This window comes from Bacillus rossius, chromosome 1, assembly GCF_032445375.1.
Source record: "Bacillus rossius redtenbacheri isolate Brsri chromosome 1, Brsri_v3, whole genome shotgun sequence".
Classification (NCBI taxonomy): domain Eukaryota; kingdom Metazoa; phylum Arthropoda; class Insecta; order Phasmatodea; family Bacillidae; genus Bacillus; species Bacillus rossius.
The window spans coordinates 252,711,213-252,783,301 of record NC_086330.1 but is presented as its reverse complement, the minus strand read 5'-3'; the positions used below and the strand labels follow the sequence as shown (position 1 = coordinate 252,783,301).

Genomic DNA, 72,089 nt, shown 5'->3' with positions numbered 1-72,089 from the left:
TCGCCTCTCGACGAGCCCGAATCAAGGACATATCGCTGGCCAGCGAAAGAACTGCCATCGCCATCTTGAGGCAAAGATGCCAACTACTTTACTTTAGTTCGGAGTTGTAGCGAGACCTCTACCGGCCGCCAACACACCTCTCTCTGTTTCCCTTTTAGCCCAGCAGAGTGTGAACCAGCTGGGCCCATAAGTCCCAGGCTTACTCTAGTCCCTCTTGAGGGAGTTTTGTGAACCATCCCCGAGTTTGTTTTTCCTGTGTCCCATCAGACCGCACTGCTTTCGGAGCGCGAGTGACCTTCAGTGCTCCTTAAATAAGGCTACCTGCCACTTATGTTATTTTTTTTCTTTTGGACGGAGGAGCGATCTCTAGGACACCACCTCTAGCCAATCAGAGGCCAGTTCCCCCCCACTTCCTAGACCTCTGGGCCGCTAGCGCAAGTTTTAACTTCATGCAGCCCTTTGAATTGATTGATTCGTCTTTCTGTCGTCACCGTATTCGTTTCTTTTCGGTGCTTCTCACCAGCTACCCCTTTCGTGAAGCAGTCTCGCAACGACTAACTTAATGATGTGATCCCAGGGATACCAGGAATGATCCCTAGTTTATTTATTTTGAAGATTGCTAATCGTGTTAGTTCGGATTATTAGGTAATCTTGTAGCATGACCCTTGCGTGGCTCCTGCGAGCGCTAGTACAGCTTTCATCATTTCTCCCCCAGAATGGTAAGAGGAAAATTCTATGCTTTTTTTGTCTATAAATAGCTCTCTACTTAACTGTGGCCCGGACTTCTTGATTCCTGTTTCTTGTCACCTTAATTTCTATTCTTGACCACTGGACTTCCTTTTTTGATTGATTCCAGTGAGGTTTAAGAGATGGTCCTAGAGTTCGGGTTTTTCTCCAACTTACATATGTCCATCGCCAGATTCCGCTAAATTTACATGTTTCATTCTTCAATGGACATGAATTCCACACTTTTCTTCAGCCGGCCAACCTTTGAGCCATCACCTCTTCTCCTCGCATCTGGTCACCGCCAGTGAACAGTAGATGATATCAGAATTTGTTAAACCTAAAATAGTTACCTAAATTATATATAGTCCCACACTGGTTGCGCTAACAAATATTGCAACTCCCTAGTTGAATTATTTATGTTAGATTTTTGTGAAAACTTGATTATGACATATCTTGGTTAGTCAAAGGTAAATGTTAAATTTGTATTTCAGGTAAAATTAATAATTTATTTTTAATCGATGAGATTTGATGGCTGGGGCCCCAGTAACTTTGATCATTGTAATTTTTTAATTCTCGTAACTATCAAAAGAAAATATTTAAAACCATAATCAACAATAATAAGGGTAAGCATTAAGCTAACATCTTCGTTTGTGTTTATTTCTTCAAATACGATCTGTTTTCTACTTCCTCTTGTGAGAAGTAAGTTTCCTTTTTTTTTAATGCTTCTCCCTTGTGTACCTCTGAGTATACTGGAGTGTCATTCTCCCATTCAAAGCTGCTTCCAGGGCTTTTATAACAAAACTAAAATAAATCTCTAACTAAACAAGGACAGTAACAAAAGGCGACACTGTGCTGTTTGAAAACGTGCTACGAAGCCATCCTACACATCGGGCAAGTATACTGGATATGTCCCACTTCTTGACAGATGTGACATTGCAGCCGTCCTCTGACTCTTCGGTATCATAGGTCAGCTTTGCGATTACTATGGGTCTAACTCTTCTGCACTTGCTGCCGTAGCACTTCCCTTTTCATCGGGCAACCCCCCTGGGCACTTTTCTGTTCTAGGCATCTCCTTTGAACATGCCCTTCTCGGCACACAGAACACTGTAGGTGGCTTCCTGTTCCTTTAACCAGCAATTTGTCACGCTCTTTAATCCCATTGACGCATCGATATCCTTCCTCCTTCAGTTTCCTCACACGATTCGAGCAGTCATGTTGGACATAACTCTTTCTCGACACGCGTACCATCGTGGGCGACCTCTTCTTCGTCGGACCGGTAGATTATTCTCTTGTTCAATCATGGCATAAGAGCATTGTCCTTCTCCCTTGGATTTATTACCACGATTCGGACACTCGTGCAGGATTTATTCTAGTTTTTTGCAGACGAAACACTGCTGTCGTCCTCTTGTTCTCCTAAACTGCGATCAATTCAACAGCTTCCGTAGTATACCGACTACAGTCTCTTCGTTAGTACTCCACTCGCAATTCGACTAATGGTAAGGTTCTAGGACAGCCTGTCTTGCTCTGATACTCATGTTTTTTTTTTTAGGCAATGCAGGCAGCTTCAATTTCAAAGGTGTGAACAAGAGCATCGCGGATATTTTAATGGTGGGCTAAACGTAGAGTTTATTGATTCTCGGCATCTCTGAGTTTGCCTATAAATGCACTGGTGGCTAGCTGCTGGCGGAAATCTGTTGGTGCTTCTGGGTAGGCGAGGTGCACAAGTCGCTGAATGGCGGCTTCGAATTCTTGGAGTGTTTTTGAAGATCGTTGTTGAAGTGTCTTCAGGGCTGGTCTATATACCTCAACCATCTGTCTGTCTCCATACCTCAACTCAAGGGCATCCATAGTTTTTCTGGTCTGGGACTTGGTATAGTCTGTAGCAGCTCTAGTGGAGATCCTCGCAGGGCCAAGACGAGTGCCGTAGCCTTTTATTCCTTGCCCAACCATTTACTTCTGCAACTGCCTCGAACTGTCTTCTGCACACTTTCCACGAAGACCTAATATCGAAGTTAGGTGGTTTGAATCACACTGCTCCAAACACAGTACTTTACCTTCGAACTGGATGTTTGTTTCGCCAATCTTGTTCTTCATTTCTTCATGTGGAGCAACTTTTTCGTTTCGCATCTCTTCTTGAAAAATGTCCTGGGGAACGCCGCTTCTCATGGACACATTGCTGCTGGAAATACCGTGACGAAAACATTCGGCCGTCTCCCAGCTGGAATTGTGTATGTTGTGCGTAGTAAATTTTTGAATTGTATCGGTGAAGTTAGTTATTTCACATTAGAATTTTTCATTGAAGTTGATTATTGGAGTGTTATATTTATTGTAAATTATATAGTCGAAAAGCAAAAAGTTACTATCACTTTGTGTCACGTTTCTAACTGCATGGTGGGTGGCCATGCACAAACATTAAAAATAAAATTATAAAAAAAACTTTTAACTCGATTTTTAATTTTCTTAAAATATTTTAATAATGCTATTATATTAAATATAAGATGTGAAACAACACTGCATCTCCGGAGTATGTTGCAGTCATCTACCAAATATTCCTCCTAGGTTAAGTTTGCCAGGAAGGAAAAGTTTAACATTGAAAGCTTCATGAAACTTAGGGTCGATGGCACTACAAACTTGAAGTGCAGAGAAATTATTAGTGAACAATTAACTGTGCCTAATGGCTTACCACGTTACCCATACAAAAGCTGCAAAAAGAAAACACTTTATAAACTAAAACAATTATTAAAAATAAATTTTAGTTCAAAATAATTAAGCGCAACTTTATACAAAACAAATTCGGAGGTCAACCGTTTGTTTATTTCTTATAACAAGATATCACACAAAAAGAGAAGTAATTTTTAAGTATTATTGGTTGCACAATAACGTTAACATAATTTCTTTAGCTTTTGGGGGGCCCCATACAACTTATTTTAGAATAAACAAATAAATTACTTAAAAAATAAACATTTACTTTGCTGTGGTATTTATACAGTAGTTACATAAATTACTTTTGAGAACATGTAATACACCAATTTTGTTGATTAATTTTTATTAAGCTTTATTACGATTTGCATTAACTATTTTGATTTGAATTTCAATGATGAGATGGCCGGGTGGAATTCCAAAGAAGTAAATCTCATAAGCCACAAGCTGCATCGAAGAAAAAAAAATATTGAAGAACGTTCCTGGAAACACTTGTTGGTGGCATCCCGAAGCCATTCGAGAATGTGAAAGTCTCAGTCTTTATTCCATAAAAAGTGGAAATTAATGATCCATGGCTGGGATGTCACACCAACACGAATACCGCTTAAAGAAAAGAATGTATATAAAAATAACAAATAGGTAAAAAATAAAGAACCCATTTCGTTCCCGGAGACATAAAGAAATAAACTCACCCAGTTTGCGGTGTGGAGGGATAAAAATTAAAAGCATGTGTTAACATTATGGCTGACAAAATAAGAAGAAGGTGCACGTCACCTTACAACAACCAAGATGATCATAGATATCATCACAAGATGTTAAACTTGGTAAAAATTACTTTGCAATCATAGGCTCTGTTCCCAAAACAAGATACATAATACCTTTTCATATATTATTTATGTTTGAAGTTTTTATACATTTGTTAAAAAATATGTTTATAGTTAATTTATATTATAATCCAGTCTTGAGGCGCTTCTCAACAGTCTTATTTTTTTAACACAATTATCTGATTTAGAACACATAAAAGATTCACATTACAAAGTTATTACATAACAATATATACAACAAAAAGTTAATGCACCTTGCCTTAAATATAAATATATGAACCTAAGGAAGTTACAAAAATAGAGCATACGTGATGTCTAGTTTACCAACAAAAAAAAATGTTAAGCAAGTTGAGTATGTACCACACAACAGCTCGGCAATGGTACATTCCATTTGTGCTGTGCCTGAGGACGGGAAAAGATCTCAGTTCCCAAAACGACACAAATGTTGTTTTAGGAAGGCTAATATGTTCGCCTGTACTGTCGTCTTTCTGGTGTCCATCGCTCGATTACACCTGTGCGTCTCTGTGTTGTTTACACGATCAGTTTAGTATCATCGTTGGGGTTTATCTGTTTGTAGGTGTTTTGTCCAGGACAGTTTTTTTGTATTTATTTACTGTCCTTTTTGATACTGTCTCGTCGTTGTTCGCCCACTGTGACCTTCTATGCTGTTAAAATTATTTCATTTTTCCTTTAATGGAACCTTCTGTTAATGTTTATAATTTTTTTACATTGGTTGAATCTTTTTTGTGTGTGCTTGCTTGTTCATCTTTTTTGTATGGTTATGTTTTTTGCCCATTAGTGAGGTTTATAATTGCATTCAGTGTAACCTGCCAGGGTTATGTCTACAATAACATCTAGAATAAATCTTACCATTGCAAGAATCATTCAAAGAATCTAGGGATTTTTAATCAGATCAGATTTTGACAATTCATACCGTAAAAAAATTGTGCCTGCATAGCAAGTTATTTAAAATGAAGTTTAAGAGCATCATTTGCTTAAACTATCCTTTATTAAAAATAACTTGCTAAGTAACCATAGCAATTTTTTACAGCATAAATATCAGAGTCACCGATTTAAAATGTTTGCTTCATAAATATTGCAAAGAATGAATTTTGTTTTCCAAAAGTATAACATATGTTTATTATTTTTAATTATTATCAATAATTGGGGTATTACAATTGGATAATAGAACTTTTAAGTCACAATTGTTTTTTTAGTTGGCAGAGGATGGGGATTCTACAAATATATGTATATATATATATATATACATATATATATATAAATTAATTACTCAATAACTACGACACAATTTTTATTTTTATTTCTTTATACACATATAGGATTGATGTTGAGTTGTGGGACAACCTGATAAGGTAAAATTATAGGTAGATATTGGAATAGTTTCATGAAAGAAGATAGGAAATATTGTAGATGGTTAGAATTTAGGGAAATGTAGGGCGCAGTATTGGAGGGTATGAAAATTGGCTTCAAGCCAGTTTGCAAAACGATGTCTTGAACACCAATATTCTAATAAATTGTTAGAGTAACGTAAAGCTTTTGTCGATACGACACTTGCTTCTTTTCTCTCCTGCACTGTGCTTCCAATTTATGTTTTTTTCTTCTCGGTTCGCATTCAAAATAAAATATGCTTCAGTTTGATCTTTATCGAGTTACTGAACATACCTATCACACGTGGTATGCTTTCACACTTTGAAATAATAATTTTAAAATTGCTTTAAATTTTACGCTGCAAACGTTTTGCCCTAATAGTTTGAAAAAAAATATTACGCTTTGTCTAAACAAGCACATCCAATATTTTTTTTTGTGTTATTATATATTTCGCATGGCATTTGGTGGGTAGTATTTGTAAGTTTTATACATAAGAACAAACAAAAATATAAGTTTTTGTACAATGTAGCACTTCATATTACATAAACGCAGAATCCGCTCTTTTTAACTAGCACTTTTAAGTGTCTATTATTAGGCTTCATTGTGATAAAACACCATGATAGGTTTGAATTCAGCAAGGGTTAAGGCATAATGAGCTGAAATATTCCTATTGTTTTATTTTTGTCTAAAGTTTGTGTTAAAAAAAATTCTAAAAAAAAATTAACTCGGGTTTTAAAATTCTTAAAATAGTTTCATAAAGTTATTATATTAACTATAAGATGTGAAACAACAGCATCTCCGGAGTATGATGCAATGGAAATGCGCATTTTATACGGCATTGTCAATGATATAATCAAAACGTTATCGCGCAAAGCGAAAAGTCAGCGCTGGCTTCTGAGAGCGCGGAGTCAATCTTCCCCGGCAGAAGGTCAACGTGGGTTCCCATTCATTGTTCTCATTAGGTGAACACTTTTGAAAGGCCCCACAAAGGTTCCGGAAATCCTGAGAGGATTAACTGCGCAGGCCCGGCCTTTCGGATTATTGGAAGCTACCTCAATGAACCCTTCCTCACAAACGACTCTAAAATCTTCTGAGAAATACTGGTATACCCGGTTCAGAATGTGTTTAGAGGTGGCAATGGCATCATCAGACAATGTTTTGGCTGTCATTGGATGTTTAGTTGAGACACGTGTCATTTAAAAACAGATATTGTACATATTGTAGGAGTTACTACGTATTGTTACACATTCTCTCTACATTGGTGTAACGTATATGTCTCCCTGCAAAAATTTTGGGAGACTGTGGATCTTTAGTTTCAAAATAATAAATAACAAAAAATGCAGGTTCGTCTATAACTGTGCCCTTATTTATTTTTCAATTATAGTTAATTGAACAATATTAAACAAAACATCGTATTGACAATCCTGATAATAAGTTACAATTTATTATATAGGTTAATACCTACATAAATTAAAATTTTATAATAGGGTCGGCCCGTGCCAAATTATTAATAGATACCTTACACCATAGTTAAAAACGAAAATAAAAAATCCCAGAGTAATAATAATTAGCACATAGCGTCATTAAATTCCTGCACTTCTGACTTCAGTTATCACATATATAATACAATTAGCTGGCACTTGGAAATTGCGTAGCACTGGCACGCTGTAGAAGTCACGGGGAATTTGGGTGTCGTATAGTTGAAACTTGCTGGTTGGGAGTGATACATTCTACTGTAGGCGGGCTGCCAGGTGAAGCCTCAGTAGTTTCCGATTAGCGAAGACGAAGAAGAGCATTTGGCCGCAATTTTGGCGCCATCTCTGAGATAACAATTCTTGGGTACAAAGTAGTCAGTTGGACAATGCACTAAGAAGTCCCTGGGGGTTCGGTGTGACGCTTAATTAAAACAGGCGCTTGATTTAGAAAGAAATGGGGGATACTTATTCCGAGTGAGGGATCGAGAAATACTGACTTCGATATTTTGACGTTGGTGGAAGTGCCCGATCGCAGCGCGATCTACTGAGGAGTGGCCGAACCGAGAAGAAGTCGACTCGTACATATTGCACGAGACTACTTCAAAAGCATGGAGCTTATGGCGGAGACTGGTGGAGTGCTCTAGTGCCTCGGGAAAGAACGACAGGCAGATGTTTGTTTAATGAGTCACCATGGGGCAGGCTGAGCTTGACAACCGCTCGGAGTAGTTGCTTATTTCGCCACTAGAGGTCAGATATAGTACATTCTAACACTCGTGTCCAGATATTGAGATAGGTCATTGCTGGCCTGGTTTAAGCACCGGTCAATACTCTGTCTGGCGATTCGTATAAAAGAGCGAAGGGGGATTGGAAATTTGCAGGGGCAATGGGAATGAAGCTCTAATGAGCCAGGAGACGTAACTGTAGGTTTGGTAAAACGACTCGTGAGCATGCCTCTGAGTGCTCACCTCAGGAGAGTTCTGAGAAACTCGGGGCACTGCGAAGATGCAGACACAAGCAGTCCTGATCACGGTGACAGGTTGTGTTTCAGTGACTAAAAGTGCGCCGAAGCGAGGATAAGACGAGTCTGAATGCTGGCTCGTGAGATGGTTAGCAAAAATCAGATTCCTCACTGGGAATGAATTGGGAACTAGCCAAACAAAAATTTAGTGGAGTGAGCAGCGAGTGGAAAAATTTTAAGTTTTATGTACAGAATTATTGCTAAAATAATAATTAAAATAATCAAATTTACACCTAATTTTTTTTGACGTGTCAACGACTAATAAATCGATGAACGCCGGCTGCAAGCACGAAAAAGTGTCGCGTTACGCACATTGTTCCGTTACGCTGTGTCCCGTTACGCTCATTGTACGCTTGCGCCGCACCGACAGAAGTGAAAACTTACACCTTTGTTTATAAATGTGTAATATGAAATCATTTCTACGTGAAATGTACGTAAGAAAATTAATCTGATTACTAGTATAATTTCAAGTATTTATTTTTTTATTATTAAAATTTAGCATCTGTCGGCGAGTGCAGTAATAATAGGTTATGTTAGATATTGATTACAGTTTATTTATATAAAAACTTTTTCATAATTATATTTAAACGAAGAGGTAATGTGGTTTTATTGCTTATTACAACAATTTCGGCAATAAAAGTTCATAATTCTTGCATTTTTAAAATCTGATTACTAGTATAATTTCAAGTATTTATTCTTTTATTATTAAAATAAAAATGATTCAATTTTATTCATAAAAGTATGCAATCAATTCATCAATGTTTTGTTATGACGTCACGTTAAACTATCGTCCGTAAACCGACTTTACAGACAACCAATTTTTTTGCTAAAATGTGTCTTGTGTTTATTTGGCCCAATGGTTTTTAATATTTCGAATAGCGCGCGTAGGCATTTTCTTCGCTCATTGTACTCGTCTATTTTAACTAGAAAAATGCATCGTTTCGGTTATTACGTTTTCTTAAGCTCTTTTCTTACGTCACGTGACATGGTTCTGCAGAATCAAGTGAACTGAACTGGCGTTACAAGGCCACACCAGCTCAGGTACAGCACTGCGCAGGCTTAAAACTGATTGTCTTTCCACACGTCTCCGGTGGCTGTACAGTCCTTAAAAACTGCGCAGTTGCGTGCAACAGACGCTCCGTACAGAGAAAGAAATTTATGTTCTTTTAAAAAAAATTATTTTGAACAGCAGTTGCGAAGAAATAGTTCGTAATATAGTATGTTCATAAAAAAAGTCCCAGTTTCAACGGTATATTATAACAGTTGAATTTAGATTATTTGCAATCTCATCTAGTTTTCATACAACTGTGCCATATGTGCACCTTTAGATATACGGCACACATCCAACCTAAAGTACTATTCCTCCCACACTTTGGTTAGGAGTAATGGAAGCAATAAATAGCCTCTTCTATTTTGTGTCTCAACTCGGCCAAATCATTAGGTAGCGGCGGAACGTAGACACGATATTTTAAATTTTAAAACCCAAATAAATTAAAAAAAATTGAATATCTTTGTCAGGTAAATGTGGAGACCCGCAAAAAAGGGTTCTGTCATCTTGACCATTATGACCAGTCGAATGGTCAGGGACTTCGACGTTCAACCACTATCATACAAATGAAACGCACGTTGAAATGAAATTACAAATTCGCTCTTAGCAATTTTTAGAACATAATGTTCTAAACCCTCAGGATTTGCCATTTTGCGTAGGTGTCGCTGCAAGCGAGAAAACAACAAGGCAGTACTCGAAAATGTGCTTATTTAAAACTGTTTAAATTCTTCTATTTAATTATGTCCGTGAACCAAAACTCTACAACGCATACTTTTAATACTACAAAATTTATAACGGGGACATTCTTTTATTAACATACCGTACTGCAGGAAAGATATCGTATGTTTGTACATCTCATGGCTGTGGCTATTTTTACATAGGCATATGAAATATGTTTTCTAGATAATACTGAGTATTTCTTACGAAAATTGGCGCATAATTATATGTTAAATTTGAGGTTTTTTTTAAGCATTATTTTTTTGAACCATGGAGAAGATAATGGAATATTCAACAATTAAACTTTATTTTATTGTAGGCCTACTAAGGTTATTAAGTGTGCAGTTAATAATGGAAAGCTATTCAGGAAAAGGTTTACAAATATCTTTAATTATTGGAGGTACTGAGACAACACAAAGCATTAATGCCAGGATAAGAATCCCAACCCAGTATTACTGGGAATACATTTTTGTAGTGATATAGTTGTTTTCATATTAATGTATAAATTTACAAAAATGTGTAATTTTATATAAATATTACTGTTCCAAACAAAAGTTACATTTTGCATTCCGAAGGACTGGCTTGCGCAGTTTTTCTTCTGAGTATTCCTGGAACGTATGCGGGGCTCTTAAGACGTCTCTCTAAACTATTTAAGTATTTGTTAATGATTTTATGGAAAATTGCAATTAACTTAAGACCGTCAAAGAAAGTTTGCCCACATAAAAAATTACACACAAATGTCATAGCTATAGACTTAAAATAATGCAACAATAAAGAACAATCCGATCTATGTTTTACACACGCATGCTTTCTAATTGGCAGATAACGGGCACGAAAAATCCTAATTATGAACTTGTCTACGTGTTCCGGTCCGTACACTGCTATCTGGTGGTTTCCTGGCCACATGTGAAGAGAGGTGCGTCTAAATGAGTGCAGGCCGATCAACAAGGAAGTGGAAATGTATATATGTTTGTAGTCACTTTTGCTACTGAAAGAACCCGTGTAATTGCCGCGTCAGTAGTAGCAGTATGTATTGTTTGGAGATGGGAGGTTCCTGGTTCTTGATTGATGATTGTCGCCACTATCTTGGATTGTGACGTAACAGTAGCCGTCTTGAATGATGACGTCATTGCTCAACTTTTCGTTACTGTCGCCATCTTGGATTTTGACATCAAAACGGCGACCTCAGATGACCTTGACCATGAATTTTGACCTTGATAATTGACCTTGACCTTAACATTGAACATTACCTTCAAATTTGACCTTGAACTCAAACTTAGACTTGGCGTTGATCTTTGACCTTGAATTTTCACCTTGACTTTGAATCTTTACCTTGACACTGAACTTTGACCTTGTTCTTGAACTTTGAACTTGTCAATAAACTTTGACCAAATACATAGGTACTTCAACTTTGTCATTGACCTTAAAAAATTGACCTTAACCTTGACATCAGTTCACCATCATTTCATCGAGTGCCCCAATCCCCGAACGTTACCATTTTCGTTACGGACTCCATTTTTAATTCTTACAACATGTCCGCCATCTTGTTTTCTTCTACTGGAGGCCGCCATATTGGATGATGACACAGCCATAATTTATTTTCTGTTCTGCTGGAGGCCGCCATCTTGTAAACCGTCATCGTTTTTTTAGTAATGGTTCATAGAGAGCGCCAACATCGCTCCGTCTCATGCATGTATGTTCGATGTTCCATTACCTGCTAACGTTGATGTGGTTCTTATCGAAACAATTAATTTTATTTTTTACACAAAATACATTGGAAGCGGTGTGATTTGAACCATGGCTGCTCGAAACTCTGGGTTGGAAAACATACGCCTTTGACCGCCCAGCCATTGATACATTTACCAGACTGAGAATTAATTATGGTTCATAAGAAAATCACACATTGGACTTGCAATATATATTTTTTTAATTTGAAGGAATAATAGCATAATCTGCTAAATGACGTTGATACCATCTTAATTTTCAATTCTTGCTACCAGGTGCAATAGTTAAAACACATCACCTGCTAGAGAGCGCAGCCATCATCTTGTTTAGAGAATTCGATACCAGGAGTGCTAGTGCCACGTAGTACAAACAGCACCTGCCAGATAGTTGCCATCATATTAGTTTATTTTTCCCCTCTAGAGGTAAGTATTACCACAAAGTCATCCATCGCGATATCGGCCATCTTAAAAATTGGTCGCCAAGTTGAAAATTTGTAATTATTTAGCTAAAGATTCGGAGAAAATTCTAAAAATCACCAAAAATTTACTTATTAATGTAATCAATGGATTCCTGTTCTTCATTTAAACCTTGGTAAATGCAAAAAAAAAATAATTTTATGTAAAAATTATTTATTCAATAAAATATGGCAAATAATCCTAAAAGGAGTATAGGTTTATAGTCTACCAGCCTCCAGGAAGCCGATATTACCCTCATCTTAGAAATTCGCAATAAGTAACCTAGACATTTTGAAAAATGTAAAAATAATTTAGAAAATCATCAATAAACATAATGATTGATTCGTTTACCTTGGTTTGATTCTCGGACAGTGATAACAATAACAAACGCTTAAAATAAAATTTATTTTCTTTTCCCATCATATTTCATGAAATTTATTAATCATCTCTTTACGAAAAACGACTCCATACAAGATATCTCGCCGACAAAATAAATACATTGTCGATGTGCCTATCATTAAAGTCAAATTTTTTGATACTTGGAATACCTTCCAAACAGGTTGTGTATAATGTTAGGCGTATAGGCCTAGCGTCTCCGAACCAAGAGGTATTTTTCAACGCACAAACATTTTAATCAGTTCATGTTCAATATATGGCATATAGACCGGCATCTCCGAACCACAATGCCAATCATGACCTTAACTACACACATTTAACGAAATGACACACATTCAACAAAATAAAAGAACAGGCAATGCATGCCATTACGTCACAATTCAAGATGTCTGCGACATTTATCAATCCAGATCCAGGAACCAGTCCCAGCCCCTGACAACACAAACTAGTTAGAGATGTTGTTTTAAAATACATTCTAATAAATTAAAAATTATTTTTTGCTACCCATTATTTGACGGATTTCACTGTCATACATGGCCCATAGGCCAACTCATGGCTAACGGGCCAGTATTAAGGCCCACTAAGTCCTAGGCAATGGACCGTTGACCTGCGGAATTGTTTTATATCAATAAAATAAGCTGATTAGTCTCACCATATTTTAATTTGTACATTATATTTTTTGGTTAATATAGATGAAAGCTCAAGTATTTGTTTATGTTTAATAATATACCTAGCTACTTGTAGCTAGAGACCCGGAAATAATAGCAGAACAGTTTGTTCGCAAGGTAGACTGCAAAAATGTATGCATTTTCACTGGCTCATATCAGTTGCTAATGCGGACAGCACAGTCAGCGACCAGTGCGTCGCGGCACTGACACTGTCATCATTGCCTGTAGCGAGCCGCCCGGTCCGCATGCCTGTCTGTGCCTGTCTCTGGCATCGAACCAGGGGCTCGTGTGTTGCCGCCCATTACCTCTTGTTTGGTGTCTGTGTGTACGTTTTTGATGTGTTGGGTGTAAATGATTCTGGAGTCTGTGGTAGGGGGTGGCTGTTTGGCCTTTCGGCTGTGGTGGAATTCTGGTGTCTGGTTGCGTGGATGAATGTGGAAGAGAGGGGAGTGATGCGCTCACAAAGTTCGCCAGGGCCCCCGCTGAAGGCTAGAGTTCCCTTAAGGAGGGGGGGGGGGGAGCATTTGATGTCCTGCCCGCTGTCTGCGCCAGGGTGTTGTATTGTAGTCATGCTGGAGTGGTCTGTGTTGGCCGCAGGCAGAGGAGTGTGATGTTGTCGAGTAGATGAGGAGGGGGTTAGGCCAGACTCGTGCCGAGCCCGGGCCGAAGCAGCCCTACCCCCCCCCCCCCAAACCACGTCCCGACTCACGCTCATGTGGCGTATGTCTGGGACACCCCATATGTTCCCTCAATTCTTAAGTTGTGGTCGCCGTTTTGGCAGCATGGTTGGCCCGGTTTTGTAGCGGGGTGCCCTAATCTAGGCTGCTTGTGCCTCGGCCGATTAGTGCTTGCATTTGCACTGATTAAATTATAAATGTTTGTACACTACCCTCTACGAATGTGGGGCAGCCAACAACCAACTAGCAAGAGTTGCTAAATCACATTGACCCATTCCAAATAAGGGGAAGTTTTAACAGTAAGAAATCAGCCAATAGGAAAATATACATGAATACTAGGACTATTAATTTAAGCCTGATATTAAAGTAATAAGCAAAAATACTGGGCCTGCACTTATAACCAAGTTTTACTAGAAAATAAAACGAAAAAAAAGTAAAGACAGGAAAACTTTGAGGTTTCTTGTTGCTCATACTATTAAAAACATGCAAAACAATTGACATACAGGTCCTTATTAAAAAAAATTATAATCTTCGGTATTTTAAAGTTAGCCATAACTGATTTTAGCAATGTACAAATTATTTTGTGCTGTTTTTTTCCTACTTCAAAAAAATCCACTTTTAGAGGCAAGATTCCGTGAACAAAAGAAAGAGTTTAAATTGCGTGACAAATTTTCGAGGGTGGAAACCTGGAACGACGCATAAACAAGGCTCGGCAGAGACGTGGCTGAGGTGTAAAAACTGGCAGGTGGATAATGAAGAAACAAATGAAAAAAATAAAAAAGAGGGAGAGACGGGAGCCATATGGACCATGAAAAAGGAACTCAACGAGCGTGAAGACTAGGGGGAGGGGAATGAGGGAATTGCTAGAAACACGAGGCACACGCAAGGCCAAATGACGACCAGAGATCGTAAGAAGAAGAATAAAACCACGCGCCTTTCTCCGTACAGAGTTACACGCGCAGCATCATGTAATGTTGAAGGCTACATCTCAGCGAGGACTCGCTGCAACAGACCAAGAAAACATTTTCAGGCACACAAACTACAATGCACAATGTTTCTTACAATTTTTAGTTTACGACTGCGTATATAAGTAAGAAAACTATTTTATAGTTAATTAATAACTATTTTTATAAATAAAATTACACGTATTAAGAAATGATTAAAAAATTATGCCTATAATTTTGAACCTGCAAGTGAAGACCATGACGACAGGCCATATTACAAAAGTTTAGAAACTTGAATGATCCTTGTCATTGTAGAACTTGTAAGTGACTGACAAATTAAAAACAAAATTAACTCTCTCACGTGCGGCTCTGCGAGAAAATGATGTGTGACAGCAGCCAACGAACACGTGATATCGACTTGAATGTGAATACTGTTGAGTCTGGCCTGTCACCAGAAAATAAAGTTAGTTTTGCATGCCTCTACTTAAATTTAAAAGGAAAAAAGTTTGCCTTTATCGAAAGGCGTGTATGCTGAAATCGGCATATTTTCTACTCTAACAGAATGTTATGGATGTATGCGATTTGAGGATTATTACATGGCTTAGTACAATATTTGACTTGTGCGTGGTTATTTAATTAATTTGCTTGTTTTAATTTCATTGTTAAGGTGGTAGCGTTCTCCCCATTGAATCAAGATCCTTCACTACTTCACTTCAATGACCAACTCATTGTAACGTCACTAAAAAATTTGGAAAGCCATCGTAACAAAAATATTTTTCTAAAGCAAATAAAAACACTAAATAATAGGTTTGGTTTTGCTTAGTCCTAATCTCACATAAAATTCCTGCACTCACATAATGAAGTTCTTAATTTAATTGGCATTAAAAATATATATCTTCCCAAAGGAAAAAAATGTTAGGAATTTGGTATCCTGACATATTACCAGAAAATATAACAATAAAAATTAATAGTTACTAAATGAGAATGCCACTATATATTAGGAATATCGTTAACATTAAATCTTTGATATTGCATTAGTGCCTGTAAACTAATATTCTAAAAAGGGAGAAAAAAATAAATTTTTTACTCTGTCTGCCTTATTTAAAATGTTACTTTAAAAAAGGTAGCCATTGAAATTTAACTAAGGTGAATTTAGCTACAGTAAATATAATTAAACTAACAAAACGTAAATAGTCATTAAAAATGCCATATTCACCATTCAAACTAACTGAAACTATAATAACAATAAAACAATATGTACAGTAGATGAAATAATGAAAAATATATTAGAAGTGGCTATTTACATAATATAAAAATCAAAAATATAGTTTTTAATAATTTTGGTATCTTTGTGTAATTGTTTGTTCGACCATCAAATGAAAACTACTTGGATTTTGATGAACCTTTTTTTATTAGAAAGTTCTTTGGCTAACTTATAAACTAGAATATATAATTAGAATATCCCATCCCTAAAGTGATAGGGGTAAATGGTTTTAATAATTAATTATATCTCTGAAATTATTCAAGATAAAGAAACATACATATTCGGTACAAATAATTATTTAAAAAACATCAAAACAAAAAATTTAATATAGCTTAAAATACCCTTTAAGGGGGAAACGGGTAAGTTTGTTTAAAAGATGAACAGTATTATCTGCGAATTTTATTAAGCCTAATAAATGATATTAGGTACCAATAAAAACATACGAAAAATAACAAACCCAATTTTATATTTTGTAAAATTTAATTTCTAAGGGATGAAAAGAAGGTAAGTATGATTTTAAGAGTAATAATCATATCTCCGTATTAAGTAAAGCGTATATAAAGGGTACCAATGATAAATATCCGATAACTACCAACCACAATTTTTATATATTATTATTTAGCCCCTAAGATTAATAGTTATATTTCGGGATTTAATTAAGCTTAATAAATGATTATTTCGCACCAATAACAAACATAGGAAAACTATTTAACCCCATTTTTATTTTCCGAAACTTTAACTGTAACTTGTGTAAAGAGAATAAATATATTGTTAAGAATAACAATAAATTATAATTTAGTTAGGCGTAATTAATGGTATTGGGTACAAATGATAATCATACTAAATCTACCAAACAAAATTTTCATATTTTTTTTTGAAATTTAACCCCAGAGGGGTGAAAAAGAGGTAAATACGGATTAAAAATGATTAATTATATTTCTTAAGCCAACCAAGCATAACAAAAATACAAGGGACCAATAAAAATCACTTTGTGGAATTCCAGCCCTTAAGTTGTGAAAAGGGTAAATATGGTTTTAAGATTAATTAATTCAATATTTGGTTTAATGAAGCATATTAGAAAATTTGGTGACCAATAACAAATTTACAAAAACTACCTACCACAATTTTTTACATTTTGCGAAATGCAGCATCCAAGGGATTGATTGATAAGCAATGTGTGGCTTTAAAATTAATATATATATGTATCCAAATCAAATTATCATAGTAAATTATTTGGGGCATAAAAATAAACATGAGTAATCTACCAACAACTATTTTACCATATTAATCATTTGCAACTCGTAACAGGTGAAAATTAGTATGTATAATTTTAATAATAATAATTATATGTTTAAAATAATTTAAGCATTGTAAACTATTTTGGGAACCAACAATAAACGTACGAAAATTGCCAACCACAATATTACCAGTTTAGGAATTTTAACCCCTAAGTTTGGTAAACGGGGTAGGTGTATATTTAAAAAATATATATGTAATTTTGAAATTTCTGTTCGCATAAGACGTTTAAAACCTAAAGAAACATGCATTATACTTACTTATTGCCTTTTTATCGTTATTTAAAATTAAATTTTTAATGAGGTAAAAATTTCGGAAATCATAATTTATTTAATTTTTTTTTCTGCGTAACTAATTAAGTAAGACAGCAATATATAAATAAGCATTCTGGGACTGGAGTCGGAGTGTGAAGCTAGAATCGGGTCAATGATTGACCACCCTGACGTTACGGTGGTCATCTTGGATGACCTTGACGTTCAAAATTCTTCAAAAATGACTCAAAATTCTTAGAAATTTCCCTATTTTGAGAAAAAATCCTTTCCTTTAAAAAGGTTTCCCGTTTTATTAATCAAAAATGGAAACAGCTTCAAACTTCCTAAAAGAAACTTAAGACTCTTAATAGCAAGTCGCACTAAGTCGCTGAGATCAGGACATTCATATTTGAATTTGAGATTTTATTTTTACCTTTGACCTTTGCATTTGAGTTTTACCTTGATATTAACTTTGACCTAAACTTGAACTTTGACCTTGACCATTTAAATTTGTCTTTTATCTTGAACCTTGACCTTGACCTTGAACTTCAACCTCGACATTTGCCCATAGTCACAATCTTATTATCCGCCATCTTGACATCGAGCCCCCAATGCCCGAATGTTGCAATTTTCCTAACGGTCGTCATATTGTATTCTATTAACATGTATGCCATATTGGATCTGATATCTGATGTGACAGCCACTTGGTTTTCTAACGATACAGCTGCCATCATGCAATCGATTTCCCCACTCCCTAATGTTGAAATTTATGTTTCAGCCACCATCTAAAAAAATCATAATTTTTATGCTATAAAATGGGGCAAAATTATAAAATTAATAAATAATATAATGAATAAAAATTTTAACATAAATCTTGCTTAAATCACACGTGGTATCTTGAAACTAAACTACCCACTCTCTAATATTGCAATTTACGTTACGGCCACCATCTTAAAAATCCGTAATTATTTTCCGATTTTAATGGAAAAAAGAATTTACTTACTTCGTGGAGTCCTTTGTTTGAATGTAACGGGGTTATTCGATTTAAAATGGCAACGGTTCCTACATCCACGAATGACACCGGCAGACTGACCTTCCACCACTAATGCCAGGGTAGATATTACGCAGCCAGTATGTCGTCACGGTAGGCATTTGGGTACGACATCTTGTTGATGTCTGATGGAGGTCAACATCGGATTTTCGTTTGCAAGAGGGTGCTGTCGCCATATTTTTTTTAATGTTTACCCGATAGAGTGCAGTAGTATTTATTACTGTTGCGTAAATTTTAAGCTAGAAATTCGGGAAATATTCCAAAAAATGATTTTAAAAAATCACTTGTCAAATTAATGATTGATTCGATCGATATCGTATTTGGTTAGATCCTTACTTGTTGCAATAAAAGATAATTTAAACAAAATGACCAAAGATGAAAGGTTAGGGAAATAACAACAAAATTACAAATAAAAAAAGCGTTACATAAATTCTACAAGTACAAAAAAACAAGAAAATTACAAGCGTTTCTCGATGTCTACAGACTTCTTAGAAGGCGAAGCACGTCTCATGCATGCCTTGGCATGTGTTTTTAAGGCATCTTCAAACGACAGTCAATTAACCAGACACGTCCAGTTGGTGGCCAGATACATACAGTCGGCTGGTCAAGCTAACACGTCAAGTTGATGGCAAGGGACATCATGTAAGTGGCCAGGTACATCCATTCTGTTAGAAAAGCTATCATTTCCAGTTTGTGGCCTTGTAAGCCAAGTCTGTGGCCAGACACATCTATTCAGTGACCAGGTACGCATATTAAGTAGGTGGACAGCCACATCCAGTTGGTTGTATAGAAACGTCAGAAAGGTTGACCAGACATGCACGTACAGTAGGTTGGTCAGGCCAATACTTCAAGTCAGTAGCAAGGTATGACCAGTCGGTGACTAGTTACGTGTATTTTGTGGCCATGCACACACGTCAATTTTGTTTTGGTTAGTCAGACTAACACATGAAGTTGATGGCAAGGACGTCCAGTCAGTAGCCAGGCATGTCTATTCAGTGGCCATGAACGCATATCCAGTAGGTGGCCAACTATTACCAATTGGTAGCCAATGCATACATTAGGTGGTCAAAAACATCCAGTCATTAGCCTAAAGGTATTCTTCTTCAGTACTCGGCGAAAATTTTAAACAGTTTATGTACAAAATCATGCAAGTAGGCCAAGCGTCTCCGAACCACAAAGTAAGGTCACGTACAATGTTAGGTGTATATACCAAGCGTATTAAAAACCAAGCAATAATTTTCGTCAATGCTCGACCAACATTTTAAACAAAACATGTTCAATGTCAGGCGTTTAAACCAGGTATCTCCAAACCACAAGGTAAATCATGGCCTACCGACAGATCTATCGATGCACATTCAAAACAGGAAGAATATTTAAATTGGAAGCACAATGAACGAAAAGGAAGAACAATCGGAATCACATTTGACTAAAAGGAAGTAGGTACACTTGGAAACACATTCCGAAAAGGGAAGCACTTTGGAAGCACATTAAAAAAAGGTATTATATTCACCATCAAACTCGACAAAATGGAGGTATATTTGGAAGCAAGTTCAGAAAAAGTAAGCGCATTTGAAAGCACATTAAAAAAATGAAGCACATTCAACGAAAAGGACACACATTTGTACGAAAATTCAACTTGGTAGGATACTATCTCAAAGGAGTGCTTTGATAGGTCGCAAAGGATCTGACTGGTCTCTGTCTTTAGTAAACATATTGGAGCTAAGAAATAGTCAGTTCAAGCCGATGCAGAACTAAATGTTTATAAGATCGCTAATTTTAGCAAGTTTTCATGTAGTTGAATATAAATTTTGTAATAAAAATTGTGTTTGTATATGAACTGGTGGTGGTTTATTATTTTCGAAACTGTCACATTTGTTGTACTTTTAATTAAATTAACTTATTTATTTACTAACGATCGAACCATGGACAGGAATCCATCGATGCAGTCATATTAATGAGTGATTTTTTTGATGAATTTTGGGAGTTTTTCTCGAATATTTAAATTAATTATTCTGAATTTTCTGGATGGCGGTCATAATGGCTTACTGGAGGCCGGTTAGTAAGGAAACTAAGCTGCGTTTAAGACTTTATAAATTATTTATTAAAATTGTTATTTTTTGCATAAAATTATTTTTTTTGCATCATTCAGGGATAGAACGAAGCATATGCACTTATCTTATCTATACATATATTAATGCAGATTTTTAAAATGACATTTTGGAATTTTTTCGGAATTTTTAACTGAATTATTACACATTTTCAAGATGGCACCCAAATTTCAAGATGGCGAACTCACCATTAATAATAGATGAATATTGCACTCTAGTGGACAAAAATTAAACTAATATGGCGGTAGTGCACTCTAACATATGAGAGCAAGATGCCTGCCTCCCGGAGACGAAAACAAGATGGCAGACATGACATCATACTAGCTGGAGATATATACCTCGGCCTTAGTGGTGGGTGGTGAGTCTGTCTGTGGCTTCCGTAGAGGAAGTATCTTTCGTAATTTTTTTTATATTTTTGACCCCACCGGTTTTGAACCATGGAGAAATTATATGTTTTAAATAATATTTGTTCAAAATTTTTGATGAATTAATTTTATTATGAATTTAAACATTTTCTCGATTTTATAGCATTATATTACAATTTTTCAAGATGGCGACCATAACGATAATTAAAAATTTCTAAATCCAAGATGGCAGGCGAAACGAAAAGTACAACGAAGACTTAATACACATCCAAGATGACAAGCGTAATGGAAATGCAATGTTTCTAAAATCCAGTATGGCGACCAAAACAATATGTGCCAAAGATGCTTGCATTATTTTTTAATAAAATGTTATTAATTAATTTTTTATGAATTTTAATTATTTCCAGTAGTATAGGAAAAACGGTCCTGAAACTGGCTTCTGGCTGAGGTGCCAAGGTGCCGACCGCCATATTGGATGGTGACGTCACGGCGGCCATCTTGGATGGTTGTGACCTTGACCTTTGACCTTGACCTTGACCCCGAAGGCCATTTTGGATCCGCCATCTTGGATCCGCCATCTTGGATCCACCATTTTGGATGACGTCATTGTGTTCTCGAACATTCCGGCGATGTGTTTTCCGCCATATTGGATGATGACGTCACCGTTGCAATTTTAGTTACGGCCGCCATCTTTAACTTTTTTATTTATTATCCGATTTTAATGAATTTTTTTTTAAAATTATAAAAAAATTCAAATAATAAAATTTTAAAAAAAATATTTAAAAATTGTACTTTTACGACACGGAGTTCGGAGTCCTCGGTTCGAACCCGGTGAGGGCAAAAAAATAAAAAATGGCGACCGATCCTTCCCCCGTGGTGGGTGCTAGCAGAGTGACCCCCACCACTTTTACCAATGCATATACGAACTTACAAACCCCCCTCCCCCCCCCCCGAAATTTTTTTTTCTCGGACACGACGCTCCGCCCCTCCCCCACCACCCTTTTTTAATTTAATTTTTTTCATCGTAATAACCTCCCTCCACCACCACTATTGTTTTTTTCCCCTCCCTCACTTTACCGTCATTCCCACCCCTACCCCCTTCACCTCTATTCTACCTTTTAGAGTACAAATATTGGCTGCAGGACCCGGGAGCCTTCAGTTTTGCAGTAGCTCCCAGCCTGAAGGAAAGACGATGTTTTCGTGTTGTGCGAGCGGAGCAAAGATCTTGACGGCCATCTTAGCATATGGTAAAGTGCGCACGCTTGCGACACTGGATAAGGAGACGGAGTTACCTTATCTACCAAAGGAGTTTCTCCTGGTCTACGCCCCGTACGAGATAAGATACGTCTACAAGTTCCTACCGGTGTACCTGCAGCTAGACCCAGACATCCAAGACTGTCTACCATACACCGAGTGCGACAAGGATATGTCGTCCGTGCCCGACACGCCGCACATGAAGTCATGGTGCAAGAAGCGACGAGATGCGTGGCAGCGGCAGCAGCAGCAGTATCCTAGATCCTGAGCGCCGTACCGCAGACATCATCTAGGTACCACTCCAGCATTTCTGCAGAGCCAGCATCTTAGTCACGTCACTCCAGCTTCGTCGTATGTGTAACTGTGAGTAATGACAATATGACACTCTTTCTTGTCAACGTCCAGTGTCTTACGTCCCAAAAGGGGCCTGTAGTGAAGCAACTGTCCGTGACGTCCGTCATTGGCGGTGACGAAGTCAAGACTAGCGAATACATCTTTAAACCGCCGTGTGACTGGACTAAGCTAGACAGATTCTCTCAACGCGAGAACCGACGTCTGACCTATGAAGTGGACTCTCGTGGAATGAAGGTGATTTAGACTATGGCCAAGTGAACTCTGTGCTACGTGATCTCGTCGAGCCGGAAGACGACGTTGTTTACGTCCGTGGTAATGAACAGAAACGTATTGTGAGTGATTTGTGCAGTGCCAATGTAATTGACCTACGTAAACAAGGCAACTGTCCTGACTTCAACAAACTGTTAAAAATGTACGGAAACCAAATTGAAAAGTGTGATAAATTATATAATGGTTTCCACTGTGCACATTGTAATAGTCAGTTACTGAAGCTGTGGCTCTACGAGCATCCTTATTACTACAGTGATGTTTAATTTTTTAATTCCTTATTGCAATTGTAAATATTGTTTCCAATGTCATCTACTGATGAAATTATGTAAATAAAATATATAAACCAATGTATTTGTTTTATTCTTTTCACCTTTATTTCATTGTATTTCTTTTTGTAAAGTCTATTAATTATACTCTTTCTAAAAAAAAGCTAAAATATAATAATCATTTTACATTATTCTCAGCAATTTAATTCCAAACATACAAAATAAATTTTTTCTCATCAAGAAAAAAAACAAGGGTATTAGTATTATAGAAATAAAACTCAAAGTTCAAAAAATTTACAGATATATATTTTCGTTAACATATACAATTAATTATATCCATATATTATTTGACATGTGTGAGAGTGTAGATTCGCAGGTCTTTCTGACAGCAGGCCACGCTCGTCCCGCCGTCTCTCCATCTCACCGGCTGTCTCCTCCTCACGTCGAATCTCTCTCTCTCCCTATCCCAGCAACCGCTCACCTGCTAAATACTTAAACCGAATATTAGTCATTTAAACGAAAGGCTTGCATCGCAGCTCTCTGTGTTTAGAACGGGCTGGAGACCGACACCGCTAAACAGGCAGGTCACGCACAAGCCCCTTGCCTCCATATGTAATATACGTCACATATGTAGTCAAGTACTTATGAACAACGTCTCTATTTAGCCGTGGCCCATTACAACGATGCAAGCCTACCAGAAAGAACTAGCATATGATACATTGACACAAAGCACGTGCTTAAATTAACATATGTCACATACAAACGCTGAAATAGACCAGTAACAACGAAGTATCAACGCCGAAATCATGCATGCCAACGACTGTGGAACCCAGCGACGTAACAGTCCAGCGTTGACACACAACGCCGAAATCTTGCATGCCAACGACTGTGGAACCCAGCGGCGTAACAGTCCAGCGTTGACACACAACGCCGAAATATTGCATGTCATCGACTGCGTAACCCAGCGGCGTAACAGTCCAGCGTTGACACCATCATTATGACACCATCGATGTAAGGAGCCCAACGTCATGACCCCATCGATGACAGGAGCCCATCGTAGTAACCCCATCATCATGACACCATCGATGTTAGGAGCCCATCGTCTTGACACCAACGGCGTAAGGAGCCCAACGATGCATAAAAAAAACGCATTGGTGTAAAAAAACGCATTGGTGTAAAAAAACGCATCAGTGTAAAAAAGGCATCAGTGTAAAAAACGCATCAGTGTAAAAAAATAAAATATGTATTGCACCAAAAATCTACGTAGGTGCATAAAACCATCACTTCCATCCCAACCAACCAACCAAGATAGCGCAGCATCGCAAACAACGAGGATGCATAGAACCACCACTGCCATCCCAACCAACCAACCAAGAAAAACGTAGCACCACAAATCAACGTAAGTGCATAAAACCACCACTTCCATCCCAACCAACCAACCAAGATAGCGCAGCATCACAAACGAGGATGCAAAACACCACCACTGCCATCCCAACCAACCAAACAAGAAAAACGAAGCACCACAAATCAACGTAGATGCATAAAACCACCACTTCCATCCCAACCAACCAACCAAGATAGAGCAGCATCGCAAACAACGAGGATGCATAAAACCACCACTGCCATCCCAACCAACCAACCAAAAAAAACGTAGCATCACAAATCAACAACCAAGATAGCGCAGCATCGCAAACATCGAGGATGCATAAAACCACCACTGCCATCCCAACCAACCAACCAAGAAATTCGTAGCACCACAAATCAACGTAGGTGCATAAAACCACCACTTCCATCCCAACCAACCAACCAAAAAACACAGCACCACAAAACAACGTAGGTGCATAAAACCACCACTTCCATCCCAACCAGCCAACCAAGAAAAACGTAGCATCGCAAACAACGAGGATGCAAAACACCACCACGTCCATCCCAACCAACCAACCAAAAAACGTAGCATCGCAAACAACGCAGGTGCATAAACCCACCACTTCCATCCCAACCAACCAACCAAGATAGCGCAGCATCGCAAACAACGTGGATGCATAAAACCACCACTGCCATCCCAACCAACCAACCAAAAAACGTAGCATCGCAAACAACGAGGATGCAAAACACCACCACTTCCATCCCAACCAACCAACCAAAAAACGTAGCATCGCAAACAACGAGGATGCAAAACACCACCACTTACATCCCAACCAACCAACCAAAAAACGTAGCATCGCAAACAACGCAGGTGCATAAAACCACCACTTCCATCCCAACCAACCAACCAAGATAGCGCAGCATCGCAAACAACGAGGATGCAAAACACCACCACGTCCATCCCAACCAACCAACCAAAAAATGTAGCATCGCAAACAACGAGGATGCAAAACACCACCACGTCCATCCCAACCAACCAACCAAAAAATTCTTGCATCGCAAACAACGAGGATGCAAACACCATCACTTCCATCCCAACCAACCAAAAAACGAAGCACCACAAATTAACGTAGGTGCAAAACACCACCACTTCCATCCCAACCAACCAACCAAGAAAGCGCATCATCATAAACAACGAGGATGCAAAACACCACCACTTCCATCCCAATCAACCAACCAAGAGAGCGCAGCACCACAAAACAACGTAGGTGCAAAACACCAACCAACCACCATCCCAACCAACCAACCAAAAAATGCAATCTTCGTCGCCAACCACAAATGCTATATCGCAGCGAAGCTGACACATTCTAGTGACGTCAGTCGCCTAGTGAACAGACGAGGATGCAATAAACCACCACTTCCATCCCAACCAAATAAGCACCACGAATATTGTGGGTGCATGAACAAAACAAATCGCACCACGAAACAGTGTGGGTGCAAAAAATTAAGGTAAAATAGCACCAGAAAACCATAAAAATGTAGGAGCAAAAAATAATCAATGAAAAATATAGCACCACGAAACAGTGTGTGGGTGCATGAAAAAAACAAGAAAAAATAGCACCAGAAAACCAAAAAACCTAGGTGCAAAAAAATTAAAAAAAAAAGAGCACCACGAAACAGTGTGGGTGCAACACAATTACAACGAGCGGACTCAGGAAACCAACGATGAAAAATCCAACGGTGAAGGCTATGTACAACATCATCAACAGGTACATGAGTGGCTAGCAAGTGGCAAACACCGGCTCTATGCTCGCACATTCCGGTTCAGATTCCCGTCAAGGTCATTTTCTCGGCTCCCACAGCAGCCTGGGACCCCGACAGAGAATCCTGTGCGAAACGTACGAGCACAGACGCAAGTTTCAACATTTCATTTTATAAGGTTTTTTATGTGAAGAAAAAAAATCATTAAAAACCATTCAGTCTTTATAGCATTCTCATTCTTTCACGTATGTATATAATTCTATTCAGTCCATATATCCGTATGGTAATGTATGAATTCCATCTTCGCAAATAATTCTTTTGTCATCGTGCCATGATAGTGCTAATTTATTTGAGCATTCTGTATATAATATCATATTATGTGAACGTATGGACCGGACGTTTGCGCGCTTCTCCGTGTGCTGCTCCAGGACCTCGAGGAAATCTTCAAACGAATTTTATTTCTCACCACGCACTTCTGTATACCTTTGGCCCTTTTTGTGATATTATTATTGTATTTGTAGGTGTACAGTTTTGCCCTTAGGCCGACGAACTCCTCCATTGCCACTCCACTGCACTCGTCTTTGAACTTGCCTACTACCTTCTTGTTCGTAGGGGAGTAGCAGGGGTGATCAATGGGATAGCTGCTGGTGTCAAACTCGTCCAGGAGCGCAGCGTCGCCGGCAAGGTCCTGGTAGAAGTCGCGTGTCTTGATCTCGTATATGAAGCTGTCCGTGTCCATGTACGCCAGCGTGATGTCATCCTTATATTTTTCTTTCATTATGTCATAATGGAACCCATACATTAACGTCTTGGACAAGTCCAGGACCGCGAACCCCGCATATATTGGGTGGTCAAGAAAGATGGTTTCTTGCTGTAGTCTCACCAGCGTCAGAGACTCATCGAGGATGGTTTGGTCCTGGAACGCTGGCTTTGCCACAACTTTACGTAGCCTGCCTTCACTACACATACAAGTTCCATACGCTGCCGACGAAATTTGTTCTCACAGAGTTTTCCAAAAGAAGAGTTGTTGGCAAGCTTAAAGAACTCCTTTTCAAAATCATTTGTAGCTGCCTGTCGTTTCAACATATTTTTCGTAATAAATGGCTCCATCCAGGCACGCTGCTTGAATTCGAGGACTCTGTGCACCTTCTTGAGTCTCAGTCCATGCTGGATGGCCTGTTTCAGGTTTCTAAAATGAATTATATAATTTTCTTTGGATTCCAGTGTTGTGATTAATTTAGTTTGACGTGATTCGGGTGGGCACTGGCTGAAGGGCAGGAACGGTAGATCTTTGTGGTCCTCGTGGAGGGCAGACGGATACTCCACATCAACTTCAAGGATGTAGCCCGTCTGCCCCTCGTCAGGTATCGACATCACGTCGATATCAGCGCCCACCCACTTGAAGCCGCTGACTGGAAGAGGCAACGACATGGCCCACCCATACAGATTGTTGGCATCCAGGTACGCAACATGAGTTGATGGTTGGCTGGGATCGTAGGTATGGGGCAGGCAGATGTTGTTCGACTTGCAGTGTCTCTTTATCACTTGCGCGACCCCACCCCTGATCAAGGCTTCGACGAACATGAACATATCGTAATCTATCATCAACTCAAGTCGTACCCCCGTCTGCCTCAACATTGCGTCAAACGCGAACCCTGGTGCGCTGACGTAATGGCTGCAGTCAAGGCCGTACGTCTGCAGACACAGCCGACGAAAGTTTTCAAACACGTCAGTCAACAGCAGCACGTCCGTCTTGAGGTAGACGTCGCTGTAGTCGCCCAGGGTCACGCAGCCGAATGTTTCCCACACTGCCTTTGCATGTTCGTAATCATCATTAGTTATGTGCGAGTCATTCAATATATTATAAAAGTTATCTTGTGGTGGCAGTTGCGGCTCGTCCAGTTTCTCCCAGCTGGAAACATAGTCATACGGAAACACACCCTTCCTCATGACGAGGCCCATTTCGTCACGAGTAAAAAATTTCATGGTGTCCGTGAATTGGTCGGCTGGCAGGTACGAGGCAAGGGACGCCAAACTGTGAGACATGAAAATGAAAATATCGACAAACTGCACTGAAAAAATGTCGCCCATCTTCTTCGAGAAGGTAATCATTTCTTCCTGCGTGTGGGGGATGATAAATATTTCTTTATTGTCGTAGCCCAGTTTCTTGATGATGAACTTCTCATCATAGGCCAGATTGTGGAAGTAAACCACGAGTTTCTTGGGCCGCCTGTGCAGAAGATTGCAGCTGTTGCAGGCGGCGCCAAGGTACTTCCCACTGAAGTGGTCATGGTCTCGCACCTTGTAATTACCCATGGTAAATACCGCATTGCAGTAGCAGCACTGATGGGCTGTGGCGAAGCTGGCATACTCCTGTGCCGTCAGCGTCGTCATGGGTATGCTGGTCTCATAAATGTTTTTTACTTGGTTTCCGATTTCAACAATCGTCTCCACGAATTTCTTCTCAGCATCGGGGCCCCTAAATAGAATTGGTTCTTGCGGCAGCGAGGAAGTGAGCGTGGCTGGGATCACGCTATTGTCGGCCTTTACATATATACAATAGCTGTATGCTTCATGTTTTTGGTACGCATGAGTGCTCGATTGCTGGGGGTCCGGCTGGCATGATGAGATGGGCACGAGCATGGCCTCAAAGTCTGCGTATGCAACAATGGGCATCTTGGACATGTGGTGATAGTTTTTGAATTCCAGGACTGGGGGCTGGCCATTCTTGTCTGGCTTAGGCATCTCGACGCGCACGGGAGCATGGGTTTTGCAGAATTTATTGTGCGTGTCGAGACACTGCTGCCCTGACAGTCCTGATTCACGTGGCAAATCATGATAATAAGTGAAGCATCTCTTGCAGACATGGATTTTGTGGTCATGGGATGTGATCTGAGGCCGGACGAATCTTGAGAAATTTTTTATAAAGCAGAAATGAGAGTTGTTTTCGCTCGTCAGCATGAGGAGGTCGAAATGGTGTTGCTTTTCCTCCTTCCCCACACGCACCGGCGCGATCTTGTTGTCTTCGTCAATGCTGTAGACGTTGACAGACACTTCTTTGTTGTTTCGCTCAAACACTTTGATTTGGTGGAGGGGGTAGGGAACTCGAGTCCTGAAAAATCAAATTTTCCCTCCAGGTCGTGGTACCTCTTGTCAACTCGCCGCGGATTCCCCCCCTCCACATATCGCACCAGTATGGCCCACTTGAAGCACTCGTTATCTTCCAGGTTCATGGGATTTATTACTGCTTTCCTGTTCTTGATGGCGGCAGGCAGGTCAATGTATGAGGAGACTCGAAGAGGGACAAGCTTGTTGAAGCGGAGCTGGATTCGCTTCACGACAGACAAGGTCCACCCGGATCCCTTGCTGACGTAGTCCTCCTCCTCCTTGCATATTTTCAGGATACTGTCATCAATTGCTTCCTCGATTTCCCTTACCTCATATATGGGAATATTTTTTGTCTTGAATGATCTCTTGTCGACACCTTCATCGAAGGGAGCAGGCTTAGCATAGTCGCACTCGAGCCAGATATTGAATTTTTCTGGACCATTTTCATTGACTTCATTGGTTATCTGATTTATTAGGTTATTCTTCATTTGGGCCATGTAAGTACAAATGTCTTTTGTTGTACCATTGTTTTCTGCGACATACGTCTTCAGGTTGCGACGGAACGCAGTCTCCACCTCAACGAACCCGGTACCGCCTGCCTCCAAGTCTACCTGAGCCTGGTCAGGCACTTGCGCCTCCAAGTCTACTCGAGCCTGGTCGGGCACACTCGCCACGTATTGCAGACGAGTGCTGGGGCCGGGCTGTTGCAGGCCAGAGGTCGCGTCTACGCACCTTCTCTTGGGAGCCAGGCCCTTGCACGTCTTGATGTGCACAAACAGCGTGTCTTTACGTGTGAATTCGCCCTGGCATGTAGTGCATGTAAATGTTATGTGGTCGGGATTGAATTGGCACTGGCTCTTCTCGTGGCGTCTGGCATCATGGCTATATTTGAATTGCTGCCCGCAGTGAATGCACCTCGAGCCTGTGCTGTGCTCGACGGTGCCCTCACAAGTTCGCATATGACGGGTCAAATTATCCATTCGTGAAAATGACATGCCGCAAGTATGGCACTGGTTGTTAACAGTGCGGCCAGGATTAGCTGCACACACTTTTTCGTGCCGTCTAGCACTACGGCTAGCAGTAAAATACTTGCCACAGAAAGCACACCCATTCCCTGATGACGGTGCACATACCTGAGATGACACAAGCTGGCTGGTCCCCGAGGTCGAGGGCTGGCCGGCTGCCACGGGAACTCCAGATACGGTCCTCTTCATGATGAAGTCTGTAACACCAACGGAAAAATTATAGCAACAAGAACATCATAATTATCACACACACACAAACAAATAAACGTGCATAAATACAACCACACACACACACAAATAAACGTTTATAAATACAACCCCGAGCGCGCGCACATACACACAAACAAATACACGTGCATAAATACAACCACACCTACACACAAACCAAATACACTTGCATAAAGACAGCTACACGCACGTACAAACACACACGCACACACAAAACATCAGCAACAAGCATACATCAATACAAGCAAAAGTTGAAATTATATTCAACTTACCAGAAGAAAACAGGAACGACTCTGTGTGTACTGCACGCACGCACAACGAGGAGGGCTGGAACGCCGTACAGGACACAGGAACCTGGAACACAGAAAAGAGACCACCTGGCTTAGCACTCGAAATTTTTTTTTCAAGACAGCGCAAAGACACTGATGTCAATATTTTATGTTTTATGTACTGACCGGAAACGTGGCAGAACCGCACGGAACTCCAGAGGGCAGACAGGTGTTCTCCAAGCGGATCACACTGGAGAGTAGCTCGACGCAAGGAGAAGCACTGAATACCTGCAACACATACAATATTTTTTACGTAAATGTACTCCTTTTTTTATTTATGTGGAAATATATTTCTGTATTTAGTTGTGATTAGATATTCTGTATTTTATAAGTATAAAAAATTTTCTTTTTTTTATGAAACAAATTTATTTTTCTATTTGATTATGATAGCAAGTGCACGTGCATCTGTTATTTTTTTTTTTGAGCCAGGCGAGGGTGCGGTTGGACGACTTGAGCGCTCCATGCGGCGGTGCGCGGTAACTAGCCAGACGTAAGCTGCAGGGCGCGACGGAAACATCGCTCCGTGCACCACGGGTGGAGGCTGAAGCAGGGAGGGGGGAGAGCACACTCTGCGCGCTGCCCGTCGGTAGGACACGGGTGTGCACGGCACCCATCTTGTTGCAAGCTAATTCGTACATGCATGAATAATAACTAACATGTATGCCAGGGGAAAAAAATATTATTTCAAATTGAAATATACTGCAACTGATGACTCTAATAATTTCGACTAGAAAAAAAAATTGTAATAATCACGACTGTAAAATATTAATACTGAACCTAACGCAGACGTAACATCTAAAACAGTTCCACTCGCACAAATCGTCTAAACAGTACCAATCTTAGACGTGAAAAAAAAAATACACTCGAAAAATTACGAGACGGAAATTGTAATAATTTCATAAAATTTTTTGGAAAACAGGTGATTACTATGCCTCGTGCGTACGCCTTGCTTCTTTCTTTATTATTATTTCTACTCTCTCTCTCTCTGCCGGCCGGCTGCCCGGGGAGCCGGCGGGCGTCGCGTCAGCCGTGCGCGCTCGCTCGGGTGTTATCACCACGTCACGTACTAGCTGGCTCAGCAGCGGCCTTCACCCAGTGGCCAGCTTTTAGGCTTGCTGACTGAGTGAAGGACGTAGCGAAGGCGTACACACACGCGAGACCGTAATGTTAAAATAAAAAAAAAATTACAGTTCGGAAAAATTTCAAAGTTGAAAAATGTTCCGAAAAATTTTCAAAGTTAAAAAATGTTCGGAAAAATTTTCAAAGTTGAAAAAATGTACGCAAAAATTTTCAAAGTTAAAAATTTACGAAAAAAAAATTACAAAGTTGAAAAAATGTACGGAAAAAATTTTCAAAGTTAAAATTTACGAAAAAATTTCAAAGTTAAAATTTACGTCCAAATTTTCAAAGTTAAAATTTACGGAGAAGTTGTACTTACCAAGCTTCTGGAGTTGTAGAGACGGAAAGAGTCGCAACGAAGCTCAAACAGGAACATGCGGTGACGGCGGCAAGACCAAAAGTGAAGCCCCCGACGTCTCACACGACAATTTATAGGTAAATTCCCCTCTTGGTCACAGGCGCAAGCCAATCAGGTCCCGCGAAAACTGCAGCATGGTCAGGACGATTTTTTGCAATCAGGGGAAGGGATGAAGGAAAAGTGGGAGGAGCGAATGTTGCGGGAATCAGGAGGGAGGCTGACAATCCCCGCCTACTGTCGACTGCACGGTAGGGATATCCACTGGCCAATCAGATTCACTCAGCTCCTGGCAGCTGGAAGAGTTGCCACGTGAATCGCCATGCTCCAGACGAAATAATTACCAACTTATTGAAAATTTATATATTATGAAACTTTATAGATTAGGTTATTTTCATCACTTTCATATTTAAATAACCGGCTGTAAAATATCATTTGTTTTTTTTAATGTTATGATTACCTTTGCAGTCCCACATTATTATTTTTTAAACGGAAGGAAGAATAAATAAGTAAAAGTCATTACAATAGTTTTTAATTTTTTTATTACTTCAAAACATCTAGCAAGGCAGAGAGTACAGAACACAGGGCGGTACGAATGGTTTTTACAGAATCAAATTCGTAAAAGTCCGTAGCATTATCACTGTAGATCTGCGGCGTATCGACGCTCAATCCACGTTTCTTGATGCTGCGGCGACGAGTTGTCGGTTCGAGTCTGGGAGAGGGTCGACGTCGAGTCCTAGTCTTGAGTTCAGGTCTGGACATGTCGCTGCGCTTCGAAGCGACGAGTTTGGACAGGTCGCTGCGTCTCGTAGACATGGGTTTGGACTGCTCACTGCAGCCAAGGTGACGGGGTCGATACCGCTACAGTCTTCTGGCGTGCAGTCGGATGCGTGTAGAGTTGTACCGAGAATTTCTTCCTTGGTGCATGGAAGAACGGATGTTGGTCTGAGGTTAAACACGACGCACTTTTCCGCTCCGCAACAGTTTATTTGTTGTTGTGATGGCTCATGACTGCGTGTCGAAAAGCCATTAGGAAATGTAATACTCCACCGTAACATATTTCCGTATACGTGCGTAAATTTTCTTCTTCATCCAGGAAACTGTATTCAATACAGCTGTAGTCTGGTTTAGCGCTCAGGTACTCGGTTTCCGGCTGGAATGGCGTCATCGTGTCCGAACGTCAACTGATTGATAGAGCTCGATTGTCGAGCTATTTATACTAAAATTACAGTTCAGGTGTGCTAATATTTGACAAAAAAAATCGGGTTTGCCAATATTAAAAAAAAAATTATTCCTGCTGCGTGTGCCATTTCTGCATTAGCTGCGAGTTTGTGCAGGCACAGACACGTTCAAACTTGTCGTTTGGATGCTTAGCTTCGTACATTGAACAGAGTTTGCGCAGGGAAGGACATCTGTAGTCGGTCTGTATATCTACGATTTCGGCTGCGCCGTCGTCACACATTTCTCGTAGCCATTTATTCTGTTCGGGTCCGGCGACGTAGATTATTTCGTTTTGAACTAGTAAATATTGAAGTGTGTTTTTCACTTGGTGGTACGGAATTTTTCCTTCGTCCCAATCTAGTCCGTGATAATATTTACATAGCCATTCGTTCGACCGTTTACTTTTTTCGTCTAGTAGTTTCCACGGATACGGGGGGCGGAAGCTGCGGGTTCGAGTCCGGCCGTCGTGAGTGACGGCAATTTCCTTGAGCACGAATCCATTTTGGCTCTGGAAACCTTGCAGGTTGCAGTACATTCTGAAACCGACTGATGATGGGATGATACATGCAGACGTATTTATATCTAGTTCAATATTTTCACGAGACCTGAAAACGCATCGTAATTAATTACTCTGTCGTGTAGGATTAGAGAGTACGCCGTTGTGAGTGGCGTTACGTCATCTTTCGTGGAAATTTACAATCGACAATCAATCATAGAACTGCGAATCGATTCTTCTTGTTTTCTCACGTCAAATACGATTAGCGGAGCTAATGTTTTGTACGTGTCTGGACTCAGGATCGGGTGCGATTCTCGTCCGTGGTACGAAGATTGGAACTGCGTGTAGGGCAAGTGTACCGAATATGAGACCCATTTTTTAAAATATTTATATTTTGTTATTAAAACAAATATTGGTAGATTTATTTATCTTATATGATATATTATGTAATGCACTTGTACTTCAAAACAGGATTGAGCACTTGTATTAATACAGAAAATAATTAAACTAAGAAATAAAAAAAATGCGCAATTTTGTGAAAACAAAAATGTGTTCCTAATATGAGACACCCCCTACATTATGTTACAAATTCCATATTTGATATCATTTAGTCACTTTTTGCACTTTTGTTTGTTACACATAGGATACACAAAACATGGATCATCTCCGCAATCTTCATGAGCGCACCCATAGCACTTGAGGCACTGCCGCCATTTCTCGCCATGTTTGTCCTCTGAGAAAAGGCACCCGCATAACAAACACTCTGCATCCATCACTTTCAGATCCATCACTTTCATTTGAACTGTCATGCAGCGAAATATTTTCGTCACTGGAGTCCTCAGAATCTACAGCGATGAATGATTTGGTAGTAATCCTTAATTTGTCCGTGTTGCGAGATCTGGTTTGTGTAGGTCTAGCTTCGTTTCCTTTCTGTTTCCCAAGAACCAATTTCTTACGAGCTTCAGCCTTTTTCTTTCTTGCGACATTTTCATCCAAGCTTGTTTTGTATGGCGATGATGTGATAACATTAGCACTGCCACATCTACTGGATGTTTCTTTTGAAGGAAAATTTGGTAGTGGTGAAATATCCACAGGTCTGATAAAGGGCCTAACTATACTGCTGCAACATGGCTGATCTGTCTGCATCGAAGTTTCTCTTGGGTGGCTCTGGTCTTCTCCACAAATGGCTGTATCTGAATTCTCTTGAGCTCCATTTTCTTCTCTAGTTTCTTGGCCATTTAATGATTTAGAGAAAGCACCAAATTCATAATCACGAAATATGTTTCGGTTAAATGGAAACAGGCCTGTTTTATTAAAAGAATTAACAGATATTTCCATTGTTGCTGCTCTTTGGTATGCAGCACTGAAAAGTTTAGCCACTGAAAAGTTTAACCACTGTAAAGTTTGTAACCACATGATTTGGGTTTCGGCACAGCCAGTCTTCTACTTCTTGAGCATAAGATGTCTTGAGAGGTAACATAAAACCTACGTCCAACGGCTGCATCTTATGAGATAAGTGTGGAGGTAAGCAGATGATCGAAACGTGGCTTTCCCTGGCCTTCTCAGCAGGGCCTACATATCTAACTATGTTCTATCACAACATTTTAAGATATTTTATATATAATTAAACTTATTAGTTACTGTTCTTACAGCGACAGTATTATTTTAAATCTAAATCACCTAATATGAGACCCTTACTCCTAATATGAGACCCTATCTCAAATTAGGACACGTAAGTGGTCTCATATTAGGCACCTTGTCATGGCCGCTACAAAACACATCAACAAGGCTGAAATTTTAAACTGCCATAGTTCCTTATTTATACACATGGAAGCTTACTTCACTGCTCATAAGAAAGTATGAATGGATAATTAATATAAATGTACCTCTATGTTGATAATAAAGCTGCAAGATGCAACTCACGAAAACTCAAAATGAAGAAAATCGTATAAACTGTTATTCTGGATCTCGCGCGCATCAGATAAATGTCTCACTCTATCCGTGGTCGGGAAATGGAGGCTGCTAGTAGTTCCAAGAGCGGCTGATAGGTAGCAGCTCTTACTTGTCAAGATAACCAAGGGTCTCATATTAAGGCTGGGTCTCATATTTGGGTCACCTACCCTACTCAGATCACTTTGTTTTTCCTGAAGCTCTGCACACGTGTGTTTGGCCATGTAGGCGGGCCCTGGCCATAGTTATTGCCCCTTCTAGCCGGTTAGCTCGCACGGAACAGCTAATTAGCGAGGTTTGCCCACCCTCCTTCCTCCTCGCCAAACACCGTCTTTGTGCCGAGCCTTGCCTCTCGACTTTGACCCCCTTCCCGCTTCCACTGGCTGTTCATGTCTCTGGGGGTCTAGAATTATCTCCCCGTGGCAATCGATACCTCGTATCACGTTATCCAGGAGAAACACTGCTCGGATTCTCAGCGAGCATTAGCCCGCTTCCGGGTGCGGGAGAGGAGAGGTGACTACAGACTGGCGGGCAGGTCGGGTACTAGCCACTGCCTCAGGTGAGATCACAGGATAGTTGTGATCTTACTGGTCACCAATAAAATTATTTTTTGTGTTGATTTATTGAATCAGCCATGAGTAGTATATAATAGTTCCTCCTGCGGCAGGATTCAGGTTGTGGAGCCTGTGGAGCCGACCGCCATCTTGGATTGTGACGTCACGGCGGCCATCTTGGATGACCTTGACCTTGACCTTTGACCTTGACCTTGACCCCGGCGGCCATTTTGGATCCGCCATCTTGGATCCGCCATTTTGGATGACGTCATTTTGTTTTCTCGAACATTCCATCATTTTGTTTTCCGCCATCTTGGATTATGACGTCACCGTTGCAATTTCCGTTACGTCCACCATCTTTAACTTTTTTATTTATTATCCGATTTTAATGAAATTTTTTTTAAAATTTTTCAAAAAATTCAATTAATAAAATTTTAATATATTTTTTTAAAAAATTGTACTTTTTAGACACGGAGTTCGGAGTCCTCGGTTCGAACCCGACGGGTGCAAAAAAAAATTAAAAATGGCGTCAGGCTCCTTCCCCCGCGGTGGCTGCAGGCAGACTGACTTACCCCCACCACTTTTTTTCATAGCATATATATCTCCCCCCCCCCCTCCATCGAACCCTTTTTTTTCATTATTTTTTTTATCGTAAAAAAAACCACCAACCACCACTACTACTGCTGCTTTTCTCCCACCCCTCCCTCCATCTCTCTCCCTCCCCTCCCCTCCTCCTCCCCTAATTTTTGTAGAGTATAAATACAGCCATTGTCGGACCCGAGAAGCCGTCAGTTACCTGCAGTTCCTCGCGCGCACCAAACGTCTACGGAGGTGGTAATGTTTGCTTGTTGCGCCAGCGGAGCAAAGATCTTGTCGGCCATCTTAGCATACGGTAAAGTGCGCACGCTTGCGGCACTGGATAAGGAGACGGATTTGCCGTACTTACCTAAAGAGTTTCTCTTGGTCTACGCCCCACACGAGATAAGATACGTCTACAAGTTCCTGCCGGTGTACCTACAGCAAGACCCAGACATTAAAGACTGTCTACCATGCACCGAGTGCGACAGAGGAAGCTCCAACGTCCCCGACACACCGCACATGAAGTCATGGTGCAAGAAGCGGCGAGAAGCGGCAAGAAGCGGCAGGCAACAGCGGCAGCAACAGCCTAGATCCTGAGCGACGTGCCGCAGTCACCATCTAGGTGCCACTCCAGCCTCGTCGTACGTGTAACTGTGAGTAATGACAATATGACACTCTTTCTTGTCAACGTCCAGTGTCTTACGTCCCAAAAGGGACCCGTAGTGAAGCAACTGTCAGTGATGTCTATCATTGGAGGCGAAGAAACCAGGACTTACGAATACATCTTTAAACCTCCTTGCGACTGGTCGGAATTGGACAGATTCTCTCAACGCGAGAACCGTCGACTAACCTATGAAGTGAACGGGCTCTCGTGGAATGAAGGTGATGTGGACTATGAACAACTTACATCTGTGCTACGTGATCTCGTCGAGCCTGAAGATGACATTGTTTACGTCCGTGGTAATGAACAGAAACGTATTGTGAGTGATTTGTGCAGTGGCAAAGTAATTGATCTTCGTAAACAAGGCAACTGTCCCGGCTTCAACAAACTGTTAAAGATGTACGGAAACCAAATTGAAAAGTGCGATAAATTTTATAATGGTTTCCACTGTGCACATTGTAATAGCCAGTTACTGAAGCTGTGGCTCTATGAACATCCTTATTACTACAGTGAAGATTAAATATATTTCTGATATTTGAAGATTTTTTCCTATGTAAATGTCTGTTGTGTGTGTTTAGAATGTCAAATTTTATTTGTAAATAAAAATGTATACCATTGTATTTGTTTTATTCTTTTTTTCACCTTTAATATGGTTTTTTGTGAAGTAAAGACTCTTAATTCCAAGTTTCAACAAAAAACCTAAGTATGCAAAAAAAAATAATAATCGTTTCACTCTTTTTGCAGCAATGTATGTTCTCAATCATACATTATAAATTTTTTCTCATCAAGAAAACCAAGGTATTGGTACTATAGAAATAAAACACAAAGTTAAAAAATTTTATAGTTACATATATTGTCGTTAATATATATACATTTTTTTTTTTATTTCATGTGTGAGAGTGTAGATTCGCAGATCTTTCTGTCAGCAGGCCACGCTCGTCCCGACGTCTCCATCTCCATCTCACCGGCTCCCTCTCCTCCTCACGTAGAATATCTCTCTCCATCGTAGCAACTGCTCACCTGCTAAATACTTAAATAGAATATTAGTCACTCAAACAAAAAGCTTGCATCGCAGCTCTCTGTGTTCGGAACGGGCTGGAGACCGACACCGCTAAACAGTCTAGTCACGCACAAGTCCCTTGCCTCCATATGCAATAGACATCACATATGTAGTCAAGTACTTATGAACAACGTCTCTATTTAGCCATGGCCCATTACAACGATGCAAGCCTACCAGAAATATCTACTATATTGACACAAAGCACGTGCTTAAATTTAACAATGTCACATACAAACGCTGAAATTGCCCAGTCACAACGACGTATCAACGCCGAAATCTTGCAAGTCAACGACTGTGGAACCCAGCGGCGTAACAGTCCAGCGTTGACACACAACGACGAAATCTTGCATGTAATCGACTGAGGAACCCAGCGGCGTAACAGTCCAGCGGTGTCACACAATGCCGAAATCTTGCATGTCATCGACTGAGGAACCCAGCGGCGTAACAGTCCAGCGTTGACACACAACGCCGAAATCTTGCATGTCATCGACTGAGGAACCCAGCGGCGTAACAGTCCAGCGGTGTCACACAATGCCGAAATCTTGCATGTCATCAACTGAGGAACCCAGCGACGTAACTGTCCATCGTTGACACCATCGACATGAAACCATCGATTTAAGGAACCCAACGATGCATAAAACCACATATAAACACATAAAACGCATCGGTGTAAAAACACATCAGTGTAAAAAAAGATATGTATTGCACCAAAAAATACGTAGATGCATAAAACCAAACCAACCAACCACCAACCAACCAACCAAAAAACGAAGCACCACAAATTAACGTAGGTGCAAAACACCACCACTTCCATCCCAACCAACCAACCAAAAAACGTAGCACCACAAATTAGCGTAGGTGCAAAACACCACCACTTCCATCCCAACCAACCAACGAAAAAAACGTAGCACCACAAATTAACGTAGGTGCATAAAACCAAACCAACCAACCACCAACCATCCAACCAAAAAAGTAGCATCACAAAAGTAGCATCACAAACAACGAGGATGCATAAAACCACCACTTCCATCCCAACCAACCAACCAAAAAACGTAGCACCACAAATCAACGATGATGCAAAACACCACCACTTCCATCCCAACCAACCAACCAAAAAAGTAGCAACACAAACAACGAGGATGCATAAAACCACCACTTCCATCCCAACCAACCAACCAAAAAAGTAGCACCACAAACAACGAGGATGCAAAACACTACCACTTCCATCCCAACCAACCAACCAAAAAACGTAGCACCACAAATTAACGTAGGTGCAAAACACCACCACTTCCATCCCAACCAACCAACCAAAAAACGTAGCATCACAAACAACGATGATGCATAAAACCACCACTTCCATCCCAACCAACCAACCAAAAAAACGTAACATCGCAATCAACGAGGATGCATAAAACCACCACTTCCAACCCAACCAACCAACCAAAAAACGTAGCACCACAAATCAACGTAGGTGCAGAAAACCAACCACCATCCAACCAAGAGAGTGCAGCACCACAAATTAACGTAGGTGCATAACCACAACCAATAAAGTAGCATCACAAACAACGAGGATGTAGAAAACCAACCACCATCCAACCAAGAGAGTGCAGCACCACAAATTAACGTAGGTGCATAACCACAACGAAGAAAAGCATTGCACCACAAACAACGATGCAAAAAACCAACACTTCCATCCCAACCAACCAACCAAAAAAAAAAAACGTAGCATCGCAATCAACGAGGAGGCATAAAACCACCACTTCCAACCCAACCAACCAACCAAAAAACGTAGCACCACTTATCAACGTAGGTGCAGAAAACCAACCACCATCCAACCAAGAGAGTGCAGCACCACAAATTAACGTAGGTGCATAACCACAACCAATAAAGTAGCATCACAAACAACGATGATGCATAAAACCACCACTTCCATCCCAACCAACCAACCAAAAAACAGCACCACAAACAACGAGGATGCATAAAACCACCACTTCCATCCCAACCAACCAACCAAGAGAGCACAGCACCACAAAACAACGTAGGTGCAGAAAACCACCACTTTCAACCCAACCAACCAACCAAGAGAGCACAACACCACAAACAACGAGGATGCAAAACACCACCACTTCCATCCCAACCAACCAACCAAAAAACGTAGCATCGCAATCAATGATGATGCATAAAACCACCACTTCCATCCCAACCAACCAACCAAAAAAACATAGCATCACAAACAACGATGATGCATAAAACCACCACTTCCATCCCAACCAACCAACCAAAAAACGTAGCACCACAAATTAACGTAGGTGCATAAAACCACCACTTCCATCCCAACCAACCAACCAAAAAACGTAGCATCGCAATCAACGATGATGCATAAAACCACCACTTCCATCCCAACCAACCAACCAAAAAACATAGCATCGCAAACAACGAGGATGCATAAAACCACCACTTCCATCCCAACCAACCAACCAAAAAACGTAGCATCACAATCAACGTAGGTGCATAAAACCAAACCAACCAACCACCAACCATCCAACCAAAAAACGTAGCATCGCAAACAACGAGGATGCATAAAACCACCACTTCCATCCCAACCAACCAACCAAAAAACGTAGCATCGCAATCAACGAGGATGCAAGACACCACCACTTCCAACCCAACCAACCAACCAAAAAAAACGTAGCATCACAAACAACGAGGATGCATAACACCGCCACTTCCAACCCAACCAACCAACCAAAAAACGTAGCATCACAAACAACGAGGATGCAAAACACCACCACTTCCATCCCAACCAACCAACCAAAAAACGTAGCATCACAATCAACGAGGATGCAAAACACCACCACTTCCATCCCAACCAACCAACCAAAAAACGTAGCATCGCAAACAACGAGGATGCATAAAACCACCACTTCCATCCCAACCAACCAACCAATAAAGTAGCACCACAAACAACGAGGATGCAAAACACCACCACTTCCATCCCAACCAACCAACCAAGAATAAACGGTGCACCACAAATTAACGTAGGTGCAGAAAACCAACCAACATCCAACGAAGAAAATTCGGCACAACAAACAACGTAGGTGCATAACCACAATGAAGAAAAGCATTGCACCACAAACAACGATGCAAAGATCAAACAACGATAAATCCGATGTTGCATAATCCACCGACGAAGGCTATGTACACCTAATCAACAGAGACATGGGTGGCTACCTTGTGGCATCACTAGCGCCATACTCGTAACATATCTGTAGGTATTCCTGACGGACCTTGTCGGCTACTGTATCGGTCCAGGGGTCCTCAAAGTCCACACCATGCTTCACCCCATCAGTGAATCCTACACGAAACGTATGAGCACAGTCACCAGTTTCAACATTTCATGTTATAGGTTCACTTGCTTTTTTTTTTTTACTTTGTAAAAAAAATATTGTACTATTTTGCAGACATTTTTAGTATGTATAACTATTGAGCTACAATAGCATTATCCATTGTACCCATATGGTAACGTATGAATTCCGTCATCGCATATTATGCGTTTATCGTCGTGCCAACTAAGTGCCAATTTATTCATAGTTTCTGTGTACAATACCATTTGGTGCGACCTTATGGACCGGACTTGCGCACGCTTTGTTGTGTGGTGTTCCAGGACTTCAAGAAAATCTTCAAACGTAATTTTGTTCTTCACCACACATTTCTGAATTCCTTTAGCTCTCTTGGATATATTATCGTTGTATTTATATGTATATAATTTTGCTCTGAGGCCGACAAACTCCTCCATCGCCACCCCATTGCACTCATCTTTGAATTTGCCCACCACCTTTTTATTGGTGGGCGAGTAGCAGGGGTGGTCAATGGGATACGCGCTCGTGTCAAACACGCTCATGAGCGCAGAGTCGTCGGCCAGGTCCTGGTAAAAGTCGTGCGTCTTGATTTCATAGATGAAACTGTCCGTGTCCATGTACGCCAGCGTGATGTTGTCCTTATATTTTACCTTCATGATGTCGTAATGGAAATTGTACATGAGCGTTTTGGACAACTCCAGGACGGCTAAACCAGCATATACAGGGCGGTCAAAGAGGATACTCTCATGCTGGAGTTTGATCAGAGCCAAGTTTTCATCGAGAACTGTCCTGTCCTGGAACGCTGGCTTTGCCACTACTTTCCGCAGCCTCTTCTCGCTGCATACGAGTTCCATCCGCTGCCTCTTCCTCTTTTGTTCTAATAGTTTACCAAAACATGCATTGTTTGCCAGCTTAAAAAATTCTTTTTCGAATTCATTGGAAGCATTCTGTCTCATAATCGTATTTTTTATAATGAAGGGCTTCATCCACGCATGCTGCTCAAATTCCAGAACTCGGTGTACTTTTGTGATTCGCAGTCCGTGCTGGAGAGCCTGCTTCAGGTTTCTGTAATGCACTATGTAATTACTCTTTTTCTCGAGCGTCGTCATTAATTTAGGCTGACGCGAGCCGGGCGGGCACTTGTTGACGGGCAGGAACGGAAGGTCCTTGTGCTCGTCATGCAGGGCGGATGGGTACTCAACATCCACTTGTAGGATGTACCCCATCCGCCCCTCGTCCGGTATGCTCATGACGTCAATGTCCGTGCCCGCCCACCTGAAGCCGCTGGCGGGAAGAGTCAGGGACATGGCCCATCCATAGAGGTTGTTGGCGTCCAGGTACATGACGTGGGTTGATGACTGGCTGGGATCGTAGGTGCGGGGAAGGCAGACGTTGTTGGCCTTACAGTGGCGCTTGACCACTTGAGCAACCCCGCCCCTGATCCCAGCTTCGACGAACATGTGCATGTCGTAGTCTGTCATCAACTCCAGCTGTACCTTTGTATGCTTTAGCATTGCGTCGAACGTGAACCCTGGCGCGCTAACGTAGTGGCTGCAGTCGATGCCGTAGGTCTTGAGGCAGAGCTGTCGAAAGTTTTCGAACACATCCGTCAGCAGCAGCACGTCCGTCTTAAGGTAGACGTCGCTGTATTCGCCCAGGGTCACGCAGCCGAACTCGCTCCACACTGCCTGCGCATGACTGTATTCTACATCGCTTATATGGCTGTCATTTAATATATTGAAAAACTCCTCTTTCGCAGGCAGTTGTGGCTCGTCAAGTTTTTCCCAGCAGGTCACGTAGTCGTAGGGGAACACACCTTTTCTTGTTACGAGATTCAATTCATTTTGGGTGAAGAATTTTGATGTTTCAACGAATTTGTCGGCTGGCAGGTACGACGCGAGGGACGCCAAACTTCGTGCCATGAACCTGAATGTATCGATAAACTGTACGGAGAATTTGTTACCTAGATTCTTAGAGAATGTAATCATTTTCTCTTGCGTGTGGGGAATAATAAATATTTCCTTGTTGTCGTAGCCCAGTTTCTTGATGATAAACTTTTCGTCGTAGCTGAGATTGTGGAAGTACACAACAAGCTTCTTGGGCCGCCTGCGCAGGAGATTGCAGCTGTTGCAGGCGGCACCAAGGTACTTACCACTAAAATGGTCGTGGTCTCTGACCTTGCGGTTGTCGGATGTGAAGACCTTGTTGCAGTAGCGGCACTGATGGGCTGCGACGAAGCTGACATATTCTTGAGTCGTCAGCGACGTCATTGGCAGGCTTGTCTCGTATATGTTCTTAACCTTTTTACCAATGTCAACAATGGTCTCCACGAATTTTGCCTCAGCATCGGGACCCCTGTACAGAATTGGCTCTTGCGGCAGCGAGGTGGTGAGTGTGGCTGGGATTATATCGTTGTCGACTTTCACATATATACAATAACTGTATGCCTCGTGTTTCTGGTAGGCCTGTGTGCTCGATTGCTGGGGGTCCGGCTGGCATGATGAGATGGGCACGAGCATTGCCTCAAAGTCTGCTTAAACGACGATGGGCATCTTTGACATGTTGTGGTAGTTCTTAAATTCCAGGACAGGGGGCTTGCCGTTCTTGTCAGCTTTAGGCATCTCGACGCGCACGGGAGCATGGGTGCTGCAGAATTTCTTGTGCGCGTCGAGACACTGCTGCCCTGACAGTCCTGAAACTCGGTGCTGATCATCGTAATACGTAAAACATCTCTTGCAGACATGTATATTCGCATGATGGGTGGTGATTTGGGGCCTGACGAGTCTTGAGAAATTTTTTATGTAACAAAAGTGCGAGTTCTTATCTTCGGACGTCAGCAACAGGAGGTCGGAATGGTGTTGCTTTTCCTCCTTCCCCACACGCACTGGCGCGATCTTGTCGTTCTCATCGATGCTGTAGATGTTGACAGATACTTCGAGATTGTTCCTCTCAAACACTTTGATTTGGTGGAGGGGGGTGGGGAACTCCAGTCCTGAAAAATCAAATTTACCTTGAAGCTCATGATATCGATGGTCGACTCGGATGACACGTTCCCCCTCCACGTACCGCGCCAGTATGGCCCACTTGAAGCACTCGTTATCTTCCAGGTTCATGGGATTTATACATGCTTTCCTGTTCTTGATTGTGGATGGTAGGTCAATGTAGGAGGAGACTCTCAGTGGTACTAACTTGTTGAAACGTAGCTGAATTTTTTTTACTGAAGACAGAGTCCACCCCGAGCCTTTGCTGACATATTCGTCTTCCTCCCTACATATTTTCTCAATACATTCCGTTACTGCCTCCTCAATGTCGCTCTCTTCATAGATGGGTATATTCCGTGTCTTGAATGCCCTCTTGTCTATACCTTCATCAAAGGGAGCGGGCTTGGCATAATCACATTCAAGCCAAACATTGAACTTTACTGGGCCATTTTCACGTACTTCCTGGGTAATGCGATCGATCAAATTATTTTTCATTTCGTCCAGGTACGTGCAAATATCTTTGGTCGCACCAATGTTGACTGCCACTAACGTTTTCAAATTTCTGCGGAACGCAGTCTCCGCCTCAACGAACCCGGTACCGCCTGCCCCCAAGTCAACCTGAGCCTGGTCAGGCGCTTGCGCCTCCAAGTCTCGCTGTGCCTGGTCGGGCACACTCGCCACGTATTGCGGACGAGTGCTGGGGCCGGGCTGTTGCAGGCCAGAGGGCTCGTCCGTGCGCCGTCTCTTAGCGGCCTGAGGAGCCAGGCCCTTGCACGTCTTGATGTGCGTCAGTAAATTATCTTTACGTGTGAATTCTCCCTGGCACTTTACGCATGTATAGCTCATACGGCCAGGATTGAACAGGCACTGGCTCTTTTCGTGGCGTCTGGCTTCATAGCTAAATTTGAAATGTTGCCCGCAGTGAATGCACCTCGAGCCTGAGCTTTGCTCGACGGTGCCCCCACAAGTTCGAATGTGTCGGGCCAAACTGTCTTTGCGGCTAACTATCTTGCCGCAAGTATGACACTGGCTGGTGGTAGTACAGCCGGGATTCGCCTGGCACGTACGCTCATGTCGTCTGGCATTACGAGTATTTGTAAAGAACTTGCCACAGTATGCACACCCATTCCCTGGTGACGGTGCACATACCTGAGATGAAGCAAGCTGGCTGGTCCCCGAGGTCGAGGGCTGGCAGGCTCCTGATGTCGAGGGCTGGCCGGCTGACGCGGGAACTCCAGTCAAAGTCCTCTTCATGATGACGTCTGTAACACCAACGGAAAAATTATAGCATCAAGAACGTCATAATTATCACACACACACACACACATAAATACACATGCATAAATACAACCACACACACATACACACACACGCACACACGCACACACAAACACACAAACAAATACTCGTGCATAAATACAACCACGAGCGCACACACACAAACTCTAACACACAGTCATGTACATGTATACAAGCAAAAGTTGAAATTTAAAAAAAAAATTCAACTCACCAGACGAACACAGGAACGGCTCTGGGTGCACTGCACGCACGTACAACGAGGAGGGCTGGAACGTCGTGCAGCACACGCTGGTCGCAGGAACCTGTAACACAGAAAAGGAACCGCCTTGCTAAGTATGCATGCACTCGAAAATTTTTTTTTTTTCAAGACAGTGCAAAGACACTGATGGACAAATATTTTATGTTTTATGTACTGACCGGAAACGTGGCAGAACCGTACGGAACTCCAGAGGGCAGACAGGCGTTCTCCAAGCGGATCACACTGGGAAGTAGCTCGACGCAAGGAGAAGCACTGAATACCTGCAACACATACATACTATGATAAGTAATTGTAGAAGTAATGAAAATGGTCGTGTTATGCGTCTTCGGATAGGTAGCGTGTACTAATTAGTATACTTTTTTTTTCATTTAGCAGTAAAAAATTATAAGTTACTGTTATTAATATTGGTAAATTTTTGTAAAAAAAATCGTAAACTTTAAATGCAACATTACCTTCATTATTTATTTATTTATTTATTTTTATTTTTTTGCCACTGTGAATAATAATATAAACTACTAGTGTAATCATTTAGCACGTCAGGGATTTCGAGCGCGCCATGCGACACACGTAGGAATTACGTCAGCTGGTGGCCACAGATGCAGCGTAAGGACGCGAGCGCTCCGTGTGCGGGGAGAGGGGTCGGAGGGGGGCAGGGAGGGAGAGCGCGCGATTCCCCCACCCGCGCAAGCCGCCATTTCATCACAACTCAAGCTGCACGGAGCTCCCGCCAGTCCTCTATCTCTCTCGTACGTCATCCATCTTGTTTCAAGCTAAGTCGTACGTGCACGAATAAGAACAAACATGTATGTCAGGAAAAAAATGTTATTTTAAAAATAAAACAAATACTGCAACTGATGACACTAATAATTTCGACACGGGAAAAAGTAATTTAGGTTGCTAACACTTTTTTCATACAAACACAAACGTGAATCTACCCTAACTTACACGCTTCGGAACTATCGTGACAAGTAGTTTATTTTAACCATACATAGTCGTGAACCTAATTACACGTTACAAATTCAACCGATGTACATGTCATTTCAAAGATGTCAACTGTAAAACTAATAACCCGAATAGATTTCGTACACTGAAACTAATCTCGCTGCAATGATTACGTTTACAATCAAATAATATTATTTTCAGACGTAAGTACAAGTTGACTACTACGTTTAATTCTTGTTTGCACATCGAAACCCGTGAGCCGAGAAAGGAACGCGCACGCAAGACATTTTTTTTTCTCCCGCGTCCTTGCCCCTCTACAACCAGCTGCGCGGGAGGTGCGGTGTCATGTACTAGCTGGCTCAGCAGCAACCTTCACTACAGCTGCTACACACGCTGGGTGAAGGGCACAGCTGGGACACAGGTAAGAGAGACTGGAGAAATTTCAAAGCTTAAAATGTACGGAAAAAATTTCTCAAAGTTGAAAAAATTTACTGAATAATTTACAAAGTTAAAAATTTACGGAAAAAAAAATTTACAAAGTTAAAAATTTACGGAAAAAATGTACGGAAAAAATTTTCAAAGTTGAAAAAATGTACGGAAAAAAATTTTCAAAGTTGAAAAAATCTGCGGAAAAAATTTCAAAGTTGAAAATTTAGGGTGAAGTTGTACTTACCAAGCTGCTGGAGTTGTAGAAACGGAAGGAGTCGCAACGAAGCTCGAACTGGAACATGCGTTGACGGCGGCAAGACCAAAAGTGAAGCCCCCGACGTCTCACACGGCAATTTATAGGTAAATTCCCCCCCCCCCCCTTGGGCACAGGCACTAGCCAATCAGGTTCCGCGTAAACTGTAGCATGGTCAGCACTATTTTTGAATTATTGGGAGGGATGAGGGAAAAGTGGGAGGAGCGAATGTGGCGGAAATCAGGAGGGGGACGGGAAATTTTGTCTGTTTGGTGGGGGGGGGGGATACTCACTAGCCAATCAGAATCATTCAGCTCCTGGCAGCTGCAAGAGTCGCCACGTGAATCGCCATGCTCCAGAAGAAATAATTACCAACTTATTGAAAAATGATATATTATGACACATGATATTTTCATCACTTTCATATTTAAATAATAATTTACTGAAAAATAATAAATACATTTTTTTCTAATTCTTCAACACATTATTTTTTTCTAACCAAATTTTACTAACTTGTAGGTATTTTAATGAGACCTTCGTGCTACGTATAGATTTATATGAAAGGACAAAGTAAATAAAAACACGATATTAAAATTATGTACTCTATTTTTTATTTATTTATTTCAAAACATCTAACAAGGCGGAGAGTACAGAACACAGGGCGCTACGAATGGTTTTTACAGAATCAAATTCGTAAAAGTCCGTAGCATTATCACTGTAGATCTGCGGCGTAACGAAGCTTAATCCTCGTTTCTTGATGCTGCGACGACGTGTCCTAGTCTTGGGTTTGGAAGCCTTGAGTTCAGGTCTGGACAGGTCGCTGCGCTTCGAAGCCGCGAGTTTGGACGGCTCGCTGCGTCTCGTAGACATGGGTTTGGACTGTTCACTGCAGTCCAGGGTGCCGGGAACGATACCGCTACAGTCTTCTGGTGTGCAGTCGGATGCGTGTAGAGTCTTGTGGAGAATTTCTTCTGTGCTGCATGGAAGTACGGTTGTCGGTCTGAGGTTAAACACGACGCACGTATCCGGACCGCAACAGTTTATTTGTTGTTGGGATGGTTCGTAACTGCGTGGCAAATGAGCCATTAGGAAATGCAATACTCCACCGTAACAGATTTCCGTATATGTGCGTAAATTTTCTTCTTCGTCCAGGAAACTATATTCGACACAGTTGAAGTCTGGTTTAACGCTCAGGTACTCGGTTTCCGGCTGGAATGGCGTCATCATCGTGTCCGAATATAAACTGATTGATAGAGCTCGATTTTCGAGCTATTTATAGCAAAAAAAAATAATAATCAGGTGTGCCACTATTTAAAAAAAAACGGGTTTGCCAATATTGAAAATAAAAAAAAATATTCGCACTGTTGCGAGTGCCATTTCTGCATTAGCTGCGAGTTTGAACAGCACAGACATGTTCGAACTTGTCGTTTGGATGCTTAGCTTCGTACATTGAACAGAGTTTGCGTAGGGAAGGGCAGCCGTATTCATCCTGCAAATCTAAAATTTCAACTGTTCCGTCGTCACATAGATCTCGTAGCCATTTCTTCTGTTCAGGTCCGGCAACGTATATTATTTCGTTTTGGACTAGTAAATCTTGAAGTGTGTTTTTCACTTGGTGGTATGGGATTTTTCCTTCGTCCCACTCTAGTCCGTGATAATATTTACATAGCCATTCATTCGAGCGTTTACTTTTTTCGTCTAGTAGTTTCCACGGATACGGGGGTCGGAAGGTGCGGGTTCGAGTCTTGTCTCCGGAGGTGACGGCAATTTCTTTGAGAACAAAGCCATTTTGGCTCTGGAAACCTTGCAGGTTGCAGTACATCTTGTCGCCAACTGATGTTGTAATGATGCATGCGGTCGTATTTATATCTAGCTCAATATTTTCACGAGACCTGAAAACGCATCGTAATTAATTACTCTGTCGTGTAGGATCAGACAGAACGCCGTTGTGAGTGGCGGTACGTCATTTTTCGTGGAAATTTCCAATCGACAATCAATCGAACTACGAATCGATTCGTCTTGTTTGCTCACATCAAATACGATTAGCGGAGCCAATGTTTTGTAGGTGTCTGGACTCAGAATTGGGTGCGATTCCCGTCCGTGGTACGAAGATTGGAACTGCGTGTACATGTGATATGGCAAGGAAATACCGCCATTTTCGAAATCAATGTTCATGTCCACGTACGGGTAGCTTTCGCTGTTTAAAAATAATTTTACATTTTCCATAAAACAGTGGTCAAACACCGATCTGTCGGTCTTGAGGTTCATTTGTCTGTCTGTCTGCAAAGCTAATATTATATACCTAGGTTTTCCGTACTGCTTGACGTCTTGACGACCCAGTGATTGCGCCTGTTCTGGGTCAGTAAGGGGCAAGTTACGAGATTCCAGCTCCTGAAAGCAATTTCGACCGTCTTGTCTTTTTTGACGTAACTTAATAGTCTGAGCCTTTCTTTCGTGCTGACGGTTATGTGCGGAACAAACCACTCGGTGCACGTGACGGTGACTGTGACCGGCTGGGGGTCGTTTCCGGGTGCTCCCACGACAGCATTCAGGTGCGATGTCGCTAGAATTAACACCAGTTCTTGGCGGGCTTGAATAAATATTTTCTTGTAATCCTCCGCGAAGCCGAGAAGCATCGAAAGCGGTATGCTAACTTCGAATTTTCCAGATTGGTGGATGGGAATTTTGAAATCGGGTTCCATTCCAAAACCTGCGATTTTGGTCGCGCTCAGGTCGTTCGGTGTTAGAGACAGGTAATTTTTCATCGTGGCGGTAATGCCCAAGTCCCACGATTCGTCGATCGCAATATTATTCAATTCGAAAATAACTCGTTCGAATAAATGCAATATTCCGTTTCGTCTGAAATACGCAGTTGTGGGATGTGTTCCGTCCGCCTTTGTCAGCGTGCCTCTTATACGAATAAACGATTGGCAGGGTAGAGTATATACGTCTTGTTTCTGTACCGGGATGCGTATTTCCCTACCGGGCATATACGGCCCTTGGAGGTAGGGAACGTAGTAGTGATATTCAAATTTATTTACATCATCGCTAAACTGAGCTTTTTCTGACACGCTTAAATAATCTTCCATGCTTGTGAACTTTGTAGCCTAAACTGCGGAGATACTTAACGTTAAGAGGTGTTAACGCACCGCGACCTCGCAACAGACTGGTCCTGGGTTCGTGTCGCTTATTTGATTTATAGGTCTTGAAAATCAGTCCCATCGCTTCAAGTGTAAACGTAGTGTAATTTCTTCGTTTCTAAAATTGACTAGTTTATCGTTTTGATCGACAATGTCGACTACCACTTCGTGTACTGTTTTGGCGAGCACAGGGGCGTAAATGATACTTTGCGGTTCTTCGACCAGTTTATATCCGGGCGAAACCGTTGGCGAAAACTCGTGTAGCATGTTGTTTAGTCGTCCGTTGAGGTACGTTCCACTTGCCAAATTACAGTTTATGCGTATTACATTTGTCGACATGATTTTTACAGGTCGCGTGGAGACGTGCAAGGTCTTGGCTGCGTATATTTTCGGTTCGAATCCGAGCATGGTACCTATGGTGCCAGGTTTCGTAAAGTCGACATTTTCACTGCAGTAAAGTTCGCACTGTAGCGTGTTTGGATTATCTCGCAATTCGAATATTGTGTTTGGAGACAGGGCTTGCTTGATGTAATTTGTAATATCGCTCAACTCGTATGCGCCGGTAGGTATGGCAACTTCCCGAGCTGTTGTTCTATCACTTTTCAAGAAGCAAATTTTGCAGTTTTCCTCGTCAATGTTCGGTATGGCATTATACGTTTGAAAATCTACGAGTCCGATGCTCCATTCTCCGTTCAAGTCCAGCGGCGGGTAGAATGTGGCTCGTAGCTGCGAGCTACGACCTGTCAATATGAGTGTTACGGACATGACTGATTGATTTTCGCTACTGTTCATTTATTTTATACTTAGGAATCTCAAGCACAAGTGACCACAGTTTGTTTGATTTGGCCTCTGTTCCGTTTCGTAATTGTAAAACAACGTAGTGGTCCGACCCAGGTACCGCCTAAGTTCGGGCGGAGGGCGTAAATTACCGAAACTGTCGTAGTAAGTGGCTTTTTTTCCCGTCTTTACATAGGCCACCCAGTGGGTGCCGCGACCCGCCGACGTGTCTAAATTAATTATGGCGCACTCACGTGTCTTTGGCTTGCTGGGCAAAGTGTCTCGCATAAACACACCACGGAAATTTAGTATTTTTAAGTTTGCATGCGTACTTTATTAAATCTACTTTGGTGAGAGGTCGTTTCGGTAGGGAACTTAGGATTTTCTCTTTACACGTTTCTTTTTTATGCCTCGGCCTGCCTTGTGAGGCCGTAGGTACAGTCCTGCGCCATTTTTTTTACCGATGGCAATGGCTTCCATGCTTGCATAATGTCTACGTGCTTCCTTTAATTGATTTTTCTGGTTCTTGCTAGTGTTGACTGCTCTAGCGATATTTGCCGTGGCTGCTGCGATCCCGCCTAGTGCACCTATAGCAGGCATCAGCAGCGGTAAAAACCCGCCCTTTTTCTTATTGGATCTTTGTGTATTGCGCTTCTTGGTCTTGCGAGACCTGGTCCGGTGACGAGCACCCATTCCTAATTTCGTCTTTGCCTTCATGATTTTAGATATGCCCCACGCTGCGATTTTCTCTCCTAGTCCCGCGTCCGGCGATTTGCTTATATCTTCGGCTTCCTGTGCCAATATCTCGTCGGCCCGGTGCCTAGAGTCCAGATCCTTGCTTAATGAATATGCAATATCGTGTTGTTCGCACTTTTCGTCGAGAGAATTAATGCCCACGTCAACGCGAGCTAACCTTTTCGCTAGTTTAGTCCCGGGGCCGCAGAATCTGTAGCCGGGAATGTGTAGCTCGAATGGTAGGTTGTTTATCAGAGAGTTTACGAGTCCCATGCCAATGTGTTGTTTGTACCTGCCTTTTCGAGACATTACATGCAACTGACCTAAAATTAATAAATACGATTGCTCTTATAGAATTTACGTCAGTACGATGGAGGTAGTCAAGCAAGACATTTGTTTGCCAGTGTGCATTACGCAGGACGATGAAACTATCGGTCGAGAATCACGACATGGTATATTATTACCGTCCACCGTACGTTGCATCATAGCAGGACCGTCAAACTGTGGCAAGACGTGTGTTTTACTGAGTTTACTGGAGGAGCCAAACGGTCTTCGGTTCGAGAACGTTTACTTGTATTCCAAGTCGTTGCAACAGCCAAAGTACCAGCACTTGGCCGCTGTTCTACGCTCGGTGGATGGTCTGGAGTATTTCCCATTTAGCGATAATACCGATGTGGTGTCTACCGACGAAGCAAAGCCTAATTCCGTGTTTGTGTTCGATGATGTGGCTTGTGAGAAACAAGGCATAATACAAGAGTACTTTTCCATGGGTAGACACGCCAAGGTAGACTGCGTATACCTGTGTCAGACGTACGGTAGAATACCCAAACATTTTCTGCGAGATAATGCGAATGTCATAGTTTTGTTTCGCATGGACGAACTTAATTTACGCCACGCTTACGACGATCACGTAAACACCGACATGTCGTTTCAGGAATTCAAAGACATGTGTTCCTTGTGTTGGAAAGGCGAACACGGATTCCTAGTCATAGTCAAAGACTAGCCTCTATATAAGGGCAGGTACAGACAGGGTTTCGATCAGTTTATCGTCAAACATGAATCATAGCATTTCGAAATTTGGACGTAGCAGTAGAGCTCCGCGTACCGAACTATGCACCGTGAAACACGATGCTGAAATACGTAAATACATTTCGCTATTTGGCCAAGAAATAAAACGAACAAAAGACGAAATAATAGTGTACCTCGTAGCCATAGACCAGTGCGTGGAAGCTTCGGATTCTCGAATTCGCGACATGATCGAAGTTTCGAATGCACAAAGACGCGACGACCTAAAGTCTCTTCTGTCAAAACTTAATTCATGTCTGGTGTCTAAAGGTGCTTCGAAATAAGAAAAAAAAATTATGGATGTTAACACCGATTTGGCTAAGCAACTGCAAGATGTCATCGAGGCCATACGAACAAAGTACTTGCTCGCCAAGCAACACAGATTAAGCGACGAGGTTCGAAGAGAGGAATAATTGAGGCCCTTGAGTGCGCGTCTGGATAGTTTCATAGCCAGGCGAGGGGTCGTCGAAAACGAGAAACCGACTAAAATCGAAGTAAAAGAAGAGACGCAAACTACGTCCACGGGCAAACGCAAGCGAAGTCCACAATTAACAGACGATTCCAACGTATCTACTAGCGAAGACGAAGTTCGTGTTGGTCGAACTCTTAGGAAGAAACCTCGAAATAAAAAAGGTTTCGAAGTCGGTCCTCTCGCTAGCGAGTACCTGGCCTCCTCTGTGCCTCGAAACAGCGACGCGATGTATGGCGTGCATAAACGAGGTAGTAAATGGGTCCTTGGTTGGAAGGAGGTACATTTCGTGTTCGGCGATAATATTGAATGTTGCAAAGAGGTGATAAAACTTACTCGTGGATTATGCGAACTTTTGTTTCGTAAAAAACCGCGGCGATATTCAGAGGTGGATTTGCGTAAATATAGAAGATTGCTGGATGCTTCCAATGCCGTTTACGCGAAAAATGACCCGAAAACGGGTCGATTCAAAGATTATAAACATGAGAAATATCCTTTGATAGCTAGTCTTTTCTTGGACATCGAGGGGGCCGGACTTTATAAACTCGACACTGGTAGAAAATTGGACTATGTATATTGGGACGACCCCAATGAATTAGTTGATCGTCTTAGACTGCTTCAGGCATCTCAGAGTGTGGGAAATAATTCACACACCAACGAAATCACTTCCATACTTGAAGAATTACGGGAAGCTGGATATATTGAATAGTGATCATGCCAAAGTTTGCCATTGCGAGCGAGTTGCATAAACCCGCAAGACGTAATTATCCACGATGAAAAATCAAAATCAAAGGATTGGACGGCAATTGGCAGTCTGATCTGCTCGAAATGTGCAAATATTCGCGTGTGAACAAGGGCTACAGGTACATTCTCATAGTCATAGACACTTATTCAAAGTTCCTGTGGGCTAGACCCTTAAAACGGAAAACCGCTGTGGAAGTTACGAGTGTAATGGCAAATATTTTGAAACATAAACGAAGGCCTTTGTTACTGCAGACGGATGACGGGAAAGAATTCTACAATGCATCATTCAAGGCATTGATGAAAAAGTACAACATCAATCACTACTCTACATTTAGCGGTGTCAAAGCGTCAATGGCAGAACGTGTGATTCGTACGATGAAGAATAAACTGTATAGGAATTTTACAGCGAACGGTAATTACAAGTGGCTGAGTTTACTTCCTAAACTAGTACGAGAATACAATTCTACTGTGCATTCTACCACGAAACTCAAGCCGAAGGACGTAAAGGACAATCGACTGCTTCGAACTGTGTACTCCAAGACGAATATACTAGATTCGCGAAAGAAAAAAGCGAATATCGGCGACATTGTGCGGATTTCGAAAAATCGCGGAATTTTTCACAGACCTTACAAGGGGAATTGGACTGGTGAACTTTTTCGTGTATGTAGAATAAAAAATACGTATCCACGTACTTATTTTCTCGAGTATTTGAGAGGAAAACGTATAACAGGGGCGTTTTATGGAGAGGAGATTATGAAAACTAAATTTCCAGATACTTTTATCGTTGAAAAAGTGTTACGGCGTAAGAAGGGTAAGGCCTTAATACGATGGTTGCATCATGGACCAGAGTTTGAATCGTGGATTGATGAAAAGGATATTTTAAAACAATGAGTTTTTTTTTTATTTAAATACGTGTGTGTGTAAAACATATTTTGTGTGTGTAAATAAATATTTAATGTAATAAATTGTATTTTTTTTTAATTTCTGTACGTGTATATATGCGTCATGCGGGGAGCGTACGAGAAGCGCGACCACGCCGTTACGCGGTTTATGGGACAGTGAGGCGGCTTTTACCCCCTCCACAGCGCCCGTGGCGGTGGTGGGGGTCCGGCGTCCCCTGGCCGCAGCGGTGGAGGCGGGGTGGAGGTGGTGGAAATCTTAGTTTGCAGAATATACCCTCCTCTCCCCTGTTCCATGCAGGTGCATCTTCCCCCTCCATGTGGCTCGCCGGAGCGTGGGACACGGCGCTGGGGGCAGAGACCTAATGTCCTCTTCAAGGACTCGTGTGCTGGTCGCCACATGCTAACGATATATTACAAAAATTATTTTATAAAGAATAACATTTAATATTTATTCCAAATATAAAGTAATAGAGAATTAATTTTCTTTACAAGTATAAAGAATTATTTTTTTTCACAGTTAAAGATGAAAAGAATTAATTTTTTTTCCAAGTATAAAAATGTATAATTTTTTTTTCACAGTTAAAGATGTACTGTTATAGATATTTTTTTTTCAAGTATAAAGATGAAAAGAATTTTTTTTCCAAGTATATTTTTTTCCCAAGTATAATGATGAACTGATATATATTTTTTCCAAGTATAGACATTAAGAGATATTTTTTTTTGTTTTTAGAAACAATGTGTGTATAGTGACTTGGGGGATTTATTATTATGATAAAACACAAACATTAAAAAATTTTTTTCCATTTTTTCTCTGCGTTTTCATACATACATATATATATATATACATCACTCATACATTAGTTTATTGCCCCAATTCCCCCTCCCCCCTACCGCGTACCTTCTTCGTGCCGAGTAGACGTAGATTTTTTATTTTTTTTTTATTCATTTGTTTAACAAGTTTTTTTTAATAAATACTTTAACATCAAAACATTATAAGAATTTTAATTAAGTTTTGTAGATATACATTAAAAAAAATTTCTTAATTACAAAGTTTTTTACAAAGATACAAAAAACAGAAATAATTGTAAGAACATGGCTATTGTTTTTTCGTTTAGGTTTTTTTTTTTGATTAAAAAGATACAACATCAAAATAATAATATTTATAAAGTATATGACGGTTGAATTTTGCATTGCCTATGAATATGCATTGCCGCGTTAAAGTTAGCGTCACACAATAGTTTTGATCTGGCTACGGGGCACAGTTCACGACAGCAAGGTGTCTCAAACTGAACAATAACCTAAATCATCGTGGTACATGTACCTACAATGTTTTAGTCCACCGCACTGTTAACTGTAGCGATATTTACGATTACCGATTTTCGATGTCTTTAGTTCATCAATCGAACACGGAAAATACGCTTGCGGATGGCATAGTTTGATTACACAATTTGGGTTTGTACAGTCATATGTAATTATAGGTTTCACGGTACCAAAGGGATCCTTGGAATCCCATTTAAGCCTAAAGTGCGTGTCTTCACGGCACGATTCAAAATACGTAATGTCCGTGACGAACACGTCGGTAGTGGAACCGTAATAAAAAACTTGATATTGAACACACTGCTGTCCTGATCGTACGAAAGAATAGTTTTCTTGACCGATGTCGAACAGGGCATACTTTTCAGTCTCGTGAGGGCGTGGGTCCGGACAGAGGTCCCAGCACCACGTGATGACATCTTCGTCATCGTCATCGCCGACGTCGTCGACGTCGCCGACGTGGTCGACAAAGGCTGGGTACCTGATAGAAGATGTCCTCTGGGCGAACCACGTTGACGATCTCCGGGGCAGCTGTCGCGTCACGACGGCTGAGACGTCCTCGTTTGGGACGTGCGGCTGCCACGGCCCCTCTGCGAAAGATGTCCAAAACGTGTCGGACGATGGCGACATCGATGGGCTCCGACGATGACCCTCGTCGACGCGGTCACCCGCCGCCGCCTCCGACGTTGACATGTTGATGTTGCTGGATTTGTTACGAGGATGCCACGACGATGGCGCCTCACTCTTCGATGCCGGAGTCTTGTGCGTCTTGCTGCTGCTGCTGCTGCTGGAGCTCTATGGCCGCCTCCAACGTACACAGGATGCGGTGGTGTAGATACAGGATGAATTCCTCGCATCCGGGAAATTCTTCAAGGGTACTTATGATGGTTGCAGTTAGCGATTGACGAATTTGATCGAACGACGTCCCTTCATATCCTGTGATTATTTCAGCAATGAATTTACGCATTTCGGCAAGCGAAACCATGATTATTTTATTACGTGAAAAAAACAAAAATCCGTCTCCGCGACACGATGTAAGTCCTCGGCGTCGACGGACGTCTCCGCGGCACGAAGAAGGTACTCGGCGTCGTCGACGGAGGAGGAACTGAGGCAAAAACTGACGGCTCCCGGGTTCTGCGGCCGGTATTTATACTTTAAAAGGTAGAATAGGGGTGAGGAGGAGGATAGGGGTGGGAATTACGGTAAAGTGAGGGAGGGAGGGAAAAAAAACTAGAGTAGTTGTGGAGGGTGGCTATTACGATAAAAAAATAAAAAAATAAAAAACTGGTGGTGGAGGAGGGGTGGATCATCATGTGCGAAAAAAATAATTTTTTAGGAGAGGGTGGGGGGGTGGAGGGGGGGTTGTAAGTTCGTATATGCATTGGTAAAAGTGGTGGGGGTCAGTCTGCTACACCCACCACGGGGGAAGGATCGGTCGCCATTTTTTATTTTTTTGCCCTCACCGGGTTCGAACCGAGGACTCCGAACTCCGTGTCGTAAAAGTACAATTTTTAAATATTTTTTATTAAAATTTTATTATTATTTGAATTTTTTTTATAATTTTTAAAAAAAATTTCATTAAAATCGGATAATAAATAAAAAAGTTAAAGATGGCGGCCGTAACGAAAATTGCAACGGTGACGTCATCATCCAATATGGCGGAAAACACATCGCCGGAATGTTCGCGAACACAATGACGTCATCCAAAATGGCGGATCCAAGATGGCGGATCCAAAATGGCCGTCGGGGTCAAGGTCAAGGTCAAAGGTCAAGGACACAACCATCCAAGATGGCCGCCGTGACGTCACCATCCAATATGGCGGTCGGCACCTCGGCACCTCAGCCAGAAGCCAGTTTCAGGACCGTCATTCCTATACTACTATTTCCCCATTAAAATCGGATAATAGGTAATTACGGAATTTCAAGATGGCAGGTGTAACGAGAATTGCAACAGTTACATCATAACTCAAAATGGCGGTATGTCATCCTTATTGTCAAGATCTGACCTCGGCGGCTTAGAGCGGCTAGCTCCTAGGGATTTCAAGCCGCTTTTATGAATTTTGAAACTGTTGGCATTTTAAAGGACTAAAACGGAAAATTTTCCACAAAGCGGCAATTTTTTTTCCCTCGAAATAGAAAAAAAATATTATTCAATTTTTTTGAGATTTTTTGACGTATTTTAGGCAAATTTTGAAAGTCAATATCAAACATTGAGGTTATCCAAGATCGCTACCGTGACGTCAGTATCGAAGATGGCGAACACCGCCACCGACACCACGCGTCGGAGCCAGCGCTCGGAATGACTATCCTACACTACTTAGTAAACAGCTAACTAAGAATCAGGTAATACGTTGGATTATAAATTTGTTAAACTTTTTATTTTAAATAAGGATGCGTTTGTATCACACATCCTTAAATAATGGGAGTTATTTATAGTAAGGTGATATTAATTATTTATCCTAAGCATAGCTTTAACCATAGTGTTAATGAAAGTGTTAGTGTAAACGATTGCATAAACATAGTTGAAAATAAATAGGTGCTTGTTTAACAATTTTTTAGATTGTCTACCTTATAAAATGAAAATTAAGTGTAATTTCAAGGGTGAAATATAGGCTCGAATAATCTTAAAACAGAAGTTTGAAAATAAAATAATGATTTATTCTAAAAATTAAAATGTCCTTTCATATCCACATTGAAAAATATAATTCTTAAACTGTTTGTTATTATTTAAAGCTTTATGCACCTGAAAAATTTATTGTGTCTATATATTTAGTAAAAAAGTTTGGAAATCAACACATAATTTTATTTTAATGGTAAGATTTTAGCTATACTCTGAAATTTGCGAGCATAGTCACGGGTTTTAGCTAGTCTGCACTCTAAAATTTCTCTAAATTTATTAATAATTTTTGACGTGACAACGTCTAATAAATCGATGAACGCTGGCTGCACGCACGAAAAATTGTCCCACTACGGATGGAATGTAATTAATTTATAACATCTGAAACAATTGTTTCTAATATGGCCCCGTGGATGTTCGGTTTGCATCGCTGACTACCAACCAATATGTTGACAGATCAAATCACAGCGGCTGAAATATTTTTTTGCACTTGTAAAAATAAATACGGCGCGCACGACACTTCAAAAGTAATAAATATATTTGAATTAATGAATACAAATAAGAGTAAATTTATTAATTAAATTGTAGATTTCATTTCACGCCTTCTTTGTATCCATACAAAATAGTGATATTTCAATAAAAATTATTCAATTTTATTCATAAAAGTATGCAGAGGTACATTTTATCATACAAAAGATAGAAAATATTTTAAAAAAATTTCTTCCTCAAAGAATATAATATTTTTAATGCCTAAATAATTTGGTTGCAAAGAACTATTACGGCTCAGTTTCAGGCCAAATATATTTCATTTTCTTCTGGATCAATCATTTCATCAATGTTTTGTTATGACGTTGTCACGTTAAACTATCGTCTGTAAACCGACATTACAGACAACCAATTTTTTTTAGTAGACTTGTTATAAGTTTACGTGACATTTGTTGAAATGAAATCCTTTATTAACTATATGCAATTTTTGTTATAATATTATTTATTTAATTATTGTGATCCATATATTTTAAGTTAAGATAAAATCCTTATCTTGTAACATAAAACTTATTTAATCTCCTAACAATTATAACCGCAAACCTTGGAATTCAAACGCTGGATACGCAATTCTGAGACCCCTATTGAAATTCCTTACTTAGTGTCACCATGGTTTGTGTTTTCCTTGGTTTCTTAAAATAAAAAAAATAAATATACATACCACGGAAAATTCTAGGATATTTTTGGTGAGGTCAGGCTCGTTTCATTCCAAAAAATTCCTGTTATTTTAATTTTATTTGTTTCAGTCTTTAATGACATCGCTTTTAAGTGAGATGAAAATAACAATAAGCGTTGCGCGGTGGCCACGTCCGTTATAAGTGGAAGTTCTCGCTTCAATAACCCACTTAAATGATGACCCCATTTTGTCTATAATTCATCTAAACGATACAAATAAACAATAACGGAGGTTGTTATTGGAGTTTAAGTATTGTGTCAAACTTTATGACAAAAAAAATCCTTGCAAAGAGCCCTGTAGTTGTCTAACTCATTACTTATTCGTTTTACTGTTTTTCGTTTCGATCTGATGACTTCCTACCAGCAGTAATAATGTTTAAATTCAATAAAAATGAAAAATTAAATATAATTTCTATATTTTCTTTATTCTGCACAAGAGCAGTAATCAGGCATTGTTGTGGAACTGTTGCCGCGTCCTGAGCTCGCTCGGTGTACTTGTAGCCCGGACAGCGCGGCGGTTCGTGACTGGGCGGCGGGTCGCAGTCTGAAAGTGTTACGTGCTGATCGATGTGTGGCCCGCTTGGTGGGGAGGGGAGGTGACAGGAGGAAGGCTGCCCTCCTTGCAGAGGGGGCAAGGGGTCGCTCTGGCTGCGTCGAAATGGCAAAAGCCACGCTTGCCACCGGAACTGGTAACCGTTGTCCACTAACTTGCATGCCAGTGCTGGTTTTGATATCCGTTACCACGGTCAAAAATATTTGAGGAATAATTTATACCAAATGGTGTCATTAAAAAGGCTTAACAGTTTTCATGACTTGAACCCTAATAGACAATGCTAGCTAGATAAACTTTCTACTGACTCTTGGTCTTTAGTTTGGTTATATTCTTATTAAGTATAATTATTTTACTACAAACACGAGTTTTAGTTATTAATTACATATAAATGGTTCTATGAAAACTTAAAAAAATTAAATTGCCCTTTAATATATTCCTCATAAACATAATTATTAAAGGCTGTTACAAAAATTAATGTTGCCAATACTTAAATTACTGAAATTAATATTTTCGTGAATTGTGAGCAAGTTTATATAAATATATAACTTGTATTATTATTATTATTTCAATATTTTTTTCAGTTGCTATGGTATTTTTACTAAGTAACACCATAAATGTAATAACTCTAAAAAACATATTAGGATATTAAATTTACGTCAATCGTAAGTGTGTGGTACTATTTTTAACATAAATTTGCTCATGAAGATAAGATGATACCTTGTAAAAGCAAACCAAATTTGTCAAACGATTCTCTCGACCGTAATTGAATAAAATTGGGTGCCAATAAAGACCTATATATTTTCACAAAAACTAATTATAACGCTTTCTCTTTAGTTCTATATGCATTTAAATACTTAATAAAATATACTCACTTAATTTTTTTTATTGGACAAGTTATTTGGAAGAATTATGTTCTTTTGCCAATTAAAAATATAAAATGGTGAAATGTATTTTCTTTTTTTTTAAACTACAAAAATTTTCATGTCTTAAGTAATAATATTTCACGAAACCAGACACGTTCAGATACTATTCAATGGCAGTTAATTAAATTAATTTTACAAAATTGTTGAAATTAGTTGAAAGTTAAGTACAAAATGTTATACAGTCTATTGGATAATTTTTTTAATAAAACAGTAGGAAATTTAAAAAAAACTATAATTCTATGATAATTATTGATATGACTTCATATTTAATTAAGAGAGGAAATGTTTTGTACTTAGCAGATAACAATTTTTTTAAAGATATTTGGAAAAATATTATTTGGTGTTGTTCGAGAAGAGAGAAGGGGACTAAGATAGCTACATCCTTAATCCAGTTATATCGCCTGCTGTTGCAAGAGAACGTGCCGTATAATGAAACGCTATATAAACACACCCTTGCGTCCATTGCGTGTTGTGTATTTTCGGGCGGAGAGGTCCCCGCTAGGGTAATGAAGTCGACCGACGTACATGTCCCCTGACGGCTTAGCGCACTTCTATTGCGTCGTCCCTCCCCGGCCGTAGCCGCTGTCCTCTGGCTCACAATCTCGCCCCTCCCCCCTTCTAGACTGCGGCTAGGCGCTAATGAACGCCGCTGGCGACGGTACGCCCGGGGCTTTTGTCCGCCTTCTTCACGACGCTGTTCTCTGAGGCGCCGGCGAGCACGTGGCCTCGCTATCCCGGCAACCAGGCGGCCCGGCGAGCACGTTGCCTAGCTATCCCGGCAACCAGGCGGCCCGGCGAGCACGTGGCCTCGCTATCCCAGCAACCAGGCGGCCCGTCGAGCTCGTGGCCTCGCTTTCCCAGCAACCAGGCGGCCCGGCGAGCACGTGGCCTCGCTATCCCAGCAACCAGGCGGCCCGGCGAGCACTTGGCCTCGCTATCCCAGCAACCAGGCGGCCCGTCGAGCTCGTGGCCTCGCTTTCCCAGCAACCAGGCGGCCCGGCGAGCACGTGGCCTCGCTATCCCAGCAACCAGGCGGCCCGTCGAGCTCGTGGCCTCGCTTTCCCAGCAACCAGGCGGCCCGGCGAGCACGTGGCCTCGCTATCCCAGCAACCAGGCGGCCCGGCGAGCACTTGGCCTCGCTATCCCGGCAACCAGGCGGCCCGGCGAGCTCATGGCCTCGCTATCCCAGCAACCAGGCGGCCCGGCGAGCACGTGGCCTCGCTATCCCAGCAACCAGGCGGCCCGGCGAGCACGTGGCCTCGCTATCCCAGCAACCAGGCGGCCCGGCGAGCACGTGGCCTCGCTATCCCAGCAACCAGGCGGCCCGGCGAGCACGTGGCCTCGCTATCCCAGCAACCAGGCGGCCCGGCGAGCACGTGGCCTCGCTATCCCAGCAACCGGGTGGCCCGGCGAGCACGTGGCCACGCTATCCCAGCAACCAGGCGGCCCGGCGAGCACTTGGCCTCGCTATCCCGGCAACCGGGCGGCCCGGCGAGCACGTGGCCTCGCTATCCCAGCAACCGGGCGGCCCGACGAGCACGTGGCCTCGCTATCCCAGCAACCAGGTGGCCCGGCGAGCACGTGGCCTCGCTATCCCAGCAACCAGGCGGCCCGGCGAGCACGTGGCCTCGCTATCCCAGCAACCAGGCGGCCCGGCGAGCACGTGGCCTCGCTATCCCAGCAACCAGGCGGCCCGGCGAGCACGTGGCCTCGCTATCCCAGCAACCAGGCGGCCCGGCGAGCACGTGGCCTCGCTATCCCAGCAACCAGGCGGCCCGGCGAGCACGTGGCCTCGCTATCCCAGCAACCAGGCGGCCCGGCGAGCACGTGGCCTCGCTATCCCGGCAACCAGGTGGCCCGGCGAGCACGTGGCCTCGCTATCCCGGCAACCAGGCGGCCCGGCGAGCACTTGGCCTCGCTATCCCGGCAACCAGGCGGCCCGGCGAGCTCGTGGCCTCGCTATCCCAGCAACCAGGCGGCCCGGCGAGCACGTGGCCTCGCTATCCCAGCAACCAGGCGGCCCGGCGAGCACGTGGCCTCGCTATCCCAGCAACCAGGCGGCCCGGCGAGCACGTGGCCTCGCTATCCCGGCAACCAGGCGGCCCGGCGAGCACGTGGCCTCGCTATCCCGGCAACCAGGCGGCCCGGAGAGCACGTGGCCTCGCTATCCCGGCAACCAGGCGGCCCGGCGAGCACGTTGCCTCGCTATCCCAGCAACCAGGCGGCCCGGCGAGCACGTGGCCTTGCTATCCCAGCAACCAGGCGGTCCGGCGAGCACGTGGCCTCGCTATCCCGGCAACCAGGTGGCCCGGCGAGCACGTGGCCTCGCTATCCCGGCAACCAGGCGGCCCGGCGAGCACGTGGCCTCGCTATCCCGGCAACCAGGCGGCCCGGCGAGCACTTGGCCTAGCTATCCCGGCAACCAGGCGGCCCGGCGAGTAGGTGGCCTCGCTATCCCAGCAACCTGGTGGCCCGGCGAGCACGTGGCCTCGCTATCCAGCAACCAGGCGGCCCGGCGAGCACGTGGCCTCGCTATCCCAGCAACCAGGCGGCCCGGCGAGCTCGTGGCCTCGCTATCCCAGCAACCAGGCGGCCCGGCGAGCACGTGGCCTCGCTATCCCAGCAACCAGGCGGCCCGGCGAGCTCGTGGCCTCGCTATCCCAGCAACCAGGCGGCCCGGCGAGCACGTGGCCTCGCTATCCCAGCAACCAGGCGGCCCGTCGAGCTCGTGGCCTCGCCTTCCCAGCAACCAGGCGGCCCGGCGAGCACGTGGCCTCGCTATCCCGGCAACCAGGCGGCCCGGCGAGCACGTGGCCTCGCTATCCCAGCAACCAGGCGGCCCGGAGAGCACTTGGCCTCGCTATCCCGGCAACCAGGCGGCCCGGCGAGCACGTTGCCTCGCTATCCCAGCAACCAGGCGGCCCGGCGAGCACGTGGCCTCGCTATCCCAGCAACTAGGCGGCCCGGAGAGCACGTGGCCTCGCTATCCCGGCAACCAGGCGGCCCGGCGAGCACGTTGCCTCGCTATCCCAGCAACCAGGCGGCCCGGCGAGCACGTGGCCTCGCTATCCCAGCAACCAGGTGGCCCGTCGAGCACGTGGACTCACTATTTTAGCAACCAGTCGGCCCGGCGAGCACGTGGCCTTGCTACCCCAACAACCAGGCGGGGAACAGGCAGGGAGGTGCGAGAACTCTCTGACCGCAGCACTGAGACGGCCAGCTTCCGGTCGAGGATGCCTGCGGACAGATAACACACGCTAAGTTTCGGCAAAAATTCACTATATATATGAGCTAAAATTCAGAGTGCTGCCGTATTTTAACCATAGACTCAAAACGTAATATAGATGATTACTTGTACTTTTCGCACGATCTACAGACTATACCTATCTATTTCCGCTCACTGGATATAGACATTTTTTGTTTTGACATATTTTTTTTATATGAAATTTTAAAATGCTTTTGTAATAAAATAGAAAACAATTTACTGCATAGACACACTAACATACAAAATTACATGATTTTCTATTATCATCTCACTGATTCGCTAAATGTTATCTGCTATGAATTATTTTTTAGTTATTTTGTAAAATCAACCGTTTATGATAAAATATAAAACCATTTTCAGTTGAACAGCTTGCTGTTGCGATTTAAATCTATATTTATAGGCTTCGATTGCAATGGGTGGGCAATTTTATGTTATTACGCCTTGATAATAGTATTAATGCAACCCGTATATTTGTTGGGATATGCGGATTGCCCCTTTCGAAATTGTGCTGGCGAAGTGCTTGGAAGTTACAGCCCCCCTCCCTTTACTTAATTTTTTTTTTGACTACGGTAAAGATCGACCTAGTAACCCACCAGATGGATTCATGGCCAGCACCTCCGATTGTTTAGGAGGCTACCTGATACAAGAAGCTCACAGCACAGGAAAGGAAAAGTAGACAAAATAATTGAAGTAGGTGTTAGACGAACGGGTAACTTAACATGAAGTCTTTAAAATAATGAAGTCCATTAAAGGAACTATTAATCCAATCGAAATTAGGGAAGCTCCTCATAAAAAGAGCAAATACGTTTACTTTGATGTCTTTTTCCGTTATATTTATTGATACTCTTCATAGAAATATATCCTATTTTTAAATATTCTTAATACTCTTTGTTCAAATAGTGGAAATGAATAAAAAAAGTAACTTTTTCTAAAATAATATCTACTTAAATCAGTAAATTATTTTATAGGATAAATTTTCCTTGATTTAATGGTAGCTTTCACTAATAATTTTCCGACGAAATTCTCTCTTTATGCACATATTTATAGTGAAACACAATTATTCAGTAGCCAATAATATTTTATAAGCGTAATATGGAGTTTTAAAAAAACTGATTCATAAATGCAGGAAAAAAAGTAATGTTTTAAGATCATGAATTCTGTTATCACAACCAAAGTTTACTATTAAGTGTTGGTAAATGAACATTTGTATGCTAGAAGAATGATACTGTTCAATAATTCTCATGAAACACTTGAAGCTTAGAAAAAATATTATTCATAATGAAATAAATACAATAGAACAAAAAATACATGTTAAGTTAGATGTTTCTTGTCAATCATAACTCCAGCATTTTAGTTTACTAAGCAAAAATGTTTTGTAACAGTCTCTATACTATTAAGAAGAATTTTGCCCTCGGCTGGAATAATAACCACGATATCGTTTCTCTAAAGTGTAATTTTTTTTAAAAAAAACCGCCACCTATGTCTAAGAGGCTAAGGATTTTCAGTCATGATAAAATGAGCTCCAATTTTGAAATAATTTCTTCTTAGGACTTCTTAACAGTTTGTAGCTTGCCTTGTGTGTCAGCTGCAGTTTAACTTATTTTAAGCAAGAGGTAATCTTGGAAAACTTAGCGGATGACGTATATAACATTCAAAATTTGACAGAATGATTAGAATCGCAATATTCACGACAGAAATTAAATTTTTCTTAAAATGGTTACATCGTTTCTTTATAGGGGCCTTATTAAAAACAAACTATGGAAGTTTTATACTTTAAAGTAAATTCCTGAATCTAAAACAAACATTAAAGTATACTAGAGGAAACTACTTTACAAAAATTTCTTGCAATAACTTATATAATCTGTTCTAGAATTTGCCAACAAACTATAGAATGTAAATTCTTTATAGAAAGTTAATTGTTATACCACAAAATAAGGAAAAAATTAAATGCGAACAAAAAAAAAACTTAATAAGAAATAAAATTTTGACAATAACTCGCAATCACTTTAAATATTAATTTTAATATGGTTCAAGAAAATTAATTAAATAGAAAAACATCTCCAGGAAATTGAAACTTTAATAACCCTCTTATGAAAGGGTCTTCTGAAAAATTATTTGGTAATTTTATTATTTATTATGGTATGATTATTACTTTCCTGAAATATTTGTTATAATTAAGAACAAATATGTATTTATCAAAACTAATACTATAAAACGTTTTTTTATCATATTTTCAGTAAAGTAAAATAAAAAAATTAATCCGTTAAAATATTTTGTTGGAATAACAATAATAATAATAATTTTATTAATGCTTGAAACCAAAAATCTTATCAAAATAAAATTTATTTTTTCTGATTGCTATTGCAAAACGTTTAATAACGGATTGAACTACACATGAAATTTTGACTGGAAAATTCTTTAAGTAATGTATTTGTTGCACTGAAACATTTAGATATAAATAATATAGTGCAGTAATTATATGTATTAATCTTTGCTAAAACCTCACTATAACGACCAATCACGAATTTTTGTAACTTGTATTTATGGATGTCATAATATTAGCGAGACATGTTTCAATAAATGATCACAAATAAAAAATAAAAAAAAATTATTTATACACTTTCATATTTCCTTTTAAAATAATATACTTTCTGATAAACTAAACATCGTATAATTAATTAGTAAATTTTTAAATATTTTCAATTAAAATATTTTACTACAACAAACAAAAATTTAATCGCCTAAAAATGATTTAAATTACCTTATTATAAACAAGTTTCCAAGTAGTTACAAACGCAATAATAATTCACCCGGGAACGTAGAAAATTTAGAGTTCATCTTTACAAATGATATGAACTAGTTCTCTTTTTTAAATTAAATGTAAAAAAAAATAAGTACAAACTTGTTTCAAAATCATCAGAGGTCAAAGTACTTTTGCCCATTATTGCGTTGTAAGTTACAATTGGGTATTAAAATATTCATTCAACATCGTAACCCTGCGTCTATAAACTTGAAGTTGTGAAACGTTTCCAAATTTCTACTCTCGCATAGAGGAAGAGAAAAATATTTCGTTCCCTTGATTCGGCTCGCTCTCCCACCCACTTGTTCTGTGTCCATTGCCGTGCTGTGTTCTCAGTCACAGGATCCCATTGACAAGGGCTTGCGAGGGAAAAAATGGATGTGCGAGAGATGAAAAAAAAAATTATCGGTAGCATAATTTACGATTTCCTCTAAGTGAGGTAGTTGTTCAGGGGATGAAAGAGTATCGTTTTAATTTAGATAGAAGTTAGCCTGGAGAGGGGAGGGGTTGGAGAGCGGGCGTGTGACAGGCACGTGTGTGAGAGCGTTACTCTTTTCACTATCGCACTTTGAAACGACCGCCTGTCGTGCGATTGATGATATCGGCCGCGCCATTCCCAGCATCCCACTAAACCCTTTCCCGCCCCCTATCAGCCCCCTATCGGCCCCCCACCAACCCCCTACGGGCAGACCACCTTCACAGAAATCCAATGAGTCCCCTGACATATCCGGAAATCGTTCCTCGCTGTTGCAATAATAAAAATAACACCAATTTAAATTTTTTTAACAAATTTAAAATTATATATGTGTTAACACTTAAGCTCTTAGTATACGGCTTTTGAAAGGAGTAATTTGATAAATGGAACGGAAGTTGATTGGAACGGAAATGTGTCAATAAATACAGTGCTACCAAATGTGGAAGTCTCAGAAATTTAAAAATGTGGTGGACCAAATTGATTCATTCGTTTATCTTAACTTTTGCAAACATGGAGGGATGAACTGAGACTATTGGTGTGCCGTCTAAACTTTGTAATAGTAAAAATACCCAATAATACATTATGTAATCATTAATAGTAATTAAAAAAATAATGAAATCTTAAATAATACGCTTACACTTTTGTCAATATTTTGTTAGCACTGAAATGAAGAAATAGCGTAGCTTTTGTCAAACTGTAGACACACAATAAATTCATAGCCTACATATATTCGATCCCATTTTAGCAGCATATTATAGCCACGCCTTTTAAAATATTCTGGCTATGGATTGTGTAGATTGTGTCCACCATCTTAAATTGTGACGTCTCGGCGGCTATTAATGTCAGATTTTCTCAAAATTAATAGAAATATCCCTGTTTCGAGGGAAAATGTCCCACTTTATGCCTATAAAATGTCATCGGCTTGCAAATTCCCGAAATAGACTTCATAATCCTTAAAGCAAGCCGCCCTAAGCCACTGATATCAGGACTTTGACATCGGGCACAATTGTTGCACTTTTCATTATGGTCGCCATATTAAAAATCCAAAAATATGATCTGTTTTTAATGGATGATTTTTTTAAATAAATAAACGTTTATGAAAATATTTAATGAAATAAACTTACATAATCTTGGATTAAGATGTCACGGCCACCATTATGGATTCTAGAATGATACATTTTTCGTTACATCCACCATCTTGGATTTTAGAATGCTGTACTTTTCGTCACAGTCGCTATCTTGTGTGTGTATGATGTAATCGTTGCAATTTTTGTTACGGCCACCATATTGAAAATTTGTAAATATTAACCGAATTTTACGGGAAAAACTTTATGATTCATTACAAATTATATAATTAAATTATTATAAAAATTAAAAAAAAAGTTCTCGATTCAAACCCGACGAGGTCATGCGATTAAAAATGACGAAAGATCAATCCTCCACGGAAGCCACTAAAAAAGACCTCCCACCACTAATACCAAAGTACATATTACGCCAGCCAGTATGACGTCACAGCGGCCATCTTGTTTTCTATTGCTGGGGGCCCCCATCTTGGACCCTACATATTTTTTTCATTTTCTTTATGGCACTGGCGCAAATATAGTTTAAATTTTACCTGCTAGAGTTCGGTATTCATTGATTTCAAGGGTGCCCCACCATCTTGGCCATAATCTTGGAAATTTTAAATTTTGAAGCTATAAATTAAAAAGTCCCCAAAATTCTGCAAACTATTTACGGGTTGAATCGATAGCCTTGGTTAGATGCTTAACTGATGCATAAAAAAGATCATTTAATTAAAATTACCAAATGATAATTTATAAATTATAAATTATATATTTAATACATAATTCCTACTTAACTACAGGAACACTTTCCAAAGTTAGCATTCTAGTAAACACTTAGTTCTGCATTGGTTTGAACTGACTATTTCTCAGCTCCAAACAGTTTCCTGCTTAGTCTTTTTCTTCCCAACATGGTTTTTCGATACCGTATGTAAAAGACTGATTCGCATCATCAGAAGTGTAAAATGTAGCAGCTGATGTCTTCAAAGCGCCATTATTCACTTGGTCATCGAACGGATACGGTTTACAATATATCCTGTCAAGCCACAAGTTATATTTTTAAGGTCCACACGTTGTTCAGTAAGCTTTATTGATTTGTTCTGACTGATATAATTAAGGTAAGAACAGATGTCAATTGACTCACTAAATGCAACAGACAGTTCATTCGGCGTGAATGAAAGGTAGTTTTTCATAGCGGGTATTATGCCTACATCTCTCGTCCGGTCTACCTTGATGCCATTGATTACATATGTAATGCGCTCGATTAGGTGATTAATACCATTACTTGAAATTCACGTCGTAGTCGAATCGTGCCATCTGCCTTTGTCAGAGTGCCTCTTATACGTAGAAATGAGTGCAAAAGTAAATTACAGCAATGCGTTCTTCTGATGGTAGTATGTACGGTTCGAGCAGGAAAGACTGGTACTCGTGCATTTACAAATTTCATAATGCTGTCA

General features: G+C 41.2%; 1 protein-coding gene and 1 long non-coding RNA gene across 2 annotated transcripts; one reads left to right on the top strand and one right to left on the bottom strand.

The window, feature by feature from the left end:
* Positions 1 to 46,921: 46,921 nt before the first annotated feature.
* Positions 46,922 to 48,625, bottom strand: LOC134529927 (uncharacterized). Its single transcript, XR_010074745.1, has 3 exons — positions 48,566 to 48,625; positions 47,109 to 47,210; positions 46,922 to 46,993 (listed from the first exon to the last, which is right to left on the bottom strand). It is a non-coding gene; the product is annotated as an uncharacterized LOC134529927 (long non-coding RNA).
* Positions 48,626 to 62,213: 13,588 nt separating this feature from the next.
* LOC134527157 (collagen alpha-1(I) chain-like) lies at positions 62,214 to 66,282 on the top strand. The gene is made up of 2 exons (XM_063359555.1): positions 62,214 to 62,244; positions 63,818 to 66,282. Exons 1-2 carry the CDS (start codon positions 62,214 to 62,216, stop codon positions 66,280 to 66,282), a joined length of 2,496 nt encoding a protein of 831 aa, XP_063215625.1.
* The last annotated feature ends 5,807 nt before the right edge of the window (positions 66,283 to 72,089 follow it).

Coding starts and splice junctions, on each gene's coding strand:
- LOC134527157 (XM_063359555.1), top strand. CDS start 62,214: ATGGCAAAAGCCACGCTTGCCACCGGAACTG. Junction 62,245..63,817: donor CACGCTTGCCACCGGAACTG/GTAACCGTTGTC, acceptor CCCGGCAACCAG/GCGGCCCGGCGAGCACGTGG.